This window comes from Glandiceps talaboti, chromosome 6 (assembly GCF_964340395.1).
Source record: "Glandiceps talaboti chromosome 6, keGlaTala1.1, whole genome shotgun sequence".
NCBI lineage: Eukaryota > Metazoa > Hemichordata > Enteropneusta > Spengelidae > Glandiceps > Glandiceps talaboti.
The window spans coordinates 27,623,118-27,682,023 of record NC_135554.1 but is presented as its reverse complement, the minus strand read 5'-3'; the positions used below and the strand labels follow the sequence as shown (position 1 = coordinate 27,682,023).

General features: G+C 35.7%; 2 protein-coding genes across 3 annotated transcripts; one reads left to right on the top strand and one right to left on the bottom strand.

The window, feature by feature from the left end:
• The first annotated feature begins 9,846 nt into the window (after nt 1–9,846).
• Nucleotides 9,847–20,616, top strand: LOC144437052 (arylsulfatase I-like). Its single transcript, XM_078125921.1, has 7 exons — nt 9,847–10,101; nt 11,534–11,720; nt 12,359–12,540; nt 14,905–15,115; nt 15,586–15,835; nt 18,037–18,206; nt 20,319–20,616. The coding sequence occupies exons 1-7, from the start codon at nt 9,847–9,849 to the stop codon at nt 20,579–20,581; spliced, it is 1,518 nt and encodes a 505-aa protein (XP_077982047.1). The 3' UTR covers nt 20,582–20,616.
• Nucleotides 20,617–26,416: 5,800 nt separating this feature from the next.
• LOC144436170 (uncharacterized) lies at nt 26,417–58,525 on the bottom strand. Of its 2 annotated transcripts, none has more exons than XM_078124878.1 (31): nt 58,294–58,525; nt 57,334–57,624; nt 56,415–56,743; nt 55,836–55,977; nt 55,073–55,183; nt 53,997–54,073; nt 53,567–53,683; nt 52,884–53,031; nt 52,233–52,343; nt 51,048–51,364; nt 50,587–50,737; nt 50,012–50,248; nt 49,115–49,318; nt 48,201–48,350; nt 46,117–46,196; nt 45,606–45,740; nt 44,904–45,036; nt 44,536–44,646; nt 44,032–44,271; nt 43,103–43,342; nt 41,884–41,988; nt 41,111–41,190; nt 40,399–40,506; nt 39,511–39,655; nt 38,668–38,772; nt 30,977–31,084; nt 30,550–30,632; nt 29,437–29,541; nt 28,601–28,742; nt 27,711–28,388; nt 26,417–27,382 (listed from the first exon to the last, which is right to left on the bottom strand). In XM_078124878.1, the coding sequence occupies exons 1-30, from the start codon at nt 58,358–58,360 to the stop codon at nt 28,180–28,182; spliced, it is 4,581 nt and encodes a 1,526-aa protein (XP_077981004.1). In that variant the 5' UTR covers nt 58,361–58,525; the 3' UTR covers nt 26,417–27,382; nt 27,711–28,179. The 2 variants fall into 2 exon arrangements, with proteins under 2 accessions (XP_077981004.1, XP_077981005.1); XM_078124879.1 differs by having other exon boundaries at nt 55,073–55,174.
• Nucleotides 58,526–58,906: the final 381 nt, after the last annotated feature.

Here is a 58,906-nt window from a genome sequence, read left to right as displayed (position 1 = left end):
AAACAGTTCATTCAAATATTTGACAATGAAGATATTTGTAAAGAACTTTGCCAAAGGGTTGTACCTAAAGAGATATGAACTGGTCTTTAAGCATTTTAGAATATCATGTTTGAGTTACGAAATATTCACGTTTTGTTGCTGGAGGTCGCTTATAGTTCCACACAGCTGTAACAATTTAAATAGTCCCATTTGGGGTTTTCCTTTACTTTCCTTTATTTTGACAGTTACTGTAATAATAACATATTCAGAATAGTGAATTCATGTCATGTTATTACATGTAGGAGTACATAGGAAACTCGTATAATATTTCTAACCTTACATACATACATACATACATACATACATACATACATACATACATACAACATACATACATACACACACACACACACACACACACACACACACATACATACATACATACATACATACATACATACATACATACATACATACATACATACATACATACATGTTGATTGATCGCGAGGACAATATCATACGTCTGTTTGTTTGATGAGGGACTGTGGGTCACCCCACCACAGACTGTTTCCCGACATCGAAGCCCAAGAGAAACAGCCTGGATGTGGTGGGGATAATCCACAGAACCGAGGGAAACTGACGTACGGTGTTGAACGAGTACAATCAGTCAACATGTGTTTTATAACACATTATATCATTTCCTGCATTATATGCTGTGCCTACAAATTATACGTTACATCATTTGTACACCGTATGGTTACCATGCGACAATTGTGAAAGTAGTTAAGAAAACAACAAATGAATCTGCAAAGTTTGTGCCTTTAATACCAACTTTTGTTCATTCCAGATCCTTTCTGATACAATGACGGCAAGTTTGTCTTCACAAAATTGTAGATGTTTCCACAATAACGTCTCAAGCTCCACACGTGTCATCAGTTATTATCAAGAAAATTGTTGACCGGTTTTGGCCCGTCTGAGAAGTGTTTCAGTCCATATATACCGGTCTTGGCCCGTCTGAGCAGTGTTTCAGTCCATATATACCGGTCTTGGCCCGTCTGATCAGTGTTTCAGTCCATATATACCGGTCTTGTTCCGTCTAAGCAGTGTTTCAGTCGATATATACCGGTCTTGGCCCGTCTGAGCAGTGTTTCAGTCCATATATACCGGTCTTGGCCCGTCTGAGCAGTGTTTCAGTCGATATATACCGGTCTTGGCCCGTCTGAGCAGTGTTTCAGTCGATATATACCGGTCTTGGCCCGTCTGAGCAGTGTTTCAGTCGATATATACCGGTCTTGGCCCGTCTGAGCAGTGTTTCAGTCGATATATACCGGTCTTGTTCCGTTTGAGCAGTGTTTCAGTCGATATATACCGGTCTTGGCCCATCTGAGCAGTGTTTCAGTCCATATATACCGGTCTTGGCCCGTCTGAGCAGTGTTTCAGTCCATATATACCGGTCTTGGCCCGTCTGAGCAGTGTTTCAGTCCATATATACCGGTCTTGGCCCGTCTGAGCAGTGTTTCAGTCCATATATACCGGTCTTGGCCCGTCTGAGCAGTGTTTCAGTACATATATACCGGTCTTGGCCCGTCTGAGCAGTGTTTCAGTCCATATATACCAGTGTTGGCCCGTCTGAGCAGTGTTTCAGTCCATATATACCGGTCTTGGCCCGTCTGAGCAGTGTTTCAGTCCATATATACCGGTCTTGGCCCGTCTGAGCAGTGTTTCAGTCCATATATACCGGTCTTCGCCCGTCTGAGCAGTGTTTCAGTACAAATATACCGGTCTTGGCCCGTCTGAGCAATGTTTCAGTACATATATACCGGTCTTGGCCCGTCTGAGCAATGTTTCAGGCTAAGTCCATATATACCGGTCTTGGCCCGTCTGAGCAGTGTTTCAGTCGATATATACCGGTCTTGGCCCGTCTGAGCAGTGTTTCAGTCCATATATACCGGTTTTGGCCCGTCTGAGCAGTGTTTCAGTCCATATATACCGGTCTTGGCCCGTCTGAGCAGTGTTTCAGTACATATATACCGGTTTTGGCCCGTCTGAGCAATGTTTCAGTCCATATATACCGGTTTTGGCCCGTCTGAGCAGTGTTTCAGTCCATATATACCGGTCTTGGCCCGTCTGAGCAGTGTTTCAGTCCATATATACCGGTCTTGGCCCGTCTGAGAAGTGTTTCAGTCCATATATACCGGTCTTGGCCCGTCTGAGCAATGTTTCAGTCGATATATACCGGTCTTGGCCCGTCTGAGCAATGTTTCAGTCCATATATACCGGTCTTGGCCCGTCTGAGCAGTGTTTCAGTCCATATATACCAGTGTTGGCCCGTCTGAGCAGTGTTTCAGTCCATATATACCGGTCTTGGCCCGTCTGAGAAGTGTTTCAGTCCATATATACCGGTCTTGGCCCGTCTGAGCAGTGTTTCAGTACATATATACCGGTCTTGGCCCGTCTGAGCAGTGTTTCAGTCCATATATACCGGTCTTGGCCCGTCTGAGCAGTGTTTCAGTCCATATATACCGGTTTTGGCCCGTCTGAGCAGTGTTTCAGTCCATATATACCGGTCTTCGCCCGTCTGAGCAGTGTTTCAGTCCATATATACCGGTCTTGGCCCGTCTGAGAAGTGTTTCAGTCCATATATACCGGTCTTGGCCCGTCTGAGCAGTGTTGTAGTACATATATACCGGTTTTGGCCCGTCTGAGCAGTGTTTCAGTCCATATATACCGGTCTTGGCCCGTCTGAGCAGTGTTTCAGTACATATATACCGGTTTTGGCCCGTCTGAGCAGTGTTTCAGTACATATATACCGGTTTTGGCCCGTCTGAGCAATGTTTCAGTCCATATATACCGGTTTTGGCCCGTCTGAGCAGTGTTTCAGTCCATATATACCGGTCTTGGCCCGTCTGAGCAGTGTTTCAGTCGATATATACCGGTCTTGGCCCGTCTGAGCAGTGTTTCAGTCGATATATACCGGTCTTGGCCCGTCTGAGCAGTGTTTCAGTACATATATACCGGTTTTGGCCCGTCTGAGCAGTGTTTCAGTCCATATATACCGGTCTTGGCCCGTCTGAGCAGTGTTTCAGTCCATATATACCGGTCTTGGCCCGTCTGAGCAATGTTTCAGTCCATGTATACCGGTCTTGGCCCGTCTGAGCAGTGTTTCAGTCCATATATACCGGTTTTGGCCCGTCTGAGCAGTGTTTCAGTCCATATATACCGGTCTTGGCCCGTCTGAGAAGTGTTTCAGTCCATATATACCGGTTTTGGCCCGTCTGAGCAGTGTTTCAGTCCATATATACCGGTCTTGGCCCGTCTGAGCAATGTTTCAGTCCATGTATACCGGTCTTGGCCCGTCTGAGCAGTGTTTCAGTCCATATATACCGGTTTTGGCCCGTCTGAGCAGTGTTTCAGTCCATATATACCGGTGTTGGCCCGTCTGAGCAGTGTTTCAGTCCATATATACCGGTTTTGGCCCGTCTGAGCAGTGTTTCAGTCCATATATACCGGTTTTGGCCCGTCTGAGCAGTGTTTCAGTCCATATATACCGGTCTTGGCCCGTCTGAGCAGTGTTTCAGTCCATGTATACCGGTCTTGGCCCGTCTGAGCAGTGTTTCAGTCCATATATACCGGTTTTGGCCCGTCTGAGCAGTGTTTCAGTCCATATATACCGGTCTTGGCCCGTCTGAGCAGTGTTTCAGTCCATATATACCGGTCTTGGCCCGTCTGAGCAATGTTTCAGTCCATATATACCGGTCTTGGCCCGTCTGAGCAGTGTTTCAGTCCATATATACCAGTGTTGGCCCGTCTGAGCAGTGTTTCAGTCCATATATACCGGTCTTGGCCCGTCTGAGTGTTGATAGTAAGTGTTCAATATTCATGCTATCGTACTATGACCATTTTTCCGTCTTTATTATCAAAGTAAGTTAGCATTATAAACTTGACCTCTAATGATAATGTTGAGATAGAGGAGTGAGCTGGTGTTACAGTAAGGAGCATCCAGTATTTACAAGAGGAGAGGACGGGGGGGACTACTATTACCACAGTGAATTGTGTGAAGGCATTGGTTGTTTCCAAGTACTATCAGTACAGTGAATTGTGTGAAGGCATTGGTTGTTTCCAAGTACTATCAGTACAGTGAATTGTGCGAAGGCATTGGTTGTTTCCAACTACTATCACCACAGTGAATAGTGTGAAGGCATTGGTTGTTTCCAACTACTATCACCACAGTGAATAGTGTGAAGGCATTGGTTGTTTCCAACTACTATCACCACAGTGAATAGTGTGAAGGCATTGGTTGTTTCCAACTACTATCACCACAGTGAATTGTGTGAAGGCATTGGTTGTTTCCAACTACTATCACCACAGTGAATAGTGTGAAGGCATTGGTTGTTTCCAACTACTATCACCACAGTGAATTGTGTGAAGGCATTGGTTGTTTCCAACTACTATCAGTACAGTGAGCTGTGTGAAGGCATTGATTGTTTCCAATACCACAGTGAATAGTGTGAAGCCACGGTATAAATTAAATTCTGTGTTTGGATCTTGGCATATATTTAAAGGCCAGCACTTAAAAAGACGTGATGGACGTACTTTACAACTGACATTTGTAATAACGCTTCTGTGATTAAAAATTACTTTTTATGGAATAAAACTGTACAGTGCCTATGACGTAGGTCCTGGCGAGTCTTCCATCAGTTTGTTTATATTGGTGGAAATTATGATGCAACGTTGAAAGCAATAAATACATCAACTTTGAGCACTTTTGAAAAACCTGTTAAAATATCAACCTTTATGAATTTTAGATTTCTTATAATATAAGATATGATATTCTAATATTATATTTTATACACCACTTCGTCCTGACGGCTGGAGAAACTAGATGTCTCCCATTGGACGAAGTACTTCTTCCTCAAAAGATGAAAGAAAGTGGTTATGCCACCCATATGGTTGGAAAATGGTATCTTGGTTTTTAATGGGAATGTACACCAAATCATCGAGGATTTGATACATTCTTTGGTACGTTTTTAAAAAAATGCAAGTATAAATATTTCTGAGTAGTCATGGGTTGTCGATTTATATCATTTTAAGGATAAATCTCCAAATTGAACAAAATCACGTATAGCGTTATCAGAGACATCTGTCAGCATATAAAATAATATACATGTATTAGTTCAAATGTTCTCGCTCGACAGTGAAAATATAATCATTTGGATATTTTGCAAGTAATATATATATATATATATATATATATATATATATATATATATATATATATATATATATATATATATATATATATATATATATATATATATATATATATATATATAAAGTCCTTTGAGTAGCGGCTAGCTACTAACGCGATCTACTATCGTAGCTATGGAAACATGGTGAAACTGATGCAAGCTGATACAGTATAGGTATAAGCTGCTTTGGTAGTAAAGTCCTATACTAGTTGTACATTTGTTCATTTATCATCTCAATGTATCACAATCTATGTCTCCACTTTATGCACACAATATATAATTATATAAGCGATAATTGGTATGATGGTTTGGGCCTTTAGTATTGCTTAAAAAGCTAAGTTTAAGGGCTGTGCACTTCCAAAGCTAATACTAATAAGCATGGAGCTCATTGTGCAGAATTGTAGCTATGATTGAACAGGCTCGGAAATTATATTATTCATTGTAGTACTAGTTGTATCAGGTCTTGTTAAAGTAACTTTATCTAATTTCAAAGAGTCTAATCACCAAAAACCATAAACAGTAAATTAATTCGATATCTGACGTCAAATCACCAAGTTTAACTGAAGACCACATCGTAGTATTCAAACACTTTACAACAACTATAGGTTTTTATCTAGCCGGAGGAGAGTACTATAATCACACTAGGAGCTGCTTTGGTGGCAAATCAGAGTGTTGGGATCTACGAGATAACGACGAAATGGTTGGACCACAGTACCAAGGTCAATATTCCACCATTCTGTATGCGCAGAAGGCACAAGAAATTATACGAAATCATGACAGTAAAACGGTTAGTACCTTGTGAAAACTACTCAACTATCTTAAGTGTTACACACTTCCGATGACGTCACACAGTGATGACATATGACAACGAACCAGTGTGAATTTGTAGTCCGTTTTATTTCTGAAAGTACTGAACATAGTATTTAAGTAGATATTCGTGAGAATGCGATCCTTATGGGTAAGTAGATATTAGAACGCCATCCGTACGTTCCTACGTGTAGTTTCCATTATGTTTCAACTCAGGACCCACATGTCAACAAATTTAATCTCAAGCTGTTACCATAATAAGCTGGACAACACTTAAGTACCATCATCTGCTAAACTTTTTTTTACCAAAATTCGTTTATTTTTTATACATTCTGATAAATTTCAAATTTATTTCAAATTCCGTTTCAATTTCCGTTTTAGGCAGGAAATCTAAACATTTTTAATCAATATTTTGATTTAAATGTAATCACAACTACTAATTTAATTTCTCTGAAATGTTTCTGTCGATCGATCAAACTAGACAGTATTAATAAGCTTAACTCTTTCAAAATAGACAAACATACCAAAAGTAAAGACTTGTTCATTTGAGCAAACATTGCACACGTAGAATAGCTGTTGTGAAACGTCACGTGATGGAATATCAAAATGAAGACAGACAGACAGACAGACAGACATACAGACAGACAGACAGACAGCCAAACACACACACATACACACACAGACAGACAGACAGACAGACAGACAGGCAGGCAGGCAGACAGACAGACAGACAGACAGACAGACAGACAGACAGACAGACAGACAGACAGACAGACAGACAGACAGACAAAAAACAGAAAAAGTGGCTGATTTGCAAATTCTGTAACCAGAAACAAATAATTTAATTGGAGTGATGAACTGTCAAGATTTCCATCCTGTATATCATAGGTACATATATATGTATTTCTACTATCACTTGCAGTCTTTCTGTTTTATATTAAAACAAGTTTTATTTTTATTTTTCAGTGAATACTAGTGACGTGCAAAAATCCACTGCAGGATAAAACAAAGAATGATGACTTCTTGAAAATTCATCTCTGTTGGTGAACCATATACACTGAATTAAGCGTGTTCAAAACACAAACCCAAGCAGATCAATCTATTGACATACATACTGAAGTGAGCAGTCGAAGATGTAGGTAACAATTTCAATTTTCTGTTGGGAACAAAAGTTTGATTCGACACTGTAAGAATGGATATGGATTGTTTGGCGATTTGGACGCTATGCGGATCATTTATACCAGGAAAGATGGTCGGTCATCTAGCTATCTATGGTCGGTTATCTAGCTAGCTATATTTATTTATCTGCTCATGACATTTTGAAAGCAGTTTTACCAAAACATTGCAGACATTGAATAGGGGCACTTAGTCGGTCATCTAGCTTTATATAAATGTCATCATGACGGTGCGAGCCACTAGGCGAGATTTATTTATCTGCTCATGATATTTTGAAAGCAGTTTTACCAAAACATTGAATAGGGTCTCTTGGTCGGTCATCTAGCTTTATATAAATGTCATCATGACGGTGCGAGCCACTAGGCGATATTTATTTATCTGCTCATGATATTTTGAAAGCAGTTTTACCAAAACATAGCAGACATTGAATAGGGGCACTTCTCGACCCCGTGATGACATGGTGCCCCATCCACCTTCCTAGAATCTCTGGGATTACACCATCCATACCACATCCTTTCAATAACGTCTCAAATTGCTTCATAAAATAGTTCTACGCACTGTCGTTGTGACGCAGAGAAGCTATTGTCATCCCCATATATCAACCTTTGATAGAACTTAAAAAGAAAAAAACTAATATCTTAGATTTAAAAGATCTAGATTTAAGAAAAAATGTTGAGCAATATCAGTTAGGCCTCATACCGAAATTGATAGTTGTTTCAGACACTGAGACAGAGTCAGTTTCAAATCAGTGTGTATTAGTATGTAGTATTATAAATAGAAAGTCATATGTATTAGTATGTAGTATTATAAATAGAAAGCCATATGTAGTAGTATGTAGTATTATAAATAGAAAGCCATATGTAGTAGTATGTAGTATTATAAAAGAAAGCCATATGTAGTAGTATGTAATATTATAAATAGAAAGTCATATGTATTAGTATGTAGTATTATAAATAGAAAGTCATATGTAGTAGTATGTAATATTATAAATAGAAAGCCATATGTAGTAGTATGTAGTATTATAAATAGAAAGCCATATGTAGTAGTATGTAGTATTATAAATAGAAAGTCATATGTATTAGTATGTAGTATTATAAATAGAAAGCCATATGTAGTAGTATGTAGTATTATAAATAGAAAGTCATATGTAGTAGTATGTAGTATTATAAAAGAAAGCCATATGTAGTAGTATGTAATATTATAAATAGAAAGTCATATGTAGTAGTATGTAATATTATAAATAGAAAGCCATATGTAGTAGTATGTAGTATTATAAATAGAAAGCTATATGTAGTAGTATGTAGTGCTATGAATACAAAGCCAGTATGTAGTAGTATGTAGTATTATAAACAGAAAGCCATATGTAGTAGTATGTAGTATTATAAATAGAAAGCTATATGTAGTAGTATGTAGTATTATAAATAGAAAGCTATATGTAGTAGTATGTAGTGCTATGAATACAAAGCCAGTATGTAGTAGTATGTAGTATTATAAACAGAAAGCCATATGTAGTAGTATGTAATATTATAAATAGAAAGCCATATGTAGTAGTATGTAGTATTATAAACAGAAAGCCATATGTAGTAGTATGTAGTATTATAAATAGAAAGCCATATGTAGTAGTATGTAGTATTATAAACAGAAAGCCATATGTAGTAGTATGTAGTATTATAAATAGTATGTAGTATTATAAATAGAAAGCCATATGTAGTAGTATGTAGTGCTATGAATAGAATAGAAAGCCATATGTAGTAGTATGTAGTATTATAAATAGAAAGCCATATGTAGTAGTATGTAGTGCTATGAATAGAATAGAAAGCCATATGTAGTAGTATGTAGTATTATAAATAGAAAGCCATATGTAGTAGTATGTAGTATTATAAATAGAAAGCTATATGTAGTAGTATGTAGTATTATAAATAGAAAGCCATATGTAGTAGTATGTAGTATTATAAATAGAAAGCCATATGTAGTAGTATGTAGTATTATAAATAGAAAGCTATATGTAGTGAGAAATATGCTATTTCATAGACAATTTAGTAAACCAAAAATGCTTCCATTTCTCTATTTGAAATACTTGTTTAGAAATATTTGAATATAAAGGGACACCGACCAAATTCCATTACAAGTAAAATCATGAGAACTAAAATGATTTTAACCCCACTTTATCCCTCACCCCCAAACTAAAGAATTAAGTGTTAATCATACAGTGATCCATTGATCTCGGCCCTAAGCTACATTTGTGCTGTTCCTAAATCAACTAGAGTAAATTATACTGGTGTACTATTACACAGGTCAGACAACATTAGAAAATAGAATACATTGACAAAATACATTTAACTATTCCTAACCTAAATATCGAAGAGGAAAATATGTCTTTCCAAATTTCTGTCTTCTGTTCACCAATCTGATTCAGAGGAGGAGGAACGTCTGGTCATGAATTACTGTAATATTTTTAAAATCATTTTTTTCAATCATTTTAAAACTAGTAATGGATGACTACGACGGTAGCAAATGTGACAACGTAGAATGATTTTATTAAAAATAAGAGCTCTGCAGATGATACCACTTGCAATAACAGATAATTCGAGATTATTAATACACGACCGCAGTCATATTCTGAAGGACCTACATGCCAGTTATGCCTCTAAATTTTCTTTTCATTACTCTTTGTTGCTTGTTTCCAAATGGACTTGGACAATCAACACCGCATATTATTTTCATTCTTGCTGATGATCTTGGCTGGCACGATGTTGGATACCACGACTCTATTATACAAACACCGAATATTGACAAACTTGCAGCCGAGGGAGTCAAACTCGAAAATTACTACGTCACACCACTGTGTTCACCGTCTCGATCGGTGTTGATGACTGGCAGGTATCAGGTAAATCATATATGTATTGAAATTAATTCGCCTGTTTATTTATCTGAACTGACATGAAAATGAGGAAAGAAATGTGGCATGCGTAGGACACGAGCCGTCGAAAACGAGGAAAGAAAAGTGACATGCGTAGGACACGAGCCGTCGAAAATGAATAAAGAAAAGTGACACAAGCAGGGTCTAGTGGAGTGAGATAGTGACTAGAAAGAAGAAAATAACTGGAATATTCAATAAACACATTTCCACGAATAAAACCATGTGTATTCGTAAAATTCGTGTTGTTATTGCTTAATTCACACAATTGTATTCTAAAATCGTTATTTTCTAACTAATCAATGTTTGTATTTGGAAATGTCGTGTTACTATTCTTCAACGTCAAATGAATCTGCTTTCATATATTTTTATGTTAAAAATAAATTGGTATCCGTTAAAAATATTGTTATTGATGAATCATTTTTGTATTCATAATATATATATTTGCATTCATCAACTTATTTTTATATTAGACGCGTTCTATTTGCTTACAGTAACCTTCTGCTCACATGCTATTTATGTTTTACGGTGTACGGTTTTATGGTGTACGCATGCGTATTACGCATTCACGCAACTCTCTAACCTTCACTCGGTGAATGTTAGTTTTCACATGTAAAACATGTCAAACATAATGGAAATGTTACAACAGCAAAACGAAGATTACATTTCAGTTGATTGATTGTAGTTCCTGGTTGTAGTCTGAGATGCAAAGTGGTATAACAATGACGATAATCATAATGATACTGAAGATGTTGAGGCCTAAAAACAAATAGTTTGGTTCCGGTTACCCGACCCCACCGTAGATTTTCACTACCGACCCTAAACTTTATTTAACGTATAGAGAAACAAATAATAAAATCGCAAATATTGTGAAGTCTCACGAGAAATAGTGGATGCGGAAACTGCCATCATCTTAAAAAGACATTCTAAAACTGTTATTCTAATCTGTAATGGCTGTACATCTGGTAGAAAGAAATAAACAACACAGAGACAATTTGAAAAATAATGGAAAACCTGAATTAGAGACTCACACAGGAAAACAAAATTAATGTAATAAAATAAAATAAAAAAGTCTACCTAACTCACCTATTCTAAAATTGAGCATAACTGGAATCACACAATTCTTGTTATTAGGTCTGGTGATGATGATGATGATGATGATGATGATGATGATGATGATGATGATGATGATGATGATGATGATGATGATGATGATGATGATGAACTTTGATAACAAAAATAATAATAAAACGAATACGTGGATATTCAACCACGCCTGACTGAGCAATGTATAACACGAATCTAGCTGCATCTAGATCTAGTAATAGTTTGAGTTGCTACTCCGTTGCTATTCCGTTCTATACACAGTAAATACAAACTGTTCCTCGTTGGTTCTCCATAGACTCTTACAGGTATGCAGCACCACGTTCTGAAGGCCCAAGAACCCCGATGTCTCCCATTAAACGAAGTAACCATGCCACAAAAGTTAAAAGAAAGTGGCTACTCAACTCACATGGTAGGAAAATGGCATTTAGGATTCTGTCACTGGAACTGTACCCCAAATCACCGTGGTTTCGATACATTCTTTGGTAAGTTCGACTTAAAACTGTTTGATATACACATATTTGCTTTATACGAGGAAAATACGAAACAGTCAGTATGCTGCAAAGGGATATTTAGCTATAGGTTTTGTCCCATTTCTGTTGCGTGACAATATTTCGACTTTCTTTTCATATTAAGTCCGAATTATACGTCATTAAAAATAAGTATAAAGTATATCCTATCCTGACGACCAGATTTTAGGCTCATTTTGTGAGGTACAGTCAAAGAGTGATACATGATACAAATATTACCATAATAAATGTGGACCCTGGGTTCATAGTTACTACAGAACATTTATACTCTCAGAGTCAAAACAATACCTCCAAGCGAATCTCAGATTTTCGCCAAATGTGTCGATATCGACAAATGGTTGAGGTAGTTAGGTCAGTATTCCATAAGATTAAATAAAATGTCCAAGTAGTCATCTCTTATCTTGTGAATTCTTTTTCATTTTAACACAGTAATGCACAGTGAAATTCATCTTCAATACTCTAACTGCATAATCTATGCTTCCTTTCATTATGTTCTTGTAACGGCCAGTTTCTATTGCAATATATGGTTCCCAACTTGAATTCATTATGTCAACACTAAATTTAACTTTCAAATTTTATCATTGTTTTGTCAGGATTTTACCTCGCAGGGGGCGACTACTTCCAACATACACGAAAATGTCATGGTCGAAAGTACGACTGCTATGACTTACGAGATGACGATATAAGTGTTGGACGGCAGTACATGGGTCAATATTCTACAACTTTATTTGCAGAGAAATCACAGGAAGTAATACGAAAACATGACAAGAACACAGTAAGTCCATTCTAAACTAAGGTTTACATTATATTTTTCAAGACATGTTGATCATCACGATACGGAGACTTCGGAGGTTTTTAACGTCAGGTTTATGTTGACCATTTTTATTTTAATCCTAATTAAATAAACCCCCATTTATCATTTCAGCCACTATTTCTATACTTATCATTACAGCCACTATTTCTATACTTATCATTTCAGCCACTATTTCTATACTTATCATTTCAGCCACTATTTCTATACTTATCATTTCAGCCACTATTTCTATACTTATCATTACAGCCACTATTTCTATACTTATCATTACAGCCACTATTTCTATACTTATCATTACAGCCACTATTTCTATACTTATCATTACAGCCACTATTTCTATACTTATCATTACAGCCACTATTTCTATACTTATCATTACAGCCACTATTTCTATACTTATCATTACAGCCACTATTTCTATACTTATCATTACAGCCACTATTTCTATACTTATCATTTCAGCCACTATTTCTATACTTATCATTTCAGCCACTATTTCTATACTTATCATTTCAGCCACTATTTCTATACTTATCATTTCAGCCACTATTTCTATACTTATCATTACAGCCACTATTTCTATACTTATCATTTCAGCCACTATTTCTATACTTATCATTTCAGCCACTATTTCTATACTTATCATTTCAGCCACTATTTCTATACTTATCATTACAGCCACTATTTCTATACTTATCATTACAGCCACTATTTCTATACTTATCATTACAGCCACTATTTCTATACTTATCATTACAGCCACTATTTCTATACTTATCATTACAGCCACTATTTCTATACTTATCATTACAGCCACCATTTCTATACTTATCATTACAGCCACTATTTCTATACTTATCATTTCAGCCACTATTTCTATACTTATCATTACAGCCACTATTTCTATACTTATCATTACAGCCACTATTTCTATACTTATCATTACAGCCACTATTTCTATACTTATCATTACAGCCACTATTTCTATACTTATCATTACAGCCACTATTTCTATACTTATCATTTCAGCCACTATTTCTATACTTATCATTACAGCCACTATTTCTATACTTATCATTACAGCCACTATTTCTATACTTATCATTACAGCCACTATTTCTATACTTATCATTTCAGCCACTATTTCTATACTTATCATTACAGCCACTATTTCTATACTTATCATTTCAGCCACTATTTCTATACTTATCATTACAGCCACTATTTCTATACTTATCATTTCAGCCACTATTTCTATACTTATCATTACAGCCACTATTTCTATACTTATCATTACAGCCACTATTTCTATACTTATCATTACAGCCACTATTTCTATACTTATCATTACAGCCACTATTTCTATACTTATCATTACAGCCACTATTTCTATACTTATCATTACAGCCACTATTTCTATACTTATCATTACAGCCACTATTTCTATACTTATCATTTCAGCCACTATTTCTATACTTATCATTACAGCCACTATTTCTATACTTATCATTACAGCCACTATTTCTATACTTATCATTACAGCCACTATTTCTATACTTATCATTTCAGCCACTATTTCTATACTTATCATTACAGCCACTATTTCTATACTTATCATTACAGCCACTATTTCTATACTTATCATTTCAGCCACTATTTCTATACTTATCATTACAGCCACTATTTCTATACTTATCATTTCAGCCACTATTTCTATACTTATCATTACAGCCACTATTTCTATACTTATCATTACAGCCACCATTTCTATACTTATCATTACAGCCACTATTTCTATACTTATCATTTCAGCCACTATTTCTATACTTATCATTTCAGCCACTATTTCTATACTTATCATTTCAGCCACTATTTCTATACTTATCATTACAGCCACTATTTCTATACTTATCATTACAGCCACCATTTCTATACTTATCATTACAGCCACTATTTCTATACTTATAATTTCAGCCACTATTTCTATACTTATCATTTCAGCCACTATTTCTATACTTATCATTTCAGCCACTATTTCTATACTTATCATTACAGCCACTATTTCTATACTTATCATTTCAGCCACTATTTCTATACTTATCATTTCAGCCACTATTTCTATACTTATCATTTCAGTCACTATTTCTATACTTATCATTTCAGCCACTATTTCTATACTTATCATTTCAGCCACTATTTCTATACTTATCATTACAGCCACTATTTCTATACTTATCATTACAGCCACTATTTCTATACTTATCATTTCAGCCACTATTTCTATACTTATCATTTCAGCCACTATTTCTATACTTATCATTTCAGCCACTATTTCTATACTTATCGTTTCAAGCTGTCCACGCTCCCTTACAAGTTCCGAATAAGTATATCGAAATTTATCAAAACAAAATAGATGACTATGATCGAAAGATGTACGCAGCTATGACTACATGTATGGATGAAGCTATTGGTAATGTGACCCAGACTTTGAAGGAGAAAGGTCTTTTGGAAAATAGTGTTATCGTATTCTCTACAGGTTGGTGTCCACAAAGTCAATCAATCTAGTATAGTATATTTCAAATAGTGTACAGAAACAATTTCATTGGGCTTTATTCGTTACTTGTCAATGTCTCGAATACCTCATTTCTTAGACATGGGGAATGAAGGAAACATCAAGCGTACGAAAATTGTCCTAAAACAATAAATTCAAATGTAATGAACTTGTTCATCTTTATTATTATTTGTTGTAAAACACGAGTTTTTTTTACAACTTTGCTATAAAATACCTTGTTCTCTAGACAAATGTTCCTAACAGCTACTCCTTGCATACATTAGGCGCCTTACAGATCTCCTTCATTTATTATCATTGTTCTAACATTTCAGTTTGTAGAGACGAACGTGAAACCTTTAAATCTACCAAATCATGTTGTGGATTTTAGTCTAGCAATGACACTGAGTTATCACTTTATACACTGCACTGACATCAAATTGAATCTCCTCTCCTAGACAATGGCGGCGCCGTCAGTTTTGGAGCTAGTAATTGGCCACTGAAAGGACATAAAGGGTCTGTGTACGAGGGAGGCGTGCGAGGGCCAGCGTTTGTGTGGAGTCCACATTTAACACAGCAAGTGAAAGGGACAATGAATAAAGAACTTTTATATATTGGTGATTGGTTGCCAACATTTGTACACCTGGCTGGCGGAACAACGAATGGCACCCAACCATTGGACGGTGTAAACCAATGGAAAACCATCAGGTATATAACTTACCACAGACAAGGTATTCCTTCCTCGTCTGTAAACCTACGTAATTGAACTAGACAAAACAATACAAATGTACCATCCATTACAAGTCATGTATAAGTATGAATAATCTTAGTAAAGCTTTCACTTTCATGTTGTTATGGTGACAAAGTACCTCCGATCCCCAAACAATCTTAGCTGATAGCTGAATGGTCGAATTGAATATAACATCCCATTTTCAACATTAGACTTACGACTCAACAAAGCAGTGTATGTATCAAAGAGTCTATACTCACATAGATAGATAGATAGATAGATAGATAGATAGATAGATAGATAGATAGATAGATAGATAGATAGATAGATAGATAGATAGATAGATAGATAGATAGATAGATAGATAGATAGATAGATACGTAGGTAGGTAGGTAGGTAGGTAGACTGATAGACAGACACACACACACATACATATCAAATTCTTTTATTTCCAACTTACATGAACATAGCATGTACAGGTAAAGTATTTACATAATTCCTTTACAGAATACACACACAATACCTTGCAGGAAATCATACTGACTAGTGAACGAGTTTCTCTTGGTCACTTATGACAAACGTTCACGTGATATCTGGTTGTTATAGTACCTACATCTCAATCTCCAAATTTTGTAAGAACCTATTATTGAGCTGACACTACAATATTTGGTGATGGATTTGGAATTCCTTCTATTTAAACCAGCTTTGATCAAACCACTTGTGACTTTATGATGTACATTTCCGAGACTTCCAATGACAATAACTATTATTTCTGAACGAAAGCCTGTAGTGTTTATTTCTAGTGAGAGTGGAAAATATTTGTCGAACTTCTTCTGAAAACACAATGAAATATGTGCATCAAAGGGTACGGACACTTCAACTAATATTGCATGTTTGTTCTGTTTATCGATGATTGTAATGTCTGGTCGTTTATGCTGATGTTCAAAAGTTCTCATATGAGCATCAAACATTTCAGGTTTTAAAACCGTGTCTTTGAATGTCTCCTTGCCAGGATTACTGTTCGCGATTTTACCGAAGATTAAATCAACTATTCTATTGTGTCTTTGTTGGTATAGTTTCTGGAATTTTGTGCAGCCATTCAAAATGTGTGATACTGTTTCAGTGGGGTGATTGCATATTTTACATGATTTAGTGTACGACTCTGGATAGTACAGGGTCATGAGACTTTCGCACTGCAGGAGCTGTAAACGACCTCTCGCGACAAATGATCTCAAATTATCGTCAATCTTGTGATTGTTGAGGTAAGTGGACGATACACCATGGTTTACTTTCCCTGCCTCTCGAGTCACTCTTCCCTGTGAAGATTTCGCCTTAAACTCGGATTGATATTGCTGCAGCAGCTGCTGTTTAAATGTTGTGTAGAATTTGTCTGGCGAATCGAAGGTTATTGACACTTCCTCGTCTACTGCCATTTCGTAGAGGTATTTATCGTCTCCTTTAATCAAGGAGATGTGCTGACGCTTGCACATTTCATGCAGATTTACCCAAATTGACTTTGGCCAATTAACTTTGGACTGCTTTGCTATGTTACCGGTATTGTTGATAACATATCCTGCAAAATTCGGACAATCCTCGTCGTGTACAGGTATAGCTTTCCGTTTCTCCATATGTAGCTTGAGTGAATATCGTGCTGCCTGTCGTACATTTGGATCGTCGTTATTCAAAACAGACAAATAAAATGAAAGGCGTTTCGCATAATACATAACGCGAGGACTGATTACCCCTAATCCTCCTGCAGATTTTGGAGTGAAAAAGAATGACCTTGTGGAAGACGAGTTCAAGTTGAACCAATGCCTTACATGTCCGACGATTTCATTTTCAATTTCCATTAGGTTCTTCTCTGTGAAGATTAGATTTGGATAGTAGAAATTCAGCTTTGACATGCACATTACGTTGACAGCCGAAAGTTTTGCAGAAGTTGGTAACAGGGATGCGTCTATCTTTGTCATGGTTTCTTTAAATTCCGATATAAGTATATTATATAAGTATATTAACTTGTTCAATCCGACGTTTCGAATACATACATACATACATACATACATACATACATACATACATACATACATACATACATACATACATACAGAGGATAAATAATTCCTAGATACATATATTTTTGTAGTTCTTATGGTTTCAATTAACCTTTTCTATATTTCAGCGAAGACAAACCATCTGCAAGGAAAGAAATTGTGCATAATATTGACCAACTACTACCGTATGCACCACTTCATGGAAACGACGAACTATACAAACATTATTCAGATTTTAACATTCAGGTGATGTCATCAATTAGGATAGGGAAATGGAAATTAGTGACTGGAAAAACAGGTAATGCCGGCTGCATCTTGTGTACATTAACATAAATTTAATCTACCATGTATGTATGTATGTATGTATGTATGTATGTATGTATGAGTGTATGTATGTATGTATGTATGTATGTATGTATGTATGTATGTATGTATGTATGTATGTATGTATGTATGTAAAGAAATGCATAAGGAACTAATAAACCAGTCCGTATATATAGCTGTTAAATCCGACGTTTCGAATAAATATTCTTTTTCAAAGGAAAAATTGGCGAGACAGAGAAATGCCAGGTGACAACCCGAACATTTCTAAATATAATGGAACAAAACCGCGCGTGATATAAATAAACGGTTGTACGTGGGATAAGTTCTTAAATTCGCACGCACCTAATAGAACCCAATAGAATACGCCTGAAATTTAAAAAATACCCAATAATCATGATAATTAGATTGGGAAAGACGAGAATAATCTATTAATTCCAAGGGGTTCCAGCGTTCCAAGACGGAAAATGATTTCTTCTTCCTTCAACCTCAAAGCTTTCTCATCACCAGAAACCTTACAAATTCCTGAAATGGACATATCTGATACATTATGATCGTTTGTAATAAAATGCATAGATACGGGATAGTTACGATTCCTTTGTCTCGTCAAACGGAGATGTTCCACGAAACGATCACCAAGACGACGTACAGTTGAACCTATATATAGAAAACCACATTTTTGACATGTAATGCAATACACTACATTAGTACTAATACAAGTAAATCTACTTGTAACAGGCACACTGTTCTTAGGGCCAAAAACATGATTAGTATTAATAATGAAACGACATGTACCACATCGAGTACGATCGCACGGAAAAGAACCAGCATTAACTTCCAATTCACGTTGTTCTGTATGTACCACCATATCTCTAAGACTGGTATCACGACGCCAAGCTGTTAATGGTACTGCAGGAAACAATGAATTGGTAATCCTATTAGAACGTAAGATATTAAAATGCTTGTATATAATGTCTTTAACTCTAGTTGAAAAGGGATGGTATGTAAGAGCTAGTATGGGACGATCGTTGTTACTCCTCTGATCATGTGATTTGATACAAGCTTCCCTAGACAAAGATGATACTTTATGTAAAGCCGCGTTGGTAACAGACATAGGATAACCACGTTGATGGAAGTACGTGCAAAATTCAGCAGACCTTTTTCTGAAATCCAAATCACTACTACAAATACGACGTAAACGAAGTAATTGTGAATAGGGAATGGAATCTTTACACTTATTAGGATGTGATGAACCATACTGCAAATATGAATGTGAATCAGTAGGTTTAGTATAAATAGATGTAGCTATATCATCACCATCAATCCTAAGGGAGATGTCAAGGAAATTGATTGTTAGTTCTGAAATATCATAAGTATATACTGAATAGCAGGATTAAAATTACATATGTAGTTAATAAACTGCATAAGGTCCTCAAGTTTGAGTGATGCTGCACCAACGCCGTCATCAATAAATCGTTTATATAGATCAGGTAAGATCCCTTGATATGAGCTGAAAATAAGGTGTTCTTGATAAGAACGTATGTATGTATGTATGTATGTATGCATGTATGTATGTATGTATGTATGTATGTATGTGTGTGTGTATGTGTGTATGTATGTATGTATGTATGTATGTATGTATGTATGTATGTATGTATGTATGTATGTATGTATGTGTGTATGTGTGTATGTATGTATGTATGTGTGTATGTATGTATGTATGTATGTATGTATGTATGTATGTATGTATGTGTGTGTATGTATGTATGTATGTATGTATGTATGTATGTATGTGTGTGTGAGTGTATGTATGTATGTATGTATGTATGTATGTATGTATGCATGCATGCATGCATGCATGCATGTATGTATGTATGTATGTATGTATGTATGTATGTATGTATGTATGTATGTATGTATGTATGATTGTATGTATGTATGTATATGTGTGTGTATGTTTACCTATGTCTTTTCATGTGTCTGTGCGTGTGTGTGTCAACATTTTGCTTATATATCCTGATTCACTACTGCTTTTAGTGATTTTTGAAAGACACGTGGTAAATGATCTTGTCATATTCTTGTTATGTAGGGCAAGCTTCATGGATTGAACCTCCTGAGGTTGGCTATGGACGGATAAACGATGAGCATGAAGTAGTACAGTTGTACAATATCCCTGGAGACCAAGAGGAAAGAGTCAACTTAGCCTCCTGTAGACCAGACATTGTATATAGACTCTTACAGCGTCTAAGATTCCATTATGATAAATCTGTGTTACCAGTAGATTTAGAGCCCGAGCTCAAACAATCAGATCCCTTTGTACATTTTAATATGTCATGGACTCCATGGCGATGATGCTGTTAGTGTTGAATCATAGATGAATATATTATCTCTCCTTCTTCTTCTATGTATTTGTTGATGTCTTACATCTAAAAGTAAAATTAACGTTCATGTACTTTAAACGCCTTCAATGGGTAGTGCCCTCTACAGAGCGTACACGGATCAAAACGTGTCAAAACTGTACCCGACATTAGCAGCACATATACATGTGTATAGCATTGCATTAGGGTATCGAGACTTTTATTCCCTATGTGTTTTGAGCTTACTGCTGGATTTTTTCCTGAGCGGTTTATGTGCTTTGTTTGTGGTCCTGATTTGATAAATTCCGACCCCTTTTCGGCAATTACCATTCATGGTCTGCTATGTAGTTTACTTCATGTTCTGCTCTTTCGTTCACCAATATATTATAATATTTCAAATAAAGATCTGCGTGGCCGTACACAGCATTAATCTGGCAACGCTTTTTCCCTCCTATGACTTGCATTACGCGTCCAGTTTGTATATTCTAGACTGTCTTTTTGAATTGTCAAACCAAACTGGGACCCACTGACATCAGCTTAAGTCCAATTTTAAAGTGACACAGTCTATATCTTAGGTCCCATTTTCGAGTACAGACTGAAAAAAAATGCGAATTTACAATGAACACTTAAAACTTTCCCAATATCCTTTGCAGCAAAATGGCGGATTTAAATTCAGCTCAACATGCCCGTTTAGCTCAACCTCAAATGTCCAAAAACTGATATGTTCGATTTTGTTTGTAAAATCCATATACATATATTAATGAAAGTGTCCTAGTTAAATGATTGAAAGGCATACTTATGGTCGGATGGACCTTTTCCTTTGAAGAGGTACAAATGAGACTGGTGTCATCTCACCCATGCCATCGTGTTTAGGGTATCCATTAAAGTGGGCATTTGGATACATTGCAAAAAGATGCACACAAAAAGTGTAAAAAGTTTGTTATTGTACGTACAATAACAAACATTTTACATATTGTTTAATGTTTTGCCGTTTATTGAGATGTGAACATGTACTTGGTATATGTTATTTCACATTATTTTTTCAAGTAGAAAAACATGGTGAAGCTGTTTTATCAAATACAAATCCAAAATAAATACCAAATTCTCATCCATATGGCCACTTTAAAGTCATATTTACCAATAGACCTTCCCAAAATTTGCCATGGTGGCGCTCTACTTCCTGTCTGTGGTGACACTCTACTTCCTGTCTGTGTGCACTTTAGGGTATACATGGTATAGGTTACTCGGTTAATCACAGAGCACTGCTGCTTTCCTTGATGTCTGAACAATACGAAAAACATCCCTGATTTACACTTCTACAAAATACCGGGACATAACGGTACTATGAGGTGGTGATACCCCCAATTTGAGCGAGGGCGCCGTATTCTCACTTTCCTGTTTTTAGTCTGGAAATGGCTAGCTACTTTATAGAATTGTAAGAAAGAAGGACAAATCTTACTCACATGTATTTTGTAAGATATCTTTGTTATATTTGATTTTGATGTTTGCTCCTGTAAGGATTGTTATGGAAACTTTCATTGGAAATAACCGAACCCAATAGACTCATGCGGGTTGCAGGGTTGATGAAGATATCTTTTGTTGGTCCCCTTAGCATAACGAATTGTAGCTGAGATCGATAAATCAGTAATTCGCGCCGGCTGATATTTGTGAAGCTGGAGGTAGCCAAATTAATGTACACATGAAGCATTCAATCCTTCTTTCGAATCTGGCGTTTGTGGAATATATTGGAACCTCAAAAAACCACAACTTAATATACTGTTATTTTATTACAGTATACAAAATGTTTTTGTGAAAATAATTAATCCTTGCTGGCATATTTCTTGAGAGCTAACATTGTGGTTTGACACATCAAATTTGTTGGGGGATTAAAAACACTAGTTAGGGAGCCTTCAGTAATTCAAAGGAAGGGATCGGGGAAATTAGGGGGCACGGTTCTCGTGGAGTGTGACATTTTACTTTGACCCATTGTATAATCTAACTTTGTATTATTTGATCCTGGTTTCCTACCCACATGTATATGAAAATGGTAAAATAACACTTGTTTCTGTAATCACGCAAGTCATTCTTTATCTCGCGGTGAGTGGACGTGCGGGATCACAGAAACAAGTGTTATTTTATATTGGCCCTTTCATACACATTTGGCTAAAACACGTCAATATTATCCATATTGTCGACATTTTATTGTATTCTGAAAGAAACATTCTGATACATGTCTCGGGGAACAAGTGCCTGTGATCCTACCTCTGCCACTGGCCATGGCATGGGTCACATGTTTCACAGCTGCCAGATCCTGCCACTGCCACCGTTGTAATGTAAAATCAGAACATATCAATCGAATCGTTGTTGAAAACCATCCAACCAATCAGTAGGTATATAGTTGTACGTCACAGGAGTGAAGGGTGAACAGTGTGATATTGGTGATAATGTGTGTGGTGGAGTGGAGCCGGGAGTGGAGCTGTTCACATTGGTCTCAACCCGGGGTCTCAACAGAAACGTTTCTTTCAATACAACTGCACAGTAACTGGTTAAATACAGGAGCCGCTGACATCCTCTACGGGTCGCCGATTGAGGGCGCTCGGTAGAACCAGAGTAAAGCCAAAAGAACAGTTAAAATTGATTAGAAAACACCAGCTTTTCAAATCGTTGCTTCATTGTATGACACCTCGTTGGGAAAATATTTTGATAAAGTAAAAAAACAAAGAAGTAAACTTTAACAATAAAGAAAAATAAATATTTGTAAACATACAAAGGCCTTTTTTGTGTCCATGTGCTATGATGTTTCATTCCTACACCTCTGTGTTGTTTATCAGCGTGACACACATTTGTTCTGGAAATTGACGTATGGACGTCGGATATCGATTCTCTACGTACCTTTGGAGGATTATATTTTTATAGTTACTTTTAACCTTTATCTTTATCTTTAGTCTGATATTTTATTATGATTTTCTTAATACAACAAAGTATTGGGGGGATAGCCTTTACCGCTACCTTAAACCATGTCATTGCAAAGTGTTTACTTCGGGGAAGTTTCAGGTTTGAGCAGGCTGTTGTCGTCTCAATTATTAAACTGTTTGACATTCCCGCTTCCTTCAGTTTATAAGTATTTCTAACTGACATCATTTCAGTAGAACCCGATGAAGTAATAGGAGTATCATAATTGGTTACATATTTGGTTCAATCATAATAACAGACAAAGCGGTATGGGATAGGTGTCAAGAGGAAAAGAGAATGGCTCGAGAGTCTTCGGCCCTCAATATTTCATCTCTACAGTGAGGCGTTCTTAAAGATGGATCTCGACATGCTAGTAAACTTAAAATCTTCATGAACAATTTTATTTGGAGGAAGTACATATTCTTCTTTCGGTCCAACAACATGCGATAATACCATGATCTCGGAGCTTTGTTGTTATTTACCAATACGTCGTTCTTTAGTACAAGGAGAAGAAAGACATCAAATATGTTGAAGCTACGAGAGAGAGAGAGAGAGAGAGAGAGAGAGAGAGAGAGAGAGAGAGAGAGAGAGAGAGAGAGAGAGAGAGAGAGAGAGAGAGAGAGTGAGGAAGGGAGAGAGAGAGAGAGAGAGAGAGAGAGAGAGAGAGAGAGAGAGGGGGGGGGGTCATAATGAAAGGCGCCATCTATGTTCGAGTGAACAAGACTGACAGTTTGAAGTCGAAAGCTCCTAGCTTATCAAATTATGCTGTGAACATTGGTTAAAACTTTAGTAATCACCGTCCTCCATTCCAAGATACAACTTCCAATATGCGTCCAACCCTTGTACTCACGATGTAGTGTAAATATGACTCAGTTTGACTGTATAGTACGTATGCACCACATACCCATGGTTTATGTGTGAATTAATATCTCAAAGTCATCCAGCTAAGAAATGTTTATTTTGAACATTTCAACAAATAGTGGTGGTGTGGTGGTGGTGGTGGTGGTGGTGGTGGTGGTGGTGGTGGTGGGAGGGGGTGCCACTAACGCTGTATAACTGTTTGAGATTAGTTAAAAGATAGGTCAGCAATGCGAATGTGAGGCACTGCTAATTTGGTGTTCGTCTGTATGTTATTATGCAAAGCTATCACGATACGGCAGGTAGTCAATCATATCTGGACTATTCTCATTTCGTGTTACTGCCATTTCGAAACTACCATTGTGTTTCATTGTCAGTTGTGTGAGGTATTCTCAAGTTAATGCTTTCATTTATAATTTAGAATTGTTGGATTTCTGTTAATTTCTCGGTTTGTATGTTATCCTTGCTATTTCTGTGGGGTTTTGAGGACAGCACTGGTAAATTCAACTTTCAGATTATTTTGTGTTTTATATGCCACTATTGGTGGTGTCGAAAATAATTACTATAGATATCCACTTGCTCACTTCACTTGTGTAAACCCTTTTGGTTCATGAGTACAATATTCACACGATTGCATCGAAATTGTGCAGTATTGTAGTGGTTCGGTGCAATATCAAGATGTTGCTCTGGTATGATGCAATATCTGGATATTGAACTGGACAGGTAAGATACAATGATAAGACAATGTTTTACACGTGAAAAAAACACGCATTGAATATCTAATCAAAACTTACATAAAACACAGAATGTGACATGTGCTACTTTTAATAATTATGGCTCATAGATGAAATAATTGTAGCATTAGGTTTTCGTTTTGACCTTTTCATTTTGTGCTTTTTATTCTTCTAGGATTTTTACTCAAAACTAACTTAAATGCAAAACCAGGAACAATAAAAGTCTTAATACAAAAACCAATGGTGCGACTGTTACTTAAAATGTAGATCTTGCTTACATCAGTCACAAATATAGCCACAAATATAGCTTTAAAGTAGTTTTTATTTCGTGAGGGTAGTTTTTTAATCATAATCATGGGAGTAGTTTTTATTTCATGGGAGTAGTTTGTTTTTACCATGGGAGAAATGTTTTTGTTTTAGTTTTTTTAGTTTTACCATGGGAGTAGTTTTTTTTACCATGGGAGTAATTTTTATTTCATGGTAGTAGTTTTTTATCATGGGAGTGCTAGTTGTTTTTTTTACCATGGGAGTACTAGTTTTTTTCCCATGAGAGTACTTTTTTACCACGGGAATAGTTTTTTTTACCATGGGAGAAATGTTTTTTTTTAGTTTTACCATGGGAGTAGTTGGGTTTTTTTGCCATGGGAGTAGTATTTTTTACCATTGGAGTAGTATTTTTTACCATGGAATAGTTTTGTTTTGCCATAGGAGTAGTTTTTATTTCATGGGAATAGCTTCTTTCACCATCATGGGAGTATTTCTTTACCACGAGAGTAGTTTTATTTTTACCATGGGAGTAGTTCTTTACCACGAGAGTAGTTTTTTTTCACCATGGGAGTAGTTTTTTTTCACCATGGGAGTAGTTTATTTAGAAGCTGATAAATGGAGAGACTATTTTATCAGACAAAACGCTATACAGATTTCAATCATTGAAGTAGGACACTTTCATCAATATATAGTATGTGAATTTTACAAACAAAATTGAACATATCAAAGTTTTTGGACATTTGACGCGTTAAATGTGCATGTTAAGCTAATTGAAACCCACCATTTTGCTACAAAGGATCTTGGGAAAGTTTTAATCGTGTTCAGTGTAAATTCGCATTTTTGCACTGTCTGTACTCGAAAACGGGACCTAAGTTACAAAATGTGTCACTTTAAAATTGGACTAAAGCTGATGTCAGTGGGTCCCAGTTTGGTTTGACAATTCAGAAAAAGTCTAGAATACACAAACTGGACGCGTAATGCAAGTCATACCGAAGGGAAAAAGCGTTGCCAGATTAATGCTTTGTACGACCACGCAGATCTTTATTTGAAATATAATAATACATTGGTGAACGAAAGAGCAGAACATGAAGTTAAAATACATAGCAGACCCTGAATGGTAATTGCCGAAAAGGGTCGAAATTCAACAAAAAGCACATAGCCGCCCAGGAAAAACCAGAAGTAAAACCCGAAATACAAAGGGGAAAAAAGTCTGGAAACCTGTACCCGAATGCAATGCTACATGTGCTACAAAAAGTCGGATATCTTTTCACATTGTGACATTGAATTAAACCAAGAGATTGACTAATAATACAATACTGCAGTAATTGCCAAACTTCGAATTATTTACAACACAACATATTGAAAATATATGCAACACTGGCAATGTTATGCAGCAGAAAATTCATACACTGCGCCGTATTGCACATCTTACTGTGCAATGCTTGCCTCCCATATCAAACGAACGGGTTTCACTTTATTTGCTACTTAAGAATAGGAAATAAATAGTGTTGTGTCATACAGTTTTCAAAAGCAATAATGTTTGAAATTTAAATGGCACGTTTGTGCACTGAAGAGGGTACTATCCGTTGAAGGCTAATGAGGCAAGACGTACATTTGGGGAATACTTAAGATAAATTAGTTTACTTTTAGATGTAAGACATCAACAAATACATAGAAGAAGAAGGAGAGATAATATATTCATATACGATTCAACACTAGCAGCATTATCGCCATGGCGACCATGACATTAAAATGTACAAAGGGATCTGATTGTTTGAGCTCGGGCTCTAAATCTACTGGTAACACAGATTTATCATAATGGAATCTTAGACGCTGTAAGAGTCTATATACAATGTCTGGTCTACAGGAGGCTAAGTTGACTCTTTCCTCTTGGTCTCCAGGGATATTGTACAACTGTACTACTTCATGCTCATCGTTTATCCGTCCATAACCAACCTCAGGAGGTTCAATCCATGAAGCTTGCCCTACATAACAAGAATATGACAAGATCATTTACAATGTGTCTTTCAAAAATCACTAAAGGCAGGATCGGAGTGAATCAGCAAAATGTTGACACACACGCATAGATACATGAACATACATACATACATACATACATACATACATACATACATACATACATACATACATACATACATACATACACGCAAATTCATCATTCCTTGTTTTATCCTGCAGTTAATTTTTGCTCGCCATTAGTATTAACGGATATAATACAAGATTACAATAATGAAACATGAAATTTGTTTTGAATTATAATACAAAAAATGGTAACAGTAGAACTGCATATACCTTTGATTGACAGGATACAAAACTTAACAGTTCATCACTCGAAATAAATCGGTTGTTTCCTTTCAGTTACACTATAGATTTGCCTCTTTTCAGGTTTGGTTACTAAAATATTGTCTTCTAGAGACTGTAACAGACCAAGCCTGTAGATCGTCTATCTTCATCCTGGCGCACTTTCCTCACATGACGTGTCATTGGTAAAAATAATCACGTGACTCTTCTATCGTCCAACCTACAGGACAATTAGACGCGCCAAGCACCTGGGTTGTGCCAGGTTTGGATTATTGCAGCAGCACTTACCTTCACTATATCCCACAGATGTTTGACGTACCAGATCCTATACTTACCAATATACTTACCCCGTACAGAAGGCTATATTGATATTCTTCCGAGGTGGTCAAAAGATTCCTGGCGATACCTCGAGGGCAAGGGAATACATTCCATTTGAGTGAATGAATGAATGAGTGAGTGACTAAGTGAGTAAGTAAGTAAGTAAGTAAGTAAGTAAGTAAGAGAGAGAGAGTGAGAGAGTAATCGAGGGAAAGAGTGTGTATGCACTTGGGTGTACATATTTACCATCACCACAATACTGCGAAGTGTAATTGTCCCTTGTTCCTATCCAATACCAGTTGGATGGATAACCCTCAGCAATCAATTCATCACAGGAATCTTTAATGGACCCTTGAATCAAAGGTAACACATTAGATTATCAATACCTTCAAATGAACATAACAAGCCTGCGTGCGTGCGCGTGTGATGGTCATACATGCAAATTTTAATTTCCAAATAACTGTACAAGAGGGTTCTTCCAATAACCAAAAAATGAAGCATATTAAGCAAAAGGTAACGAGTAAAATGCCATGTTTCTAAATAATATCTCTGAGACAGTTTACCTTTAAAACACCCACTAAGGTCTACCGCCAAACAAATACCATTTTCCCAGTCAACCGGATAAAATCGAATATATCTTGCCGTTAGAGGTCGCTCTAATTGATACTCGTGAGTCTGCATGGGGTAAGGATTGGCGTAAAGTACCTGTAAAACAATATACAACAATTTACATCCCTGTACAAACGACAGTAGGATAATGTCTTCCCTTCTTTCTGTTGTCAGCAAGTTCGCATGTATATCTTACATCACGTGATGCATAACTTACTTTCCAAGTTTATTACTTCTTGTATTCGTTACTTAGGTTTGGATTGATTAAACATTTCGATTTATGTTGAGCTATATATTCATGTAGTACATGTAGTACACAAATATGAAAACAAGTTTACATTGCTACACACATCGTGTTTTAATTATATTCATGGATTTCATACATTTATACATACAAAATAGAGAAAAAAGGAATGGAATATCCCTGTCGACACCAATTTTAATACCTACCTACAAACATACACATATACGTATGCACACACACGCACACACACACACACGCGCGCGCGCGCGCATGCACAAATACATACATACGTATACACATCCACACGTACATGTGTGCGCGCGCACCCGCATATATGTGTGTATGTGTGTGTATGCGTGTGTGTATGTGTGTATGCGTGTGTGTATATGTGTGTATGTATGTATGTATGCATGTATGTGTATGTATGTGTGTGTGTGTGTGTGTGTGTGTTAAAGTCATCATGTTATCACTGCCAATCAGGTTTATATTATATTTTTGCTATACATTATACACATGACAATAATACTTCATGTTTTAATTGGTTACCTTTTCCTGTCCTCTTTCTGAGTACCACGTAAAATCCTTTCCATTTTCACTGTAGCTCAGTTTGTACTCTGTAACTCGATCTTCGAGACCTCCAAAGGTCTCAATCTGAAATCACAATTCAGAAACATAGATATATCAAAGAAAGATATGATTATGACACATTACTGATGGTATATGATGTTGAATATTGTCTAGAAAGTTCATAACCAGTGTTTCTAATAGGACAAAAAACATTGATCCACATGCACATGGCATGGCAAACACGACGATGTGTCCCGAGGCTGGGGGATACTCCTCATATCTGACTATACGTATATGTGCCGCCATTTAGGGAGTGTGTCTTCTATTCCTTTGTCTAAAACGGAGTCTGGTTTTTCGAGTTGAAAAGTTAAAAATGGGGATCAACTCTACATTTTCGATTTTGCTTGGTTTAAAATGGGGTCCATTGTCCTTTACATTTATAATGGGGTCACCGTCTGGGGATTGGTGGTATTGTCCCTACCAGAGCTGTCCACTGGTACCAACCCGGAATAAGGAAGAGTCAAGTAAGTCCTTGAGTCCTATAACGCAAACCATTCACTCGTGCAAAGTCGTTAAAAGTTTTGAATATTGTATATGTTTGTAAATATACAATTAATTTATTCATAGAGTCGCTAACACTCTCGAATATATACGTGTTGTGGGAATATAGACTAGATATAACGATGCCCCATAAACGAAAGACAAAATATCAATCTGACTCGTCACTAGGAGAGTCATAACGTTATCAAAAAGCCCAATTACAATTTTCCGTGAAGTTATGCTTGTTGAAAAGGTGCATAGCCCACTTTCTAATGTATCGATGGTACTGCTGTGTAGAGCCTCGTAAGACTAGTTGAACTCGTATAAACAGAAAGATTCTCAGACCACTATAGAAAATACGAGTCACAAGACAGTATGGATATACGGTCGCCACTATTCATTCGCTTCTCTGGTCAGTAAATTGGATACTGATCGATTACTAGGCTACTTTTAACGATTCAGCAAGAACATTAAACAAATCACAAATAACGACAATTATTGTGTAAACAAACGGTGGTTCCCGTTCGAGCTGCTGTGGATATTAACACTTACATGTGTTACTAATGTAACAGCTGGTAATTCAAGCTGTAACCATGGCTCTGGATCAACAGTAGTATTGGCTGGAGACCAACATTCTGAAAATCAACATGACGACATACTTTAACTGTTAAAAACTGAATACAATATATTGATTCATCATAAAGCAAACGAAATAAAGTTAAAGGTTGAGTATTTACCAAGTGTGATTTAGGAATTGAAACTCTACAACTTGTGAAATCTATTTTAAAACTTACTCATGCCTGGTACATTGACGCATAATCTCACAATACTGTAAGATTTGTCGGTCCCCTGATGTCCATAACTAACATATATAGGACTTCCTGGATCAAATAGAGGGTCATCAATCGAAAGCTCATTATTATAGATAACATAACTGAAAAGGGGATTTCTCGTCGGATAGCATCACTATGCACCCTACCTCTGTGATTCCTAGCATGGACTGGGGAATGATCTTCATCTCTGAAAGTTGAAGCGGAGAGCTCAGGAACTATGCTTTCATTGGACATTTTAAATACACTTGCATCGCCTATGGTAAAGAAAACAATACAAGTCACGTATTGAGAGTTCAACGACTGACGGAAAAGTCACTAGTGTGGGACTGGTATATCATGTAGTGTAATGTCTATGCAAAGTTGATACGACAAGAAGAATTGAACTGCGTAATCCCTCTTAAACAGTTGTAATTTGTTAAATCCGGCGTTTTGTCCATCAATTATAACGTTTTTCATCCATCATTTCTGATGTAGCAGATAGTACCTAGGTAGTGTAAACCATCACTTCTGATGTAGTAGATAGTACCTTGGTAATATAAATCATCATTTCAGATGTAGCAGATAGTACCTAGGTAGTGTAAATCATCACTTCTGATGTAGTAGATAGTACCTTGGTAATATAAATCATCATTTCAGATGTAGCAGATAGTACCTAGGTAGTGTAAACCATCACTTCTGATGTAGTAGATAGTACCTTGGTAATATAAATCATCATTTCAGATGTAGCAGATAGTACCTAGGTAGTGTAAATCATCACTTCTGATGTAGTAGATAGTACCTTGGTAATATAAATCATCATTTCAGATGTAGCAGATAGTACCTAGGTAGTGTAAACCATCACTTCTGATGTAGTAGATAGTACCTTGGTAATATAAATCATCATTTCAGATGTAGTAGATAGTACCTAGGTAGTGTAAATCATCACTTCTGATGTAGTAGATAGTACCTAGGTAGTATAAATCATCATTTCAGATGTAGTAGATAGTACCTTGGTAATATAAATCATCATTTCAGATGTAGTAGATAGTACCTAGGTAGTGTAAATCATCATTCCTGATGTAGTAGATAGTACCTAGGTAGTATAAATCATCATTCCTGATGTAGCAGATAGTACCTAGGTAGTATAAATCATCATTCCTGATGTAGCAGATAGTACCTAGGTAGTGTAAACCATCACTTCTGATGTAGCAGATAGTACCTAGGTAGTGTAAACCATCACTTCTGATGTAGTAGATAGTACCTAGGTAGTATAAATCATCATTTCAGATGTAGCAGATAGTACCTAGGTAGTGTAAATCATCATTTCAGATGTAGCAGATAGTACCTAGGTAATATAAATCATCATTTCAGATGTAGCAGATAGTACCTAGGTAATATAAATCATCATTTCAGATGTAGCAGATAGTACCTAGGTAGTATAAATCATCATTTCAGATGTAGCAGATAGTACCTAGGTAGTGAAAACCATCACTTCTGATGTAGTAGATAGTACCTTGGTAATATAAATCATCATTTCAGATGTAGCAGATAGTACCTAGGTAATATAAATCATCATTCCTGATGTAGCAGATAGTACCTAGGTAGTATAAATCATCATTCCTGATGTAGCAGATAGTACCTAGGTAGTGTAAATCATCATTTCAGATGTAGCAGATAGTACCTTGGTAATATAAATCATCATTTCAGATGTAGCAGATAGTACCTAGGTAGTGTAAATCATCATTTCAGATGTAGTAGATAGTACCTTGGTAATATAAATCATCATTTCAGATGTAGTAGATAGTACCTTGGTAATATAAATCATCACTTCTGATGTAGCAGATAGTACCTAGGTAGTGTAAACCATCACTTCTGATGTAGTAGATAGTACCTTGGTAATATAAATCATCACTTCTGATGTAGCAGATAGTACCTAGGTAGTGTAAACCATCACTTCTGATGTAGTAGATAGTACCTTGGTAGTGTAAACCATCACTTCTGATGTAGTAGATAGTACCTTGGTAATATAAATCATCACTTCTGATGTAGTAGATAGTACCTTGGTAATATAAATCATCATTTCAGATGTAGTAGATAGTACCTTGGTAATATAAATCATCATTTCTGATGTAGTAGATAGTACCTTGGTAGTGTAAATCATCATTTCAGATGTAGCAGATAGTACCTAGGTAGTGTAAATCATCACTTCTGATGTAGTAGATAGTACCTTGGTAATATAAATCATCACTTCTGATGTAGCAGATAGTACCTAGGTAGTGTAAACCATCACTTCTGATGTAGCAGATAGTACCTAGGTAGTGTAAATCATCACTTCTGATGTAGCAGATAGTACCTAGGTAGTATAAATCATCATTTCAGATGTAGCAGATAGTACCTAGGTAGTATAAACCATCACTTCTGATGTAGTAGATAGTACCTTGGTAATATAAATCATCATTTCAGATGTAGTAGATAGTACCTTGGTAATATAAATCATCATTTCAGATGTAGTAGATAGTACCTTGGTAATATAAATCATCATTTCAGATGTAGTAGATAGTACCTAGGTAGTATAAATCATCACTTCTGATGTAGTAGATAGTACCTTGGTAATATAAATCATCATTTCAGATGTAGTAGATAGTACCTAGGTAATATAAATCATCATTTCAGATGTAGTAGATAGTACCTAGGTAATATAAATCATCACTTCTGATGTAGTAGATAGTACCTTGGTAATATAAATCATCATTTCAGATGTAGTAGATAGTACCTAGGTAGTATAAATCATCATTTCAGATGTAGTAGATAGTACCTAGGTAGTGTAAACCATCACTTCTGATGTAGTAGATAGTACCTAGGTAGTGTAAACCATCACTTCTGATGTAGTAGATAGTACCTTGGTAATATAAATCATCATTTCAGATGTAGCAGATAGTACCTAGGTAGTGTAAATCATCATTTCAGATGTAGCAGATAGTACCTTGGTAATATAAATCATCACTTCTGATGTAGCAGATAGTACCTAGGTAGTGTAAATCATCACTTCTGATGTAGTAGATAGTACCTAGGTAATATAAATCATCATTTCAGATGTAGTAGATAGTACCTAGGTAGTGTAAATCATCATTTCAGATGTAGCAGATAGTACCTAGGTAATATAAATCATCATTTCAGATGTAGTAGATAGTACCTAGGTAATATAAATCATCATTTCAGATGTAGCAGATAGTACCTAGGTAGTGTAAACCATCACTTCTGATGTAGTAGATAGTACCTAGGTAGTGTAAATCATCACTTCTGATGTAGTAGATAGTACCTTGGTAATATAAATCATCATTTCAGATGTAGTAGATAGTACCTTGGTAGTATAAATCATCATTTCAGATGTAGTAGATAGTACCTAGGTAGTGTAAATCATCACTTCTGATGTAGTAGATAGTACCTTGGTAGTGTAAACCATCACTTCAGATGTAGCAGATAGTACCTAGGTAGTGTAAATCATCATTTCAGATGTAGTAGATAGTACCTTGGTAATATAAATCATCACTTCTGATGTAGCAGATAGTACCTAGGTAGTGTAAATCATCACTTCTGATGTAGTAGATAGTACCTAGGTAATATAAATCATCATTTCAGATGTAGCAGATAGTACCTTGGTAATATAAATCATCACTTCTGATGTAGCAGATAGTACCTAGGTAGTGTAAATCATCACTTCTGATGTAGTAGATAGTACCTTGGTAATATAAATCATCACTTCTGATGTAGTAGATAGTACCTTGGTAATATAAATCATCATTTCAGATGTAGTAGATAGTACCTAGGTAGTGTAAACCATCATTTCAGATGTAGCAGATAGTACCTAGGTAGTGTAAATCATCATTTCAGATGTAGTAGATAGTACCTTGGTAGTATAAATCATCATTTCAGATGTAGTAGATAGTACCTAGGTAGTGTAAACCATCATTTCAGATGTAGCAGATAGTACCTAGGTAGTGTAAACCATCATTTCAGATGTAGCAGATAGTACCTAGGTAGTGTAAATCATCATTTCAGATGTAGTAGATAGTACCTAGGTAGTGTAAATCATCATTTCAGATGTAGTAGATAGTACCTAGGTAGTATAAATCATCATTTCTGATGTAGTAGATAGTACCTTGGTAATATAAATCATCACTTCTGATGTAGTAGATAGTACCTTGGTAATATAAACCATCATTTCTGATGTAGTAGATAGTACCTAGGTAGTATAAATCATCACTTCTGATGTAGTAGATAGTACCTTGGTAATATAAATCATCATTTCAGATGTAGTAGATAGTACCTAGGTAATATAAATCATCACTTCTGATGTAGTAGATAGTACCTAGGTAATATAAATCATCACTTCTGATGTAGTAGATAGTACCTAGGTAGTATAAACCATCACTCCAGATGTAGTAGATAGTACCTTGGTAATATAAATCATCATTTCAGATGTAGTAGATAGTACCTAGGTAGTATAAATCATCACTTCTGATGTAGTAGATAGTACCTTGGTAGTGTAAACCATCACTTCTGATGTAGTAGATAGTACCTTGGTAATATAAATCATCATTTCAGATGTAGCAGATAGTACCTAGGTAGTGTAAACCATCACTTCTGATGTAGTAGATAGTACCTTGGTAATGTAAACCATCACTTCTGATGTAGTAGATAGTACCTTGGTAGTGTAAACCATCACTTCTGATGTAGTAGATAGTACCTTGGTAATATAAATCATCACTTCTGATGTAGTAGATAGTACCTTGGTAATATAAATCATCATTTCAGATGTAGTAGATAGTACCTAGGTAGTGTAAACCATCACTTCTGATGTAGTAGATAGTACCTTGGTAATATAAACCATCACTTCAGATGTAGCAGATAGTACCTAGGTAGTGTAAACCATCACTTCTGATGTAGTAGATAGTACCTTGGTAATATAAACCATCACTTCAGATGTAGCAGATAGTACCTAGGTAGTGTAAACCATCACTTCTGATGTAGTAGATAGTACCTTGGTAATATAAACCATCACTTCTGATGTAGTAGATAGTACCTAGGTAGTGTAAACCATCACTTCTGATGTAGTAGATAGTACCTTGGTAATATAAATCATCATTTCAGATGTAGCAGATAGTACCTAGGTAGTGTAAACCATCACTTCTGATGTAGTAGATAGTACCTTGGTAATATAAATCATCATTTCTGATGTAGTAGATAGTACCTAGGTAGTGTAAACCATCACTTCTGATGTAGCAGATAGTACCTAGGTAGTGTAAACCATCACTTCTGATGTAGTAGATAGTACCTAGGTAGTATAAATCATCATTTCAGATGTAGTAGATAGTACCTTGGTAATATAAATCATCATTTCAGATGTAGTAGATAGTACCTTGGTAATATAAATCATCATTTCAGATGTAGCAGATAGTACCTTGGTAATATAAATCATCATTTCTGATGTAGTAGATAGTACCTTGGTAATATAAATCATCATTTCAGATGTAGCAGATAGTACCTTGGTAATATAAATCATCATTTCAGATGTAGCAGATAGTACCTAGGTAGTGTAAACCATCACTTCTGATGTAGTAGATAGTACCTTGGTAATATAAATCATCATTTCTGATGTAGTAGATAGTACCTAGGTAGTGTAAACCATCACTTCTGATGTAGTAGATAGTACCTTGGTAGTGTAAACCATCACTTCAGATGTAGTAGATAGTACCTAGGTAGTGTAAACCATCACTTCTGATGTAGCAGATAGTACCTTGGTAGTGTAAACCATCACTTCAGATGTAGTAGATAGTACCTAGGTAGTGTAAACCATCACTTCTGATGTAGCAGATAGTACCTTGGTAGTGTAAATCATCATTTCAGATGTAGTAGATAGTACCTTGGTAATATAAATCATCATTTCTGATGTAGTAGATAGTACCTAGGTAGTGTAAACCATCACTTCAGATGTAGTAGATAGTACCTAGGTAGTGTAAACCATCACTTCAGATGTAGTAGATAGTACCTAGGTAGTGTAAACCATCACTTCTGATGTAGCAGATAGTACCTAGGTAGTGTAAACCATCACTTCTGATGTAGTAGATAGTACCTTGGTAATATAAATCATCATTTCAGATGTAGTAGATAGTACCTTGGTAATATAAATCATCATTTCAGATGTAGCAGATAGTACCTAGGTAATATAAATCATCATTTCAGATGTAGTAGATAGTACCTAGGTAGTATAAATCATCACTTCTGATGTAGCAGATAGTACCTAGGTAGTGTAAACCATCACTTCTGATGTAGTAGATAGTACCTAGGTAGTGTAAACCATCACTCCTGATGTAGCAGATAGTACCTTGGTAATATAAACCATCACTTCTGATGTAGTAGATAGTACCTAGGTAGTGTAAACCATCACTCCTGATGTAGCAGATAGTACCTTGGTAATATAAATCATCATTTCAGATGTAGTAGATAGTACCTTGGTAGTATAAATCATCATTTCAGATGTAGTAGATAGTACCTTGGTAGTGTAAACCATCACTTCTGATGTAGTAGATAGTACCTTGGTAATATAAACCATCACTTCTGATGTAGTAGATAGTACCTTGGTAATATAAATCATCATTTCTGATGTAGTAGATAGTACCTAGGTAGTGTAAACCATCACTTCTGATGTAGTAGATAGTACCTTGGTAATATAAATCATCATTTCAGATGTAGCAGATAGTACCTAGGTAGTGTAAACCATCACTTCTGATGTAGTAGATAGTACCTAGGTAGTGTAAACCATCACTTCTGATGTAGTAGATAGTACCTAGGTAGTGTAAACCATCACTCCTGATGTAGCAGATAGTACCTAGGTAGTGTAAATCATCATTTCTGATGTAGCAGATAGTACCTAGGTAATATAAATCATCACTTCTGATGTAGCAGATAGTACCTAGGTAGTGTAAATCATCATTTCTGATGTAGCAGATAGTACCTAGGTAGTGTAAACCATCACTTCTGATGTAGCAGATAGTACCTAGGTAATATAAATCATCACTTCTGATGTAGCAGATAGTACCTAGGTAGTGTAAATCATCATTTCTGATGTAGCAGATAGTACCTAGGTAGTGTAAACCATCACTTCTGATGTAGTAGATAGTACCTAGGTAGTGTAAACCATCACTTCTGATGTAGCAGATAGTACCTAGGTAGTATAAATCATCATTTCTGATGTAACAGATAGTACCTAGGTAGTGTAAATCATCACTTCTGATGTAGCAGATAGTACCTAGGTAGTATAAATCATCATTTCTGATGTAGCAGATAGTACCTAGGTAGTGTAAATCATCACTTCTGATGTAGCAGATAGTACCTAGGTAGTATAAATCTAATATCTATCAATCATAGTACCTCACTTTCAATGTTGTATTATGAAGAGACAGGAAATGATAGGAGTAAAGTATTTTGTCTGAAACCTGAAGAATTTAAACCACACAGGATCTAGGATCATCATGACAATAATATTTGCATAATTACCTTTCTGAAAATATATAGTTTTAGACAATTATTGTAATTTTCTATAAAGAACCAAAAATGAGTAAAATATGCCATTGTTATCTCATATGAACCTCCATGTTGCCCTTAACGGAAACTACATCTAACTTGTCAGGCCAGCTGTTGAAAGTTAGACAATGCCAGTGGCCTTTCGTGCGCAAATAAAACATCCACATGAAGTTATGAACCAACATATGAATATTTCTACCCTGTGATAGTTTCCAATATTACCTTCAAAGGTCAAATACCCTTCTGACACAATAATGTAATTGGTGATACTTACTACAGCAGTAATGGGCGTCCAGAATATCATCACTACCAATCCAATACATTACGTCATCACCAGCAAAGAACTCATCTGATAGCCAATCTTTACAAGATGACAATCCTGGAATTATGGTTAAACAAGATGATAGTTACAACACTACTAGTACTAGTAAAAAAATACTGCTGTCAACACAATATCAGTTAACTGATCAAAACGATTGATTGATTGATTGATTGATTGATTGATTGATTGATTGATTGATTGATTGATTGATTGATTGATTGATTGATTGATTGATTGATTGATTGATTGATTGATTGATTGATTGATTGATTGATTGATTGATTGATTGATTGATTGATTGATTGATTCATTGATTGATTGATTGATTGATTGATTGATTGATTGATTGATTGATTGATTGATTGATTGATTGATTGATTGATTGATTGATTGATTGATTGATTGACCGATTGATTTACAGACTGACTGATTGATTATCTAATTGACTTACTGATTTGATTGACTCTTTTGATTGATTGATTGATTGATTCATTGATTGATTGATTGATTGATTGATTGATTGATTGATTGATTGATTGATTGATTGATTGATTGATTGATTGATTGATTGATTGATTGATTGATTGATTGATTGATTGATTGATTGATTGATTGATTGATTGATTGATAGATTTACTGACTTAAAATTCATAACTTGCAGTTTCTTCATTCAATTAATAACATTTGGTTATCACAATTTATACCAGCAGAACTATCAAAAAGTATATCAGGCTACAAATGTCGATGTGGTGATATCACCCCAAAAAGCTGATTGTATATTGAAAATGAACCCACCTCTACGACAACCATAGAATTCCACTCGTAGACAACAATCTTCACGTCCTGTAAATGGCTCAAATCGAAGATAACGGGTTACAATCTGTTGTGGTAAGCGCACGTGTGCTGTAGTTGCTTTGTCAACTATTTTCCCCGTATACAGCTATCGAGAAATGATAAGTCGTCTAGTTAGAAGTGACACAGTCATTCTTGTTTTTTGTAAACATATTGATTAGTTATTAAATAATTAATTAATCGGTCAACTAGCTAATTAATTTATTCATGTATTCAGTCTACATGTTGGTCATATCTGTGTTCGTTCTTTAATATATACATTTGTTGTGTCCATTCATATTCTATCAGTTGATCATTACGTTTCAAACACCGAAAGTGTGAAATAAGCTTATCAAAAAACTATTTTAAATGTTGCATGTACTCGTCGAAGTAGTAGTAGTAGTAGTAGTAGTAGTAGTAGTAGTAGTAGTAGTAGTAGTAGTAGTAGTAGTAGTAGTAGTAGTTAGTAGTAGTACTGTATTTATTATTGTGACTTGCAACTCAAGGAATTGATGGATTTATAAGTTAGAAATAAGTACACATTATAGTTACAGTAGGCTGCGAGCACGAAAATAAAGAAATACAGGTAGAAGCTGGCAAAACAAATCAATTTCAACATACAATACTAAAATGGCTGATAAATAAAAACAACTTGGTCAGAATTGATCTACGTTGTATTAGATTGTTTTAATAGGAAATCATAGTAAAATAATTGTATTAATTGAAAATCCTAAACATAATAACTTTTACATCCACATGACAACTTTAAGACAGTAATCGAAGAGTATAAAAGGTTTAAGTTCAAAATAATTAACTGCTGGGTTCAGAATTTCAACTTATATAAGACAATACCTGATCTTCACCAAATGCATCCTTTACACGTGTAAAATTATGTCCGTTGTTACTTTGGGATAAATAAAACGACGATAAACAGGAAGGGGCTTTATCCTGTATCCCAATCTGTAATAAAATGTCGATTTTAAATGAATAACTTCAATAAGTACGTGGGTTTGATAGATATTCAAATTACCTTTTTTATTCTTGAGATATAGAAAACAACAAAACCTATGTAAACTTTCTAGTTTTGTCTCTGTAGACGACTGGTGAACATGTAATTTCTACATTCAGAAAATGTTTCCTTATGTGCACTGGTAACATCAATAAATACCAAACCTTTTTTTAAAAAAAGACAAACTCATTGTAAATGTAAATATGAAAATACTATACTTGCAATTCTAAAACTCTGACTCAAAGATAGATATTGAATTACATATTGGCAATCTAAAACGCTGACCGAAAGACAGACAAGCATATTTATAAGCATTAAATTGTCAGAAACACGACTTATGTGTTTGTGTGTACACAATCTGATACGTCAGAAATACGTCATGTGTGCGTACACAAACTGATATGTCATGTGTGTGAACACAAACTAATACGTCAGAAATACGTCATGTGTGTGTACACAAACTAATACGTCAGAAATATGTCGTGTGTGTACACAAACTAATACGTCAGAAATACGTCATGTGTGTACACAAACTGATACGTCAAAACTTCTTACCATGGTAACGAATGTAAGACCGCGAAAATCTACTTGAAACCATGTACTTGTATCTGTAGTAGTACACCATGCTCCACAACCTATTAGAGAAAAGGGCAAGATGCAATAACTACATTAGCTGTAACTGGGATATGACCTACATGAGCTGTAACTGGGATATGATATGCAATAACTACATTAGCTGTAACTGGGGTATGATATGCAATAACTACATTAGCTGTAACTGGGGTATGATATGCAATAACTACATTAGCTGTAACTGGGATATGATATGCAATAACTACATTAGCTGTAACTGGGGTATGATATGCAATAACTACATTAGCTGTAACTGGGGTATGATATGCAATAACTACATTAGCTGTAACTGGGATATGATATGCAATAACTACATTAGCTGTAACTGGGGTATTGTATTTTTTCAATCAGAAAATCAAAAATATATTCACTGCAAATTCTTGAAATACCAATGATTAGACATTGTACATGTTAATTAGAGATCTACTTTATCTAACTCGTTTCTTGCATATCACAGACACTTTGTAGCATTAAGCAATAAGTTAAATCGTGATTCAGTGAGGGCGCTGATTTGATTTGATATATTGCACCATATTATGTGTACTGCTACACAAATATGTTATCCCATAGTGGATTCACTACATTCCATGGTCTACAATATTACGAGTAAGTGATTGTATCTAACAAAAAAGTTTCAAAAACATTCCGGTTGTAGCTAGTACAGCTTTAAGAGAAACCTATGCCTATTCTCTCACCTATGTCAAATCTTCCATTGTCTGCTTTTGCTGTAACTGAAGAGCATGTCAGCTGATCGGCGGTTATATCATGGCTGCATACCCCCAAATCTTCTGAACATGTACCTGGTGTTATGAGATGAGATATTTTGAAAAGTCGCCCACCCCCCACCCCCACCCCCACACACGCACACATTCCATTTTGCTATTTAAGTCTTAGAAATTACTGTGAAATCATGCTTTAGAGGTGCCAAGAAGTCTATTCCTCATCACACTAACATACATACATACATTCACTCACAGACATATATGGCCACACCATGCAACAGGATACAACATATTCATTCATTCATTCATTCATTCATTCATTCATTCATTCATTCATTCATTCATTCATTCATTCATTCATTCATTCATTCATTCATTCATTCATTCATTCATTCATTCACAGACATAGATGGCCACACCATGCAACAGGATACAACATATTCATTCATTCATTCATTCATTCATTCATTCATTCATTCATTCATTCATTCATTCATTCATTCATTCACAGACATACATGACCAAACCATGCAGCAGGATACGATATACATACATTCACTCACAGACATAGATGGCCACACCATGCATCAGCATACAACATATACATTCACTCACTCACAGACTCAGATGGCCACACCACACCATGCATCATGATACAACATACACATATACACACCTGAACTCACACTCAAGTCTGTAATATTAAGATGAAAGTACTTTATATTTTCTTTTGGGCTGCATCCTATTGTGTACGAGTGTTGTAGTTACATGTAAGATAATTTACAAATGTGATAAGGAGGTTTTCCAGCACCTTCGAAACCAGTGATAAAATAACATTCTGGTCACAGTGATTTCTCAGTAAGAACGATAATCGATGTAAAACAAAACGTTGTACAACCTATTATTGAAAAAACAACTTTGATGACACTTACAAATAGACAGTTTGTTTAAAGTCACATAAGGAAATTGCGAACCATAGTACATGCATAACAATGTCAATGTTACCGATTAACATTGGTTTACTGTGTGTTTTGGATGCAGTTTCGTTGTGTTCATTTTAAACCATCTACAAGTTAAATTTAGTGGTGTTAGTTATAGTTGACTTCTCTTGTCGTCCTATTGCTCAAATATACTGGGCAATAAGTTTATAAAAACAGTTTGTTAAATCGATTCTATAATTATATTCACTTACCATATACATCTATAGCAACTGCATCGACCTCGCATAGTTTTAAATAACTGTTCTGTGACACCGTGTCTAACGACACATTGATGTAATTACCCACAATAGGACTACTACAAATAACATGTATGCCGTCTGGTTGTTCGAGCACACTTTCGTCCAGACGTTGAACACAATATCCATTCTGTGCATTGTCAGGAGTCGAAGTTGTTGTTCCTATTTTTATGCTTACATCAAGGAAACTAGACCCTGTTGGATTAAATATGGATTGTTAGATTTATAGTAAAAACATAGTCACAATATTCGGGTTGTTCTTGATCTTTCTGTTTGTTCGGATTGTATACTATACTGAAATAATTTCGTGTCTGTTTGTTTGTTTGTTTTGTTTTTTTATTTATCATTTATTTATTTATTTATTTTGGCAGAAAAGAATATTTCTTTAAACTAACTCGACATTTTGGATGTAGAATTAATGATTTTGTTTGGAGATTCTGTCGACTTGGATTCAGCAGACATATATGCTAGAGGTTATCTTTCTTTATGTCTACTTGTTGGGATTGATATCCAAACAAACTAACAAATATCGAGCAGAAAATTCCGTCTGTAGTGTTTGGATTGATAAAGTGGACATGATACCGAAAGTTATTAACGGTCACAAAGATTGCCAGGTGTACGATAATCGGGGGGGGGGGGGGGGTGATTTCAAGGTTGAATTTGTCATGAGTTACTTGCAAGATTTTGCTTTCCTTTTACGCCAAAGTATGATGGACTAATTTTGGTTGTATTTGCTATTATTATGTTGATTTGTTTGTACCATTGCTGATTGTCACAACAAACCTCTACATTTTTTGTATATATTGATTTCTGTACGTTAGGCCGGTGGCCACGGTACTATGAATAAAGCATATTGTAGAGCAAGATTAGATCTGTCTACTTACTACATGTGTCCTTTAATACTTTAGCACTTAGGCAGGTGTCACTATATTCATTATACAGAATAATCTCAGAAAGTTCGTACTCCTGTTCCAACGTGACGTACCACCATGGAGACCTGCTTTCTTGTGTCGTCATACACGTCTGATTATCTCCATCAATCGCTTTGTTAGCCTCATCACTTGAGGGTCTGTTGTTTTCCTTGGTTTCCAAATAATTTAGAATAATGTCAACACCACTTGGATCTTTAAAAAAATTAGACTAATAAAGGGTCGCCTAACAAATCGTGATTTTGTGACTCAGGATAAATACATAATCAATAAATTTAAAGGTACGTGATATTTGCGAACGAGATATAAATCTCTTACTGAAAGAACATGTCCTATAAAACAATCAGGAACGTCACTTTGTTTACTGTTTGTCTTAAAGGCATACCGTAGTAATCTGCTATTATATATTTTGTGGGATGATTTATTACAATATTCAAATAAATATCGTGAAACATATACCTTTAACAAACGAACAAAATTCTGATACAGGTTCTTCGTCGTCACTTCCTAACCAGTACCATGCAGACTTTATACAACCACTATTGTACCAATGTTTACATGTTGGAAGGGCTGAAAAAAGAAAGAAGGGCAACGATTTTTTGATAGATATTCCTAAAGTCGGTACACAAATTTTTCACACATCCATCCATCCATCCATCCATCCATCCATCCATCCATACATACATACATACATACATACATACATACATACATACATACAGACAGACAGACAGACAGACAGACAGACAGACAGACAGACAGACAGACCCCCCCCCCCACACACACACACCATGCATACACATACATAATAAAAAGCAACAACTTACATTTACGACATCCATACAGTTCAACTCTTAAAGCCATAGAGGATGTTAATGGCAAGATACGTATCAACCTTGCTTCAATAGCAGGATCTAATATAGTGTACACAATGCCTCTGTGGAAATTTCCAGAAAAAGTCTGCGAACGAACAAGAAGATGAATTAAAGTATATATTAATGGCAAAGAAATACACTTTATAATAGTTTGGCGGTAACCACTTGTCTGGTTGGTAGATTTAAATGTACACTCAGATAAAAAAATCGTTATAATAAGTGTTATTTCAAGCAGATCTTGGAAACTGACATTTATAGAGGCCAACGCCGCGTAAAATATATTTCCGAATTTTGGAGAAATACACCACATTGTACATCCACAAATAGACCAAACAGAGTGAAATGCATACAAATAGGTAGATATATATGTAAAAAAAAACACCATGAAACCCCCACCATTCTATCTTCAAAGCACAGCAATAAAAACTTTTTTATTGAATAATTTACTCTCTTTTTTAGTGTTACTCTAAACTGTGCCTGAGTGCTCTTTACATAACAAAAATGAAGACACGATGATTTACACTGCTTAAAACAAAGATACACGGTTATGAGACAACACAACGCAACACAACACAACACAACCATCACAACACAACACAACACAACACAACACAACACAACACAACACAAAATAGAATTTACAAACATACTTACGTGAACCATACTGTCATCGTTATCATCATAATCATTAAAGTTGAAACCATACACACTGAAGTTCAGGGAAAAACTCCAATTGGTATTAGCGCCACCATCAGTAATTGAAGCATTCCCCCAGATCTGGATTGCTACCTGTTCAACGTTAGACATCAGTGTTTATTATGGTGATAGGGTATTCCCAAATTGTGCCCCGCGCTTGCACAATGCTCTGCCACCGTGTCTGCAGACTTTCACTTCATTTCAGTCCGAGACCTACCTCTACAACAAGACTTTTGTTAGATTCTGTTTTGTATGTACTTGAGATTTTGTGCTTTGTAAAGCGCATTGAGATACTTTATGGAATTCGCTCTATAGAATAATAGATTAAATTAGATTAGATTAGATTAGACATGATCCTTTTATACCTATTACTATTCCCTGATAAATTGGGGATACCAGGCGACTCTGTAAACTAATAAGTGGATATGTTATACAAAAATCAAATCAGAATGTTTATCAAAGTGGTTACCTTTCTGATACGCGTTATAGCTCGAAGATCAATTTCAAGGTATGGGTTCTCATCGTCTATGGCAGGGGACCATGCATGACCTATAAAAAAAATAATGGTCGATAACATGTTGTTGTCTTGAACAATGTCGACGTCTAGAAATAGAATACCAGATGTAAAGTGAATGCCTTTAGTACGGACACAGTGTAATCATTAAGTGAATGCCTTTAGTAAGGACACAGTGCAACCATTAAGTGAATGCCTTTAGTAAGGACACAGTGCAATCATTAAGTGAATGCCTTTAGTAAGGACACAGTGTAATCATTAAGTGAATGCCTTTAGTAAGGACACAGTGCAACCATTATGTGAATGCCTTTAGTAAGGACACAGTGCAACCATTAAGTGAATGCCTTTAGTAAGGACACAGTGCAACCATTAAGTGAATGCCTTTAGTAAGGACACAGTGCAACCATTAAGTGAATGCCTTTAGTAAGGACACAGTGCAATCATTAAGTGAATGCCTTTAGTAAGGATACAGTGCAACCATTAAGTGAATGCCTTTAGTAAGGACACAGTGCAATCATTAAGTGAATGCCTTTAGTAAGGACACAGTGTAATCATTAAGTGAATGCCTTTAGTAAGGACACAGTGCAACCATTAAGTGAATGCCTTTAGTAAGGATACAGTGCAACCATTAAGTGAATGCCTTGAGTAAGGACACAGTGCAATCATTAAGTGAATGCCTTTAGTAAGGACACAGTGCAACCATTTTGATTAACTATTATACACATTCTTATAACGAAATTCTTAGCTACCGCTCATGGTACATCTCTTAAAGGGGTATGATTCAATACCGTGTCTTCATCCGAAGTGGAATTTTAGTCTTCATCCGAAGTGGAATTTTAGTTTTAATCCGAAGTGGAATTTTAGTCTTAATCCGAAGTGGGATTTTAATTAGGAAATGTTATTAATTATGGAAATGATTTGATAAAATTAAAGACAATATAAATGAAAAAGCTTTTATGGAACAAATACTCTGTTAGCGATGCAGGAAAAAAATTATTTGACATTTGAGAATTACAATCTTAGATATTGTATAATTACAAAACATAATTATGCAAATGCCTCATTAAAGATTAAAGCTGCGTCAGCAACCTTTCTCATAAACGTGTCATTTGTTATAATCAACGCATGCACCAAATTATATAAAATTTGATGAATTCTGCACATTACTTCTTAAAGATCAGTGCTACATCAACAAATTTTATAGAGCACATGGGTTTTTGTTATCATCAACGTATTTACTGAAATTATCTGAGTGTATTTTTCACATATTGCTTAATTGCCTAATTACTAAACATCGTTAATATGCAAATGAGATTCTGAGCATTGTAGGGTATTTGAGCTTTTTAATTATCAAATTATACCAAAATTGAAGCTTATAGAAATTTGCCCATTGGCCAAAAATCATTAGTTATACAAATTACTTTAGATTAAAAGCTACGTCAATGCGCTTTTTTATCACCAATGTATATACCAAATCATACGTTATACAAATTACTTATTGAAGGTTAAAATCGCTTTGTTATCACCAATGTATATACCAAATCATACGAAATTTGAAGCTTGTAGGTGGGTAATTACAGAAAATCATTATTAATACAATTGCACCATTAATGTTCATGGATTGCTTATCAAAACCATGGCCATCACCAAAACAATGTGTTTTGAGACCACACAGACACAGACACAGACACAGACACAGACACACACAGACACACACACACATACACACACACATACATACACACACATACATACACATACATACATACACACATATACACACACGCATACACACACATACATACACACACACATACATACACATACATACATACATACATACACACATATACACACACGCATACACGCATACACACACACACACACACACACACACACACACATGTACACATGCACACACTCACATCACTTATCACTGAAACAATATCTTTGCTCAACTATATTTTTATAATGTTTGTGCAATTCAATGTAAAAGTAACAGCCCTCAAAATGAATGCATCGTATGTGAATAAGCTTACCATGTGGCTGGAATAATCGGCCATAATGGGCCTCAAAATTTTCCATGGAAGTGCTTCCACGTAGTTCAGAGTCGTCAATATAGCCACTTTCCAGACCAATGGGCTCCAAACAGTCTTCATTGTTAGCGTGTTCGTCGGAGTCATAATATTCTGTCAATAACACATTAAAAATTACAGTCAACAGTCAAAAACTAAATATTAGTGCAAACATTAAACAAACAAAGGTTTGCTAAAATATCAGCCATAAAAAAAATATCCTAGATTTTCTGTTCCTTTTTAGCATCCTGAATACAGCTTTCTGTATAGAGCCGAAACGTAGAAATGAATATTTAAATGACATCCGCAGAAGAACCCTGTAAATGTAGTCAATCACAATTGTTCATTTATATATCGCAGACATTTTTATTCTGACCAAAACGAACGGACATAATCAAAGACCTGTGGAATATATTTGAAACCGGTGAAGAGCAAGAAAATGACGAATTGCTGTCTTCTGCAGTTTTGTCTTCGTATATGTAGCTGATGCCACTGATATACGTGGTGAACAGAAAATGAACAATTATTCAATAATGAAAATGTCTGCCATACATACATGAATATCATGTATAATCGACTAAGTTCTAGACAAGAACAGCCGCACGATCTCTGCACCACGTGCGACAGTCATTTGTACGCTTTGCCATCCAATGGCAATGTTAAACTGTGGGGTTCGGTCACTTTCAACGTGACTACGACTGATGATGTACAGGCTAAACAAACACGAGATCACGCCAACGTCACGAGAAATCACGTGTGATCTCGACAAATAATTCGTTACACAGATATTTGCTACACAAAATAAGATATTTTATAATCATAGATCATCACGTGATGCGCCAATCTTAAAGGTTATAACACTAACATTAAATACTTACCAAATGCATACAACTCACATATTTGTAATGCTTTCTTATTCTTATCTTTTATAGAGATTCTAACACCATTCCCTGCTATGTACTGTACTTTATTCCGATGACACAAAAAGTCTAATGCATTTGTGTTGAGAGAGTCTTGATATTCACAAATATCGTCATCTCCGATATCATCACTTGAACTCACGCTTGCTGTTAGGTCTTCAGCTTTAACAGACAAGAGAAAAATAAATTTCATGAAAACGTTTTATTTATTTATTACTTATTCGCATACCATCCAGGAGGTATGGCCCAATAACAGGATGAGCAAAACAAAGAAACAATACAATACAATACAATACAATACAATACAATACAATACAATACAATACAATACAATACAATACAATACAATACAATACAATACAATACAATACAATACAATACAATGAAAATACACAATACAATACACAATACAATAAAACAATATACATACATCAATGACATTATCTCTTTAAAATAATTATAGCCAACGCAATAAAAATGTAGCGAGGTTATTGCACTCGATGATAAAATGTAGCAATATTAATGTTAGTAACATTCTTGTTGCGCCAGACGATAAAATGTATCAATACTAGTAAGATAGTTGTCACACCAGACGATAAATGCCAGAATATTAATGATATTAAGATTATCGTCCAGTAAGATGACGAAATGTTAAGATTTTTGTCGTCGAGCATGCAAGACAATGCTCTGAATTAGCCTTGCTAGCTTCAATTAGCAAGACAATGCTCTGAATTAGCCTTGCTAGCTTCAATTAGCAAGACAATGCTCTGAATTAGCCTTGCTAGCTTCAATTAGCAAGACAATGCTCTGAATTAGCCTTGCTAGCTTCTATTAGCAAGCAAAATAACTACTTACGGGTTTCGTTTTCAACTGTAACTACAGTGATGCTCACTATTTTATAACTACCAGAACCAATCACCACTTGGACATAATTGTCCTTAGTTTCTGTACTATTCATACAGTGACCGTGACTTAAGATTGGGTTGGGATCATCGTCCAGTAGCAGAAACGCTGTATCGGTATCTGCAGGATCTTGTGTTGTTATATAGCCATCCAGATCTTTATATCGTAACAGGATATTCTCGTTGTAATCTCGTTCAATGAAAGAAAAACATTGAAGGTAGATATCAGAAATAAAAACAAATTAATCTTTAAATGTTTGAAATATAATCCAGTGTCAATTACTGACATTTCTGAGTTCGTTTTCCAAAATCAGCAAACGCCCAAAGACAGAGTTGATGCATTAGAGTATGTATTTCAATTCCAATGTTATGTACATACATACATACATACATACATACATACATACATACATACATATATATATATATATAACTATGGTTTACGGCACTGCACACACACACACACACACACACACACACACACACACACACACACACACACACACATACACACACACGATATCTTACCTGGATGATTCAAGTATTCACCATAAATTTCAAGTCGTAATGCAATTTTACTCTCCCATGACATCGCTAAAATTTTGACAAATCGCACCATTCTTAATGCCCCTACGTCATGTTCCACCACAGAATATCCATCGGAATTCCCGATGAACAACTGCAGGAATAACCATAAATTGTGATTAGTAAATTCTCAATATATACAATCGCTTACATTTACACTTAAATTCTGAATGGTTTGTACACAGAGTTGGTCAGAAATACGATTAAGTTTTTATATCTAGCGCTGTAAGCTTATATGTGTTAGACGATCTTACAATTTGTAATGTGCTAATCTTACATACCTACACACACAATACATACACATAACCATACATCCATACATCCACCCACCCACCCATGCATGCATGCATGGATACATACATACATACATACATACATACATACATACATACATACATACATACCTTCTTTTCTCCAGTGTTGGCAAGGTAATATTGCAAATTCTCATTGTCTGGGCCATATTGCATATAGAAACGTGTAACCCACGCTGACATTTGACCCTGCGTTGCTAACATCCTGAATACAGTATAATACCTCGTCGAAATCTGTATGAAAGCATTTGGGTTTGAATCTTTTGGAGTCCAAGCTGCTGGTTGGCCAGGACTATCCTCGTAGTGAAGACGACCGAAGTCAGGACTCTGTGTATCATTTCCAGGTCCTGAATTCAGATAATTACTCTTGATATCTCCAGTCATCATACCCAGTGGATAAATGTTGCCGTCTGAAAATTATTGTAGCACAGTGATGTATTTTTGACTCCAAATAGAAACTGGAAATGCTCTCAGTACATTCAACAACTACTTGTAATTACGAGTCTCGTGTTTATTCATGCAAATACCAATAAACCAGTTGTTGTTCTAACTATGACCCTGCACGGAACATAGACGCTTTCGTGTAGGGTCTCTGTTCTAACGAAAATGTATCTTTGTAAACTAGTTTTCTACCATAAAAAGTAATTAACATGTGAAAGCTATTAAAATATGTTAATTATTTACTAGTATTAGTATATCTAGTAATATCATAGTAAGGCTCATAGTGTTCTGAAAGACCTCCCCATCCACTGTATGCAGAATTCAATGACCGTCGTATTTCAAGGAGTGGTAGATACCGTGCTCAAGTAGATAAAAACCAATCGTTTTAAATCATTTAACATGTTTCGGCCCTCGATATCAGTATGCGATTATAGTAGTATTGTGCCGGATCAAAGCGCGGCGACGACTTAAGTTTACATAAAACGTAGGGGAAAAGAGGCGCGAGCGACTGTCGACAGTCAAGTGTGTAAGTGTGTGTGTGTGTGTGTGTGTGTGTGTGTGTGTGTGTGTGTGTGTGTGTGTGTGTGTGTGTGTGTGTTTGTGTGTGTATGTGTGTGTATGTATGTATGTATGTATGTATGTATGTATGTATGTATGTATGTATGTATGTATGTATGTATGTGTGTGTGTGTGTGTATGTATGTATGTGTGTGTGCGTGCGTGCGTGCGTGTGTGCGTGCGTGCGTGCGTGCATGTATGTAGGAGTGCAGAAGTAATGAGTAGATTTGTAGTGCACAAACTTCTTACATTTTGAAATATATTGATAAAGAAACTTACGACAAAGTACCGGTACGCTTTTATCAGGCTTCAAACGACCATCTTTATCCGTCCAGTACACCAAGTTACCATGGTAACCCTGTTTCAACCATTCATAGCAGGAAGTTTTAGCTGTGTGGGAAAGTGTTAGACAAAAAAAGTGTCTTCGTCTTCTTTCATTGGTAAGTAATTGATTAGACAAAACCTACGACACGGCAAATATCTTCCCGAATGCCATCCGAGTTGGAAAAAAAAGATCGTCGGATACACAGGCCTAAAACATGTTTTGTTTTGTATTGTTAGGAGACAAAAAAGTCATTGCTATGATCGACTGGAGATTTGGTCATCTCAAACATCGCCATTAATTTGCATGTGGAGACGTCTGTAAACTGAAGACAATTCTCTACCACGTTATGGTGTGTAACGTTCTGTAAACTGAAGAAGAAAACTCTCTACCAAGTTATGATGTGTAACGATAAAACACATTTTGATAAACGTCTAGGTGTTCATACTTTCCAAAATACACTTTTTTTATCAATTCTGACACTGTACGATCCGAAATCAAAATCTAGATGCCTGATCACCTTTATTTTTCACAAACAACACCGATTTCTTATATTTTTGACCCAAAACCAGAGCTGACCATCTTTAGTTTCAATAAACATCAAATACCTTTCCGAAAACCATACAGTTCGATTCGAAGCCCAACGGTGTTGTTGGAGTTCCGTAACGGTGATATTGAAACACTTCGAGCGAAGATGGGTATTGGCAAAGTTATGATCACGACATCGTTCGAATCGTTGGCAGCTACGGTAAAGTCCTAGAAAGGTGACGCAAACAGAACAAAATGGAAGATCATCGAGAGAAAAAACACGACTACCTCGGATACGAAGTTAGGAAGGACGAATGATTGTTTAACGTTATTCTAATTACAGACCGAACGTCCAAACATTCATAATGTAAGACTGAATATCCAAGCTGGTGACTCTCTACAGACGTAGCCTGTTTACATCACGATCTGTGATTTGGTATTAATGAAATAGCGAAAGAACATCACAGATCATGACGTAAACTTTCTACTGCAGACGATAAAAGTCAACAGTCTCACTTTCACCATTACACCCCGATTTTCTTCTCTTCAAGAAATTTTGTTCGGTATATTGCTCAATTAATATGGAGGGGTGACAGTTGAAAATGTCAACTAAGTTATCGTGTCATGTGTCCATATTTGCTGTATCTGTATTTCTGACGTCACATTTACCTCTGATGTTTAGTAAATTGATATGATACTCCATGAAATATACTAACACGGTTGTCACGTGACGTGTAACACACAATACAGTTATAAGACTTACCTGAAAGTTGCCATGGACGTCAGTATAATTTGTATCAGGAATTTCAGTGAGGCCATACATAACATTGAAACTTTCTGGCGTAGAACCCACAAGATCTGCACATCCTTGGACCGCAATCTTTAATAACAGGAAAATAAATCAATTTTGTATATAATCCTAATCGTATCGAAAACATACTATACAATCTGCAGAAGTTATTTCCAAAGAGTGTGACATTGCTGTAAACTAAACCAACTCTTTATAATCTCCACAACCACCACTGATAACATGACGTTCTGATCAAGGGCATATCTGAAATTGGTTTCAATTGCATTTTGACGAGAACTGCTCAATGGGACCAGATGGCCTTTTCTTGTCTCGGCAACAGTTTCAAATGTAAGCTTATTATTAAGGTATGTGAGTATAAAGACGAGAATTAATAGCGACGAACCTGTCGTACAACTGTCTGAGCTCTGAGATCAACAATCACACTGTCGCCATTATCTTCCGGCATCCAACAACCCTCTCCTGCTTGTACAATCAAGAACAAGAACTGTTATAAGTGACGTCATGAAACATGGAATGTGTGATATAATAGCATACAGGTAAGAGTGACGTCTGTGATCTCTAACACACGTTGCCGATATCATACATTAATATTAACTTAAGTTCATAGCTTTTGTATAGCCACTCGTTTCATATTCGTCTGGTTAAACACAGTTACAGGAGAAATGAAATTGCCTTGGTTTGTTTCACCCATGGGACACGATTTTTTTATACGAAGATGCTAAGACATGATTTAACTCGACTAATAATAGCATGAATGACATGAACAGAGACACAACAAACATAGCACGATCTTTTAATACCCATGGAGGGTCTATGCTTTACCCTAAGCATTGGTAGTCTTTAACAGCACATGCGCAGTAGCAACAGACTTCTGCTGACACCATTACACATTTATTTGATGATTTAATTACTTCAATTGTTTAATTTCAAACTGACAATCAACATGTTAACATGCACAGCACCTCTAGCATTTGAAGTTCTGAAGTTATCTCTCTCTCTCTCTCTCTCTCTCTCTCTCTCTCTCTCTCTCTCTCTCTCTCTCTCTCTCTCTCTCTCTCTCTCTCTCTCTCTCTCTCTAAGAAAAATGTTATGTTACATGAGTGAAACACAAGGCAACTTCATTTCTCCTGTATAAGCCTATTTGAATCAATAATCGAAATCATTATGGAGATTAATTCTAAGATGGTATTTTACTTGACAATAATTTGTTATATTACAGTGTGGTGAGTCCGTGACAATGTTTGAGCAACCACCTTAGTTATTTATCTACATTTGAGATTATAATGTTGGATGTATGTGCCTTAGGAATAGTACAAATAACTTGATTACTACAGTTAATTATCAACAGTAAATTATCCCGCATACAATACAGACATGCTGAACAAAACTGCTAACAGCTACAGCAGTTGTGCCTTTAATTAATTAAGTTAAACATTCAGAAAGGACTGATTTGCATACCTGAGTTAAGACGTGCATTTGCAGGACCATGTTTTACGATATCGGAGTCGTTATGCAACGTCGAAGTTAAACTGTCATCTGTTATTACTCCAGACTCCATCCCTAGTGGTTCTAATACATAACAGAATAGTTAACTACTACTATTAATAGCTATCTTTGAAATGGAAATCAAATAACCTAACTGTGTACATGTTAAAATTATTTCCCATAAACATCAATTAAGGAGCTTTTTTTTTATATATTCTCTGTTGTAATCATAACATTCATAAACATATTTGAATTAACGTCATATCGTTTTTTGGGGTTTTTTGGATTTTTTTCTAAAATCAACACATAAATTAGAATAACAATGTAATGAACATTACTGTTGACAAAAATATTTATTAAATTTCCGATAAACAAATCAATAAATGTATGCTATGTGCCCAATAGTAATGTTCGTATTTCGCAATCATCAGTTTATATTCTGTGTAAATTGTTAGAAAAAAAAGTACCAAATTTCTACGTACACGTAAAAGAAAATTTAAATTACATACAATTTTATCGTAAGACTTCTTAATGTCCGTCATTCTTTGAAAACCGTAAACATGAATCTGTTTTCTCCCGATTATGTAACTGACCCTCACTAGGCCTTTAACTGGTAAATATGTTATTTACATCTTGGTCTGGTTTTTCTGAATTTTACTGATATATATTTTGAAGAATTCGAGTTGAACTTAAAGCGTAAATTAAACATTTTCTTAGTCATTAAAAACTCACTTACCGATTACTAGTGCCTCCACTCTGAGGTTGCAGTACCACTCACACTCAAGTGGGATAAAACGAATATATAGCGTTCGTAATATCGCATCAAATGGATTAATGAGGGGTACGTTTTTGTTGTGTTCGTTATGACCAGTAAAAACCTAGGGATCATGAAGATAGCAGTACACAGTATGATCAAAGTTAGTTGAGAGAGAGAGAGAGAGAGAGAGAGAGAGAGAGAGAGAGAGAGAGAGAGAGAGAGAGAGAGAGAGTGAGGAAGGAGAGAGAGAGAGAGAGAGAGAGAGAGAGAGAGAGAGAGAGAGAGAGAGAGAGAGAGAGAGAGAGAGAGAGAGAGAGAGAGAGAGAGAGAGAGAGAGAGAGAGAGAGAGAGAGAGAGAGAGAGAGAGAGAGAGAGAGAACTGATTTAATCACCGAGGCTCTTTAAATCATACAATTTTTCAGCCTACTTCGCATCTTGGACGGTGCCGTAAAAGTGGTTATGGTTTACGACGACGAGTTCCATTGTTGGACATTAATTAAAGAATCTGATGTTCAGACGATATGCTTTGTACAAAATATAAGATACAGCAATAGTTACCGTTTTGTTCTTGGAGAGGGCATATTGCCAGGTGTTGCCGTCGCTTCGGATACTGAACTTCACTTGAAATAACTTAACCCACTTTCTGTCATAATGTGCACCCTGCGTGACCACGCCGCTCACTGAAGATATTTGCCTAAACTCAAGTTGCAGCCAATTGTCTGCATCAAACGACCAACCATTACCATGATTACGTTTAGAGTTCAGTCGTACGTGTGCGGGTGTTAACGATACGTTTGAAGTGATCTTGCTGCCGCGCTGCTTACCACCATTTTCAAAACCAACTGGTTCACCATCCACACCACAGTCGGGATATGGCAGCGGTGCCACTGTGTTATAGAACGACGATATGTTATATGTAAAAATGGTTGGATATATTCAGTCTAGTACGGAAACCGAGGAGGTTCATGAATATCACATATCAATTTTGATTTTAAAATACGAAAAAAGGAAGAAAAATGGGAGAAAAACGACAAAAAAGAAAAAAGAAAAATTCACAAATCGATTTTCATTTCAAATTTGTTTTCACTTTCATTTGCAAATTAATTTTCATTTCAAATTCGTTTTCACTTCCATTTTCATTTACAAATCGATTTTCATTTCAAATTCGTTTTGTCTAGTCTTGGAGGAAGGGGCTCCTACCTACCGTTACGGTATTGAAATTAGATAATCAGATAATTACATAATTGCCTATTTCATAATTTACAAATTTCCACAGTAACGTTTTAAAATTTGTAACAAAGCGCAAACTAAACTATACGAAGTGCATTTGCGTTTCAATAATTTTAAACATTTTGTATGCACTCACTACTAGCATCTAGTGTAAGAAATTTATAATTTATTAATTCTCCGATCGCGATGAAACACTAACCCAAAACAGTTTTAATTTCTTTTTTTGTTTAACTACACCATATCTTACCTATGAGATAAGCTGACAGTCGTTGTTGATCACTAGTACTGGTATCTCCACACATTTCATTCACATTTCCGGGACAAGGTTCATTACACTCTATTTCGGGCCTTTTACCATATTTGGCGAAGTTTACTCCACAGAAACAACTTTTGCCACATGTCACTGCAAACACCATACTTTCCGAAGAGCAGTGTTGTAGGCAAATATTGTTTGTCATATTAGCCGAGACTTCATCCGGCGCGCTAAAGACTGGTTGATTGACGTTGTCGGCATAGCAACCCAGGTACTCTGCTGTAGCTGAAATACCAAGAAGTATATACAAAAGTGTATTCGTTTTCGTAAAATAATTAACATTGTTCAATAAAATAATAACACGTACAAAACCATTAGAAATCTTCCCAGTTAGAACTAAAAAATGTGCAATTTTTTTTCTAACGAGGGGTTTACGCCATAGGCTAATGTTTGGTAACCAGGGAAGATATAGCTTTGCCACAAAACTAAAACAGAAAATTGTAGGAAATTTCAAGGTATAAACGATCACTTTTAGACTGCATAGACCTCAATAATGAAAGCGAAATATCAAGTCAAGTCAAGTTCCCGACTTTGTTTCCCATTAAAGCTGTACTAACTGTAACTGAAGCATTATTTTATGATGAGAAAAACAGCATATTTACTAAATTGTTAAAATACCAATAATTACACATTATACAGATACATAGTACATCAAGGTGCTGAGATCATGATCGTGCCGTGACGCTGATTTTAGGGTGCGGACCACAAATCAATTCGATTGGATTAAATGTAATATATTATATGTACTGTCATAGTAATCAGTTTATTCGCAGGTGATTCAAAACTTTTCAGTATATACGATATTACCAGTAAGTCATTGTATCCATGGCAACAAAAAAGGTTCAAAATGCTCTAGTTTACAACTATTGCAGCTTGAAACTTATTTTTACTTACACGTGCATCCATATCTGAAAGCGACGAAAAAGATCAAACCCGATAGTAAGATAGATCGAATCGTCATATTTCAATCAACACACCAAGCAGACAGCTACTGTGCAAGTACTGTTCAGAACAACGGCGTGTATCTTGATTCGGTTCAATTTGTCGTCGTAGATTACGAGCAATTCAAAATGCTTTTTTCACTCAAGACATTTTGGCAGAAGACAGCTTATTGCTGTGATCTGAGTTGCCGTTCCTAAATAAATGACTTTATATAGAAGTGAAAAGTGATGGAGAATTATGGTAATCGACCAATAATTAAATACATATATATATAATGACCTTTTGTAACATAGGCAGAAAACTCGTATATGCAATATGATCATTTAGAGAGGGTTGCCATGGTTTCAAATAATCATTAAATATTCTGGGGCAGCAGAATGCCATACAGTGTAATTGAAAAGCATTAAAATCGATATCCTTACAAATACTAAATTTCTTTGTTCATTGTTATCATATCTTACTTGCTTATACACATATTTTATATAGTTATTGATGGATATCGATTTCTCGTTAACTTTTGGAGTTTGTAAACATTCCTTAACATTTTGCATTGATCAGTTGATGG

What these genes read in the sequence shown, in the direction of transcription:
- LOC144437052 (XM_078125921.1), top strand. Translation starts at nt 9,847, where the DNA reads ATGCCAGTTATGCCTCTAAATTTTCTTTTCATTACTCTTTGTTGCTTG. An exon ending in TGTTATCGTATTCTCTACAG is followed by an intron (nt 15,116 to 15,585) that starts GTTGGTGTCCAC and finishes CTCCTCTCCTAG; the next exon opens with ACAATGGCGGCGCCGTCAGT. An exon ending in ATTAGTGACTGGAAAAACAG is followed by an intron (nt 18,207 to 20,318) that starts GTAATGCCGGCT and finishes CTTGTTATGTAG; the next exon opens with GGCAAGCTTCATGGATTGAA.
- LOC144436170 (XM_078124878.1), bottom strand. Translation starts at nt 58,360, where the DNA reads ATGACGATTCGATCTATCTTACTATCGGGTTTGATCTTTTTCGTCGCT. An exon ending in ACTGTCAGCTTATCTCATAG is followed by an intron (nt 56,744 to 57,333) that starts GTAAGATATGGT and finishes TCTATAACACAG; the next exon opens with TGGCACCGCTGCCATATCCC. An exon ending in ACGTCCATGGCAACTTTCAG is followed by an intron (nt 53,032 to 53,566) that starts GTAAGTCTTATA and finishes TCACCTTTCTAG; the next exon opens with GACTTTACCGTAGCTGCCAA.